The sequence below is a fragment of the Loxodonta africana genome, chromosome X, assembly GCF_030014295.1.
Source record: "Loxodonta africana isolate mLoxAfr1 chromosome X, mLoxAfr1.hap2, whole genome shotgun sequence".
Lineage (NCBI taxonomy): Eukaryota > Metazoa > Chordata > Mammalia > Proboscidea > Elephantidae > Loxodonta > Loxodonta africana.
In genome coordinates, this window is record NC_087369.1 from 128,617,224 (window position 1) to 128,689,312 (window position 72,089).

Sequence of the window (72,089 nt, forward strand, 5' to 3'; positions counted from 1 at the left end):
AACTGGGAGATAATGAGAATCTGTCTCATGACAGCCTCCCAGGGGAGATAAGGAGGCGAATGGGAGATGGCCTCAAAGTATTTCCTCACAGGCTTCCCATCCTCCTGTGATCCGGGAGGATCAAGGCATTCTGCCAAGACTCAGATTAGCTGTTGTTCAAGCCTTTGCCTGCATGGCCTTTGTGGATAGTGCAGTCTCTAGGGTGCCATGGTGGAGCGTTCTCTACAGCAACTAGCTGAGGGTCCAGGTACCTTCCCCTGGAGGAAGGAAAAGGAAGTGAAATCAATTAGGGTCTATTGAGGAATCTTCTCCCGCTCTCCCTTCTGCCCTGTCCTTTCATTCTTCTCAGTCTCTTTGAGGTTAGGGGGAGGGCAGGGATTAATGGAATAATGGAATACACAACCACCAGTTCAGGCCTTGCAAGATTCAGTACCAAGGCCAGAGAATTCCAAGGCCCAAGTCCTTTGCTACCTCAGGCTCTTAGCTTTTCAACTATGAATTTAAGTGTATGCTAATTTCTAAGGTCCCTTCTAGCCCTAACAGTATGTATTTCCATAAATGAAAATTTAGTGAAGGTAGTGGTAGAAGTCTGCATACTTACCTCAAGAATATTGGACATCAGAGTAGACCATCAGGAATCCTATGACTGGAGCAGAGAGGTGAATGGCATTAATGTTACTTTAGGACCACCATCAAATTTCCTTTTTACATGAGTTGGAATCAATTTAATGGCAACAGGTTTGGTTTTTCTGGTATCCTCAACCACACACACTTATTAACTTCACTAAGAACTCCCCTGCCAATCTTCCCCACTTATAGTTGCCACCACTATTTTTGAGCTTTCCACTTCAACCCTCTCCCTCTATCCTGTTGTACTCACTAACTGTGTTGTTGTGTGCCATGGAGTCACTTCCAACACATAGTGACCCTATAGGACAAAGAACTGTCCCATAGGGTTTCCTAGGCTGTAATCTTTACAGGAGCTGGTCTTCAGGTCTTTTCTCCCTTGGAGCAGCTGATGGGTTCGAACTGTCCGCCTTTCAATTAGCATGTGAGCTCTTAACCACTGTGCCACCACGGCTCTCTCACTAACTGTTCGAGATGCAAATACTGCTCTAGTCATCCATGTCTCAGTTTCAAATTTCAGGTCAGCTGTCTAGCAGTATTCCATGTGTTCATGTAGGGATTGCCAAAGACATTCCATTTTTCAAGGGCAGAGCAGGTCACCTGATACAGCAACCGGCAAGGGTCCTGTAGGCCATTTTTTTCCCATTCATGGCCTTTCTAAAACTCCCACAAAGCATCCCTTATATGGCAGAGGAGAGGCTCTTGGTATAGCCACGAATCCAAGTTATCATTCAATCGTTTATTCATTCATTCAACAAATAATTTGATAGCTTCTTTGTATCAGGTGCTAGGGTTGTGTTATGAATTAGATATAGTCTCTACCCTCACGGGACTCATAATTTAGAGGGAAGACAGTCAACAAATGAACATGTCCCTAATAACAGGAGTTATCACTGATTGATTGCTTACAGTGTGCCTGACACTATGCTAAAAAATGCACGTGAAATGCAGTTATTTATTTAATCTTCCCAGCGACCCTATGAGGTAAAGACTATTACAGCCTCCATAGAACAGGAAGGGCTAATCCCTGAAACTGTGCCCAGACCAGCAGAGTCCTTGAAGCTTGGCGAGCTACTAGCAAGGGTCTTAGCTATGTCTACCTTTGGCGCGGGACAAGCTAGCTCAAAGCCCAGAACGGAAGAAGTGACCTAGCCCGACGGCTCCTGGAGTTGGGGCTTGGTCAGGAGGAATTTCTAGGTCTGCGCTAGACACTCTCAAAACCGCCACCACCGCGGTTTTGCCACCCTCATTTTCCCTCCCGCCCCACACTGTTCCCCTTTCCAGCCCGGCCCCTCCCTCTGGGCCGCCTCCTCTCTGAGTCATTTCCCCTTCTCCGCCCCAAAGACCTTGGCTGTCTCTCACAGTCCCTTTCCCACTGGCAGGAAGTACAGGAAGAGCAAACTGGCTTCAAGAACCAGGTGAGTGCTTTCCCCAGCAAGGATGTGACCCCCCCCCCCACTCCGCTCTGATTCGGAGGGACGGGAAAGCGAGGAAGTTCCTTCAGTCTGAGCGGCTAGCTTCCCTCTCATCTGAAGGCCCTGGTGGCCGAGCGCGGTGGCGCCACACCCCGCCCGGTGTCTCCTGGGATGTGAGGAGGGAAGCGGCGGCCCAAGTCGGAAGGGCCCGCGGGGCTGCAGCGAACTCAGACCGGGCGGGCTCAGCGCGCAGGAGAGGTTCCTCACGGCTGAGAAGCTGGGGGGCGGGGGAGGGCCTGGCCCGCCGGCAGAGAAGCCAGCCTTAGAGAGGGAAGAAAGAGAAAAGGCTCCGGAGGGTGTGTGGGGTGTGTGTGTGTGTGTGTGTGTGTGTGTGTGTGTATGCGCGCGCGCGTGCGGGTGTATACGGGTTGGTGCCTGTGGTAAAGGGAGAAGCGTGTGTGTAGAGGGGTGTATGAAGGTGTGTATGTGGGGAGGTGCTTGTGTATGGGAATGCTTGTGTGTGTATGTGTGGAGATGCCTGTGGGACATGCATGTATGTGGTGATCTAAAGAGGTGTGTATGTGTGGAGGTGCGTTGGTGGTGCGTGTGGGGGGGATGCGTGTATGTGGCGACTTATAGAGGTGCATGTGTCGAGGTATGCATGTGGGGTGTGTGAGTGTGGAGGCGCGTGCGAGGGAATTTGTGTGCGTGTGCCTGTGGTGATGCGTGCTTGGGTGCGTGTGCGTGAGGTGATGCGTGCGTGGGGATGCTGCGTGCGCGAGTGGTGCGTGTGCGGCGGAAGGGAATGCTGACTGAGGAGGGTGGGGACTGACACTGCATGCGGGACTGAGGTAAAGATGTGAGAGAATCCCTTGCTGAGGAAGCTTAAAGCCACGATTCTTAACCTTTTTTCCTGGGCCTGGGGTGGGGGCGGTGGTGGACCTGGGCCTGTTTGAAAATCTGAGGAAAACTAGTAACCACCTCCTTTTAAAAAAAGGCACACGATTGCACGTAATCATAGAGGGTTCTTAAGCCCACGGATGGCCATCCATGGACCCCAGATTATGGTTTTAAAAAAAAGAAACCCGTTGCCGTCGACTGGATTCCGACCCATATCGACCCTATAGGACGGAGTAGAACTTTCCAAGGAGTGGTTGGTGGGTCCAAACTGCCGACCTGTTTGTTAACTCCTAACCCAGCGCCACCAGGGGAGGGCCAAATCCGTTACTTTGATATTTGTCATAGTGTCTTTTGATTCTGAGAGAGGAAATGGAACAGGTGACCGAGCTCTTGCCTAATCGTTCTATAGGCTTGTCCTTGGCTTGGTGTAGCTTTGAGGCTAGGTTTGCTGTTCCTCTGGGAGATGGTGCCCTCAGAGTGGTGTGTATAAAACGGGATCACTTCCCTGTGCAAGATCCGGTAAGGGAGCCCATCGCCTTAACAATATACAGCCCCCTCACTGTGCTTTGAGTCCAGGGTCCCTCCCTAACCTCAGATCTTGCTAGTTAGCTCCTTGCTGAGGTTGGAGCACAGAGATTTGTAGTGGTCTCATTCGCATGCTTATGTGATTTTTTTTTCCTCAAGGGTTTCAACAGCCTTGTGTAGTGTGGGGAGTATGAATCTAAGGTTGGGACTAGTTCCGATCAGTGGTTAGAAATTGACTAGCAGACTTGGGCTCTGATTTCATCTTTATCCTTAACTGTGTGACCTTGAGCACTTAATCCTCCTGTGCCTCACTTTTCTCTTTTATAAAATGGAGGTAGTACTTCAGAGGGTTGTTGAAGGTATAACAAGACTATATAAAATTCCAAGCGCATGGGAAATATTTACTACATGGCAACATACATAGAATATATACATATATGTATATATTTCTAGAGAAGGCAAAGTAAAAAGATGTATTTGGAAACAATGTATTAAACTGCTGATTGATTTTTGGTCTCTTCTAGGCAGGGCTTAGCTGTGCGGTCACCAGCCCAAGCCCACGGAATCCATCCTGTGAAGTCACACACCTGAAGTAAGTGGGACTTTTTTCTTTCTTTTTTTAATTTTTATTGTGCTTTAAGTAAAAGTTTACAAATCAAATCAGTCTCTCATAAAAAATTTATATATACCTTGTGATATTATATACTCCTAGTTGCTCTCTCCCTAATGAGACAGCACACTCCTTCTTTCCACCCTCTTTTTCTGTGTCCACTCAGCCAGCTTCTGTCCCCCTCTGCCTTCTCATCTCCCCTCCAGACAGGAGCTGCCCACATAGTCTCATGTGTCTACTTGATCCAAGAAACTCACTCCTCACCTGTATCATTTTCTATTCTATAGTCCAATCCAATCCCTGTCTGAAGAGTTGGCTTTGGGAATGGTTCCTGTCTTGAGCTAACAGAAGGTCTGGGGACCATGACCTCTGGGGTCCTTCTAGTCTCAGTCAGACCAGTAAGTCTGGTCTTTTTATGAGAGTTTGAGGTCTGCATCCCACTGCTCTCCTCCTCCCTCAACGGTTCTCCGTTGTGTTCCCTGTCAGGGAAGTTCATCGGTTGTAGCCGAATGCCATTTAGTTCTTCTGGTCTCAGGCTGATGCAGTCTCTGGTTTATGTGGCCCTTTCTGTCTCTTGGGCTCATAATTACCTACTGTCTTTGGTGTTCTTCATTTTCCTTTGGTCCAGGTGGGTTGAGACCAACTGATGAGTCTTAGATGGCCGCTTGCTAGTGTTTAAGACCACAGATCCCACTCTCCAAAGTGAGATACAGAATGTTTTCTTAATAGATTTTATTATGCCAATTGACCTAGATGTCCCCTGAAACCATGGTCCCCAAACGCCCATCCGTGCTACTCTGGCCTTTGAAGCCTTCAGTTGTATTCAGGAAACTTCTTTGCTATTGGTCTAATCCAGTTGTGTTGACCTCTCCTGTAGTATATGTTGTCTTTCCCTTCACCTAAAATTGTTCTTATCTACTATCTAATTAGTGAAAACCCCTCTCCCTGCCTCCCTCCCGACTCTCGCAACCATAAAAATATTTTCTTCTCTGTTTAAACTATTTCTTGAGATCTTATAATAGTGGTGTCATACAATATTTGTCCTTTTGCAACTAATTTCACTCAGCATAATGCCTTCCATTTTCTTCCATGTTATGAAATGCTTCATGGATTCATCATTGTTCTTTATCGATGCATAACATTCCATTGTGTGAATATACCACAATTTATTTATCCATTCATCCGTTGATGGGCGCCATGGTTGCTTCCATCTTTTTTGCTATTGTAAATAGTGCTGCAGTGAACATGGCTGTGCATATATCTGTTCTGTGCATATATTATTTCTCTAGGATATATTCCAAGGAGTGGGATTGCTGGGTCATATGGTAGTTCTATTTCTAGCTTTTTAAGAAAAAGCCAAATGGATTTCAAGAGTGGGTGTACCATTTTATATTCCCACCAGCAGTGTATAAGTGTTCCAGTCTCTCCACAACTTCTTCAACATTTATTATTTTGTGTTTTTTGGATTAATGCCAGCCTTGTTGGAGTAAGCTAAAATCTCATTGTAGTTTTGGTTTGCATTTCTCTAATGGCTAATGATCGTGAGCATTTCCTCATGTATCTGTTAGCTACCTGAATGTCTTCTTTAGTGAAGTGCTTGTTCATATCCTTTGCCAATTTTTTAATTGGGTTATTTGCCCTTTTGTAGTTGAGTTTTAACAGAAACATATAGATTTTAGAGATCAGGTGCTGATCAGAACTGTCATAGCTAAAAACTTTTTCCTAGTCTGTAGGTAGTCTTTTTACTCTTCTAGTGAAGTCTTTGGATGAGCATAGGTGTTTGATTTTTAGGAGCTCCCAGTTATCTAGTTTTTCTTCTACATTCTTTATAATGTTTTGTATACTGTTTATGCCAGGTATTAGGGCTCGTAACGTTGTCCCTATTTTTTCTTCCATGATCTTTATTGTTTTAGGTTTTATATTTAGATCTTTGATCCATTTTGAGTCAGATTTTGTGCATAGTGTGAGCTATTGGTCTTGTTTCACTTTTTTGCAGCACCATTTGATAAAGAGACTGTCTTTTCCCCCATTTAACTGACTTTGGGCCTTTGTCAAATATCAGCTGCTCATATGTGGATGGATTTATGTCTGGATTCTCAATTCTGTGCCATTGGTCTATGTATCTGTTGTTGTACCAGTACCAGGCTGTTTGACTACTGTGGGGTATAAAAAAAACTAATAGGTTCTAAAATCAGGTAGAGTGAGGCCTCTCACTTTGTTCTTCTTTTTCAGTAATGCTCTACTTATCTGGGGCCTCTTTCTCTTCCATATGAAGTTGGTGATTTGTTTCTCCATCGCGTTAAAAAATGTTGGTGGAATTTGGATTGGAATTGCATTTTATCTCTAGATGGCTTTTGGTAGAATAGACATTTTTACAATGTTGAGTCTTCCCATCCACGAGCAAGGTATATTTTCCCACTTATGTGGTCTCTTTTGGTTTCTTGCAGTAGTGTCTTGTGTATAGATATTTTACATCTCTGGTAAGATTTATTCCTAAGTATTTTACCTTGGGGGCTACTGTAAATGGTATTGATTTGGTGATTTCCTCTTCGATGTTCTTTTTGTTGATGTAGAGGAATCCAACTGATTTTTGTATGTTTATCTTGTATCCTGATATTCTGCTGAACTCTTCTATTAGTTTCGGTGGTTTTCTTGAGGATTCCTTAGGGTTTTCTGTGTATAAGATCATGTCATCTGCAAATAGAGATACTTTTACTTCTTCTTTACCAATCTGGATGCCCTTTATTTCTTTATCTAGCCTAATTGCTCTGGCTAGGACCTCTAGCACAATATTGAATAAGAGTGATGATAAAGGGCGTCCTTGTCCAGCTCCCGATCTCAAGGGGAGTGCTTTCAGACTCTCTCCATTTAGGATGGTGTTGGCTGTTGGCTTTGTATAAATGCCCTTTATTATGTTGAGGAATTTTCCTTCTATTCCTATTTTGCTGAGAGTTTTTATCATGAATGGATGTTGAACTTTGTCAAATGCCTTTTCTGCATCAATTGATAAGATCATGGGGTTCTTGTCTTTTGTTTTATTTATGTAATGGATTACGTTAATTGTTTTTCTAATATTGAACCATCCCTGCATACCTGGTATGAATCCCACTTGGTCTTGGTGAATGATTTTTTCGATATGTTGTTGAATTTTATTGGCTAGAATTTTGTTGAGGATTTTTGCATCTAAGTTCATGACGGATATAGGTCTGTAATTTTTTGTGTGTGTGTATGGTGTCTTTACCTGGTTTTGGTATCAGGGATGTGCTGTCTTCATAGAATGAATTTGGGAGTATTCCGTCCTGTTCTATGCTCTGAAATACCTTTAGTAGTAGTGGTGTTAACTCTTCTCTGAAAGTTTCGTGAAACTCTGCAGTGAAGCCCTCTGGACCAGGGTTTTTTTTGAGGGGGGAGTTTTTTTTTGTTTTTTTTTCTATTAACTTTTATTAAGCTTCAAGTGAACGTTTACAAATCCAATCAGTCTGTCACATATAAGTTTACAAACATCTTACTCCGTACTCCCACTTGCTCTCCCCCTGTTGAGTCAGCCCTTTCAGTCTCTCCTTTTGTGACAATTTTGCCAGCTTCCCTCTCTCTCTATCCTCCCACCCCCCCTCCAGACAAGAGATGCCAACACAATCTCAAGTGTCCACCTGATATAATTAGCTCACTCTTCATCAGCATCTCTCTCCCACCGACTGACCAGTCCCTTTCATGTCTGATGAGTTGTCTTCGGGGACGGTTCCTGTCCTGGGCCAACAGAAGGTCTGGGGACCATGGCCACCGGGATTCCTCTAGTCTCAGTCAGACCATTAAGTTTGGTCTTTTTATGAGAATTTGGGGTCTGCATCCCACTGATCTCCTGCTCCCTCAGGAGTTCTCTGTTGTGCTCCCTGTCAGGGCAGTCATCGATTGTGGCCGGGCACCAACTAGTTCTTCTGGTCTCAGGATGATGTAAGTCTCTGGTTCATGTGGCCCTTTCTGTCTCTTGGGCTCTTAGTTGTCCTGTGACCTTGGTGTTCTTCATTTTCCTTTGCTCCAGGTGGGTTGAGACCAATTGATGCATCTTAGATGGCCCCTTGTTAGCATTTAAGACCCCAGACGCCACATTTCAAAGTGGGATGCAGAATGTTTTCATAATAGAATTATTTTGCCAATTGACTTAGAAGTCCATTGAGGGGGGAGTTTTTTGACTACTTTTTCAATATCTTCTTATGTTATGGGTTTATTTAGTGGTTCTACCTATGTTTGTGTTAGTTTAGGTAGGTAGTGTATTTCTAGGATTTCATCCATTTCTTCTAGGTTTTCAAATTTGTTTGAGTATAGTTTTTCATAGTAATCTGATATGATTCTTTTAATTTCAGTCGTGTCTGTTGTAATATCACCCATCTCATCTCTTATTTGGGTTATTTGCTTCCTCTCCTGTTTTCCTTTTGTCAGTTTGGCCAGTGGTTTATCATTTAAAAAATTTTTTTTAAAGAATCAGCTTTTGGTCTTGTTATCTCTTTCAGTTGTTTTTCTGTTCTGTATTTCATTGAATTCTGAGCTAATTTTTATTATTTGCTTTCTTCTGGTGCCTGAGGGTTTCTTTTGTTGCTCTCTTTCTATTTGTTCAAGTCATAGGGATAATTCTTTGATTTTTGCCCTTTCTTCTTTCTGTATGTGTGCATTTATTGATATAAATTGACCTTTGAGCATTGCTTTCGCTGGGTCCCAAAGGCTGTGTTTTCATTCTCATTGCATTCTATGAATTTCTTTATTCCATCCTTAATGTCTTCTATAATGCAGTCTTTTTTGAGCAGGGTATTGTTCACTTTCCAAGTGTTTGATTTCTTTTCCCTGCTTTTTCTGCTATTTGATTTCTACTTTTATGGCCTTGTGGTCAGAGAAGGTGCTTTGTGATATTTCGATGTTTTGGCTTCTGCTCAGGCTTACTTTATGACCTAATATGTGGTCTATTCTAGAGAATGTCCCATGTACACTAGAGAAGAAAGTATCGTTGGCAGCTGTTGGGTGGGGTGTTCTATATATGTCTTTGAGGTTGAGTTGGTTGACTGTGGCGTTTAGATCTTTTGTGTCTTATTGAGCTTCTTCTTGGATATTCTGTGCTTCACTGAAAGTGGTGTGTCGAAGTCTCCTACTATTATTGTGGAGCTGTCTATCTCACTTTTCAATGCTGTTAGGGCTTGTTTTATGTATCTTGAAGCCCTGTCATTGGGTGCATATATGTTTAATATGGTTATATCCTCTTGGTATATTGTCCCTTTAATCATTATAAATCCAACCCACTGCCATCGATTCCATCCGACTCATAGCGACCCTATATATATTATACGTGTATATATATATATATATATATATATATATATATATATATATATATATATATGGCACTGGATATATATATTATATATAATCATTATTAATCATTATATAGTATCCTTTATTATTCTTTGTGGTGGGTTTATCTTAAAAGTCTATTTTGTCAGAAGTTAATATTGCCACTTCTGCTTTTTTGTTGTTGTTGTTTGCTTGATATGTTTTTTTCCATCCTTTGAGTTTTAGTTCATTTTTGTCTCTAAGTTTAAGGTGTGTCTCTTGTAGGCAGTATATAGACGGATCTTTTTTTTTTTTTTTAATCCATTCCGCCACTCTCTGTCTCTTTATTGGTGCATTTAGTCCATTTACATTCAGCGTAATTATGGATAGGTATGAGTTTAGTGCTGTTATTTTGATGTCTTTTTTTGTGTGTTGTTGACAGTTTCTTTTTCCCACTTAATTTTTTTAATAATATTTTATTGTTTTAGGTGAAAGTTTGCACAGCAAATTAAGTTCCTCTTTAACAACTTTTATACAAATATTTCCATGCCTTTGGTTACAATATTTACAATGTATCAGCATTCTCATTATTTGCATTTTGTTTGTTCTGTTTCCATTGATCTAGCTTCCCTTCCCCTCCTTGCCTTCTCATCTTTGCTTTTTGGGTTAACTCTTGACCATTTGGTCTCATTAGTTAATTGTTTAAGGCAGCACATTACCCATGGATTATATTGTGTATTTTATAAGCCACTCTGTTATTTGGCTGAAGGGTGACCTGCAGAAATAGCTTCATTTCCAAGCCCAAACAGTATCTTAGACGATAGTCTTGGGCGCTTCTCTAGCCTCTGTCAGTCCAGTCAGTGTGGCCTTTTTTATGAATTTGAGTTTATTCTGTATTTTTCTCCCATTCTATCTGGGACCTTTTATTGAGTCCCTGGTCAGAATGGTTGGTAGTGGTAGCCGGGCACCATCTAGTTCTTTTGATCTCATGTTAGAAGAGGCGTGGTTCATATGGGCTGACAGTTTTTTTAAATAATTTTTATTGTGCTTTAAGTGAAAGTTTACAAATCAAGTCAGTCTCACACAAAAACTTATATACACCTTGCTACATACTCCCCATTACTCTCCCCCTAATGATACAGCCCGCTCCCTCCCTCGACTCTCTCTTTTCGTATCCATTTCGCTAGCTTCTAACCCCTGCTACCCTCTCATCTCCTCTCCAGGCAGGAGATACCAACATAGTCTCAAGTGTCCACCTGATCCAAGAAGCTCATTCCTCACCAGCGTCCCTCTCCAACCCATTGTCCAGTCCCATCCGTCCATCCATGTCTGAAGAGTTGGCTTCAGGAATGTTTCCTGTCCTGGGCCAACAGAGGGTCTGGGGGCCATGAGCACCAGGGTCCTTCCAGTCTCAGTCAGACCACTAAGTCTGGTCTTTTTATGAGAATTTGGGGTCTGCATCCCACTGCTCTCCTGCTCCCTCAGGGGTTCTCTGTTGTGTTCGCTGTCAGGGCAGACATCGGTTGTAGCCAGGCACCATCTAGTTCTTCTGGTCTCAGGATGATGTAGTCTCTGGTTCATGTGGTCCTTTCTGTCACTTGGGCTCATAATTACATTGTGTCCTTGGTGTTCATCATTCTCCTTTGATCCAGGTGGGTTGAGACTCATTGATGCATCTTAGATGGCCGTTTGCTAGCGTTTAAGTCCCCAGACACCACTCTTCAAAGTGGGATGCAGAATGTTTTCTTAATAGATTTTATTATGCCAATTGACTTAGATGTCCCCTGAAACCATGGTCCCCAAACCCCTGCCCCTGCTGCCCTGGCCTTCGAAGCATTCAGTTTATTCAGGAAACTTCTTTGCTTTTGGTTTAGTCCCATTGTGCTGACTTGTGTGTTGCCCACTTAATTTTTTTGTGTTGAGTAGTTTATATATTGTCTTTTCCTCTTATTCGTTGTTGTCGATTTTGTTTCTGCTGAGTATTTTTTTCTTGTGTTTTATTTTGATAAGCAGAATTGTTAGTCTCCTTTGTGGTTACCTTAATATTTACCCCTATTTTTCTAAGTTTAAACCTAACTTTTATTTCTTTATATCACTTTGACTTCCTCTCCATTTGGAAGATCTATGACTATATTTCTTAGTCACTCTTTCTTGTTTTCATGTTTTCTTCTTTTACATAATGACATGGCTGTTTCCCTGTTTTGAGCTTTTTTTATCTTGATTTATTTTTGTGATTTTCCTATCTGGGTCGATATCTGTTTGCTCTGTCCTGTGCTCTAGTCTTGGGATGATATCTAATATTATTGGTTTTCTAGCCAGAGAACTCCCTTTTGTATTTCTTGTAGTTTTGGTTTGGTTTTTACAAATTCCCTAAACTTCTGTTTATCTGGAAATGTCCTAATTTCACCTTCATATTTGAGAGACAATTTTGCTGGATACGTGATTTTTAGCTGGCAATTTTTTTCCTCTAGTGCTTTATAGAAGTCATCCCATTGCCTTCTTGCCTCCATGGTTTCTGCCGAGTAGTCCGAGCTTATTGTTATTGACTCTCCTTTGTAGATGAATTTTTGTTTATCCCTAGCCACTCTTAAAATTCTGTCTTTATCTTTGGTTTTGGCAAGTTTGATGATAATATGTCTTAGTGACTTTCTTTTAAGATCTACCTTATGTGGAGTTTGATGAGCATCTTGGATAGATATCTTCTCATCTTTCAGGATATCAGGGAAGTTTTCTGCCAACAAATCTTCAACAATTCTTTCTGTATTTTCTGTTATCCCTACCTGTACTGGTACTCCAATCGCTCGAACGTTATTTCTCTTGATAGAGTCCCACACGATTCTTAGGGTTTCTTCATTTTCTAAAATTCTTTTATCTGATTTTTCTTCAAATATATTGGTGCCAAGTGTTTTATCTTCATCTCACCAATTCTGTCTTCCGCTTGCTCAATTCTTCTCCTCTGATTTTCTGTTGAGTTATCTAATTCTGTAATTTTATTGTTAACCTTCTGAATTTCTGATTGCTGTCTCTCTGTGTATTCTTGCAGCTTATTAAATTTTTCATTATGTTCCTGAATAACCTTTTTAATTTCTTCAACTGCTTCATCTGTGTGTTCCTTGGCTTGTTCTGCATTTTGCCGGGTCTCGTTCCTGATGTCTTGAAGAGCTCTGTATATTATTCTTTTGTATTCTGCATCTGGTAATCCCAGGAAGGCACCTTCATCCAGAAGATCCCCTGATTCTTTGTTTTGAGAGCTTGTCGAAGTGATCATGATCTGTTTCTTTATGTGATTTGATATTGACTGTTGTCTCTGAGCCATCTATGTTATTGTATTAGTTTATTTTGTGTTTCCTTACTGTATGCTAGCTTCTTGCTTTGTTTTGTTTTGATGTGCCCAAATAGGTTGCTTGAATGAGCTAGCTTGATTATTTTCACCTTTGAAGCTCTAACCTCTTGTCATCAGATGGCTAGGGCTCTTATCAGGTATACAAGCCTGGGAGCCCATTCACTTTTCTTGTATGGATTCAGCTTGGGTGTCCAGGTAGTTGGTCATCAAGTGTCTGGTACAGGCTCTGTCCTACAGTCTTAGAGGGGCAGGGGTGATTGGTGTAGTTACTGGTATCTGGTTGCAGAAGGGGGCCAAGCTCTCTGAACAAGGCAGGGGCCTGAAGACCATCCCCCGAGTGTCTGTGAGGAAAGTGCATCCCTGTTTCCTAGAGCACACAGGTGGGTGGGTTCTGCAGATGGACCATGGGCATGCAGTGTTTTTGGTTGTAAGGACTGGGAGGTACCATTTATCCTTGGACCCCTGTCATGGTTGGCTAGGTGACATGGGTGGAGCCACCTGTCTTTAGGCCCCTGCTGTGGGTAGGTGAGGACACTGTTTAATAGGCAAAGCCAATGTCAAACATTAAGCACCCACCTCTACCGCATAGCTGAAACAGTTGCAGTCTGCCATCAAGGGCCTATTCCCCTGAAATAGGCTCACACAGGTCCATGCAGGGGGGAAAGGTATTCAAAGTCCTTGGAGCTGGTAGATCATCTTTTCCCCCAGTTGTGAATTTATTCCTTCTCCAAGGCTGGGAGAATGGCTCAGGGCACGCAGCAGGGCCTGTCTCAGGCCCAGGAAAATCAACAACCAGTGAAGCCAGCTTGGGTGCTGGGGGTGTGGTAAAATAAATGCAAGTACTTAGCTTTTGCAGACAGCACCGTTCTTCTCTGGTTCCAGAGGTGTGAGTAGGCTGTGTGGCTGACTGTCTCTCCCTGAGCAAACCACATCTGGAACACTACTACCAGCCCACTGCAGTTGCTCCAGGGAAAGGTGCCTGAGGGTTCCCAGCGATTCAGGCCCTGTAACTCCTCTCCACTTCTGAACCATCTTTCCCTCTCCCTGCCACTCCGTACATTTTCTAACTCTGCCTTTGATGTTCAGGGCTCCTAGCTTATCACAAATATAATCGTTTCACTTTTGTGGGGGGGAGTCTTTGTTGTAAGAGGGATCACCAGAAGTGTCTGACTACTCCACCATCTTGGCCCTGCCTCTGGGACTTTATTTTTGAATTCTTTGTGATGTTCAGGTAGAGAACAATCCATCATCAACTCTCACCTGGATTACTGTCTTGGTCTCCAAGCCTTCACACTTACCTGCTTCTTTTTCCCTTCATTCTCCAAGTTGTAGTCAGAGCTATCTTTCCCTCTCAGAAACAAAGTAATCTACTGGTTCAGAGCCCCGACCTTAGAGTCAGAAGATCTCATTCAGATATCAACTGCACACTGTTCCACTACTTTCTAGCTATGTGACCTTGGACAAGTTACTTCACTTCTTTTAAGAGTCCTTTTTCTTATCTGTAAAAGGGGATAATGGTGATAACTACCTCATATGGATGTCATTTCGTTCTGTTGTCCACAGGGTCACTATGAGTCAGAACCAACTCGACGGCACCTAACAACAACAACAACATGGATGTTGTAGGGAGTTGCAGAGATAATGCATGTAGAGTAGCACACAGTAGTTGCTCAATAAATGGTAGATTAAAAATACTAAGAGCAGTGAGACTGCTAACAAGAGAGTGGTTGAAGTGATACACCAAGGTATCTAGACTCGATAGGGAGTGAAGCCATGAGTGGGTAATGAGCTGGAGAAAGGGAGAAGTCAAAAAGTGGGAGTTTTTAAAAATAATTTTATTGTGGTAAAAAATATATAACAAAAATTTGCCATTTTGTCCATTTTTAAGTGTACAATTCAGTGACATTCATTATATTCACCCATTGTGTAACCATCAGCATTATTTCCAAAAGTTTTTCAACTTCCGAAACAGAAACTCAGTACCACGATGGGAAATCTTGATGAGGATGTCGTTGCTGGGTGCCGTCAAGTCGATTCTGACTCATAACAACCCCATGTGACAGAGTAGAACTGCCCGATAAAGTTTTCTTGGCTGTAATCTTTACAGGAGCAGATCACCAGGTCTTTCTCCTGCAGAGTCCCAGGTGGGGTCAAACTGCCAACCTTTCAGTTAGCAGCCAAATGCTTAACTGTTATGTCACCAGGATATTCTGAAAGCCAAGAAGTATTGGGGATAGGAGGTTGTAGCCAGAGAGTGGGATAGTGGAGTTGAGAATTTCTGAAGTAGAGCAGCTCCATGTGATGGGTGGCCTAAGACACTAATGACATGTGGCCAGAGGTTGCTGGAGGAGAGGAGATCAAGGTACAGTGAGGCTAGAGTGTTGGGTGAGTCATCCACAGACATTGAGGTTGCTTATAAATGGCAAGGGTTAGAACCGCAGGGGTTAGTTTTGGTTCAAGGTTTAAAGAGTATCTCAGGGCAGTAGTCTTGGGGAGTCCTCCAGTCTCAACCAGTCGAGTAAGTCTTTTTTAATTTTATTTGTTTTAAGGAATTTGAGGTTCTGTTCTGCATTTTTTCCCCATTCTATCAGGATCCATCTACTGTGGCCTTGATTGGGATGGTTGGTAGTGGTAGCCAACACCATGTAGTTCTTCTGGTCTCAGGGTAGATGAGGCTATGATTCGTGTAGACTATTAGTCCTGTAGACTAGTTTCTTCTTTGAGTCTTTGGTTTCCTTCTTTCTCTTTTGCTCTGGATGGGTAGAAACCAATAGTTATATCTTAGATGGCTCCTGGCAAGCTTTTAAGACCATAGACATCACTCACCAAACTAGGATGTAGAATATAACTTTATGAACTATATTATGCCAGTTGACCAAGGTGCTCTACTAATTTGTTCACTTTTTTAAAGATAAAATTTATATACAGTGAAATATAAAAATATTGTTTTATTTGATGAATTTTGACAACTGGTGTAACCTAAACTTTTATTAAGATATAGAATATTACCTCCACATCAGAGAGATCCTCATACCCCTTTCCAGTCAATCCCCACTTCTATTACCCACCAGGGACAGGACTGTTCTGATTTTTTTTTATTCAAGTTCTTTTTTTTTTAATTTTTCTTGTGCTTTAAGTGAAAGTTTACAAATCAAGTCAGTCTTTCATACAAAACCTTATATACACCTTGCTATATATTCCTAGCTGCTCTCTGCCTAATGAGATAGCACACTCCTTCTCTCCACCCTGTATTTCCGTGTCCATTCAGCCAGCTTCTGACTCCCTCGACCTTCACATCTCCCCTCCAGACAGGAGATGCACACATAGTCTGTTCTGATCTTTTTTGTTAGATTAGTTTTGCCTGTTCTGAAACTTCATATAAATGGAATTGCACAATATATACTTTTTCTGTAAAGCTTCTCTCTCTCTGCATAATGATTCATCTACATTATTGCTTGCATCTGTACTTCATTCCTTTTTAATGCTGAGTAACATCCCATTGACATTATTGCTGATGTCGGAAGATCTTGGCTGAAAGCAGAGAATACCAGAAAGATGTTTACCTGTGTTTTATTGACTGCAAAGGCATTCAACTGTGTGGATTGTAACAAATTATGGATAATATTGTGAAGGATGGGAATTCCAGGGCACTTAATTGTGTTCATAAGGAACCTGCACATAGACCAAGAGGCAGTCCTTCGAACAGAGCAAGGGGATACTGCATGGTTTAAAATCAAGAAAGTTGTGCATCCTTTCACCATACTTATTCAGTCTGTATGCTGAGCAAATAACCTGGGATCCTGGACTGTATGAAGAAGAACGGGGCATCAGGATTGGAGGAAGACTCATTAATAACCTGTGATATGCAGATGTCAACAACCTTGCTTGTTGAAAGCAAAGAGGACTTGAAGCACTTACTGATAATGGTAAGTAGAGTATCAGCGAAAGAGAGGAAGACCTTGAGTGAGATAGATTGACACGGTGTCTGCAATGATGGGCTCAAGCATAGCAATGATTGTGAGGATGGTGCAGGACCGGGCAGTGTTTCGTTCTGTTGTACATAGGGCTGCTAGGAGTCAGAACCAACTCAATGGCCTAACAACAATAACAACAAACAACATTCCATTGTATAGGTATATCACAGTTTGTACATTCTGCTGATGGATACCTGTTCTAAATTGGGGTTATTACTAATAAAGCTTCTATAAACATTCTTGTGTAAGTCTTTTTTGTGGCATGTATTTTAAATTTTCTTGGGGTAAATACCTAGGAGTAGAATTGCTGGATCATAGGATAGGTGTATGTTTTGTTTTATGAGAATCTTCCAGAACTTTCTCAAAGCGATTGTACCATTTTACTCTCCCACCAACATCCTCACCAACATTTGGTAGTATAAGTCTTTTTAATATTAAACATTCTGGTGGGTTTGAAGTGGTATCACACTGTGATTTTAATTTGCATTTCCCTAATGACTAATGTTTCTGGGTGGCACAAACCATTAAGCTGTCAGCTGTCAGTTGAAAGGTTGGTGGTTTGAGTCCTCAGAGGCACCTTGAAAGAAAGGCCTGGCGATGTACTTCTTTCTAATAAATCAGCTGTTGAAAATCCTATGGAGCGCAGTTTTACTATGATACACATGGGATCACCATGAATCAGAATCGTCTTGATGGCAACTGCTTTTTTTGTCTTTAATGACTAATGATGTTCAGCGTCTTTTAATGTGCTTGTTGGCTGTATATCTTTTTTGGAGAAATGTCTATTCAAGTCCTTTGCCCATTTTTTAATTGGGTTGTTTGTGTTTTTGTTGTTGAGTTGTAAGAGTTGTTAATATATTCTGGATACTAGACCTTTATAAGATACATGATTTGCAAATATTTTCTACCATGTCGTAAGTTGTCTTTTCATTTTCATGATAATGCCCTTTGATGCACAAGTTTTTAATTTTAAGGAAGTCCAAATTATCTGTTTTTTCTTTTGTTGCTTATGCTTTTGTTGTCATATCTATAAACCACTGACTAATCCAGTGTCATGAAGAGATTTACACCAATGTATTCTTCTGTGAGTTTTATAGTTTTAGCTCTTGGTTTAGATAAGATCCATTTTCATTTAAATTTTTTAATTTAATTTTTGCACATGGTGTGAGGGAAAGGTCCAACATCATTTTTTCGCATGTGGATATCCAGTTGTCCCAGCCCTATTTGTTGAAGAGTCTATTCTCTTCCCATTGAATGATATTGACACCCTTATTTAAAATCAACTGACCAATCTCTCACTGTGTATACTTTCACCAAAACAGCAACAACAAAAAATTGGTAAAAAAGAAAATCACTGACTTATCTCTAGTCTCTCAATTCTATTCCATTGATCTACATTACTATCCTTATGCCAGGACCACACTGTTTTGATTATTGTAGCTTTGTAGTTAGTTTTGAAATCAGGAAGTATAAGTTCACCAACTTTGTTCTTTTTTGTCAATATTGCTTTGTCTATTTTGAATCCCTTGAAATTCCCTATGAATTTGAGGATTGGCTTTTTCATTTCTACAACAAAACTGTTGGGATTTTTATAGGGATTGCATTGAATCTGTAGTTTGCTCTGGGGAGGTATTAGCCTCTTAATATCATTAAGAATTCCAATGCTTCCAACCCATGAACGAGGAATATCTTTGTATTTATTTAGGTCTTCTTTAGTTTCTTCAGCAATGTTTTGTAGTTTTCAGTATACAACTCTTGTACCTCCTTGGATAAATGTATTCCCAAGTATTTAGTTTAAATTTTATTATGCTTTAGGTGAACGTTTATAGCACAAACTAGTTTCCCATTCAAAAATTTATACAGAGATTATTTTGAGACATTGGTTACAATCCCCACAATATGTCAGCACTCTCCCTCTTTTTTACCCTGGGTTCCCTGTGTCCATTCGTCCAGTTTTCCTGTTCTTTCCTGCCTTCTCGTCTTTGCTTTTGGGCAGGTGTTGCCCTTTGGTCTTGTATACTTGATTGAACTAAGAAGCTCGTTCCTCACGCGTGTTATTGTTTGTTTTATAGGTCTGTCTAATCTTTGCCTGAAAGGTGGACTTTGAGAATGGCTTCAGTTCTGAATTAGCAGTGTGCCTAGGGGCCATAGTCTCAGGGGTTCCTCCAGTCACCCTGAGACCAGTAGTTCTGGTCTTTTTTTGTGAATTTGAATTTTGTTCTACATTTTTCTCCAGCTCTGTCTGGGACCCTCTATTGTGATCCCTGTCAGAACGGTTGGTGGTGGTAGCCAGGTATCATCTAGTTGTGCTAGACTCAGTCTGGTGGAGGCTGTAGTTCATGTGGTCCATTAGCCCTTTGGACTAATATTTTCCTTGTGTCTTTGGTTTTCTTCATTCTCCTTTGCTCTGGACAGCATGGGACCAATAGCTGTGTGTTAGATGGCTGCTTGCAAGCTTTTGATACCCCAGATGCTACTCACCGAAGTAGGACGTGTCGAACATTTTCTTTATGAGCTATGTTATGCCACTTGACCTAGATGTCCCCTGAGACCATAGTTCCCAGCCCTCAGCCCCAGTAACTCGGTCCCTCAAAGTGTTTGGATGTGTCTAGGAAGCTTCTATGACTTTGCCTTGGTCAAGTTGTGCTGACTTCCCCTATATTGTGTGTTGTCTTTCCCTTTACCAAAATTAACACTTGTCTACTAGCTGGTTAGTGGTTTCCCCTCCCCACACCTAATCTCCCTAGTAACAATCAAAGATTGTTGTTGTTGTTTTTTTCTGTGTGTAAACCTTTTCTTGAGTTTTTATAATAGTGGTCTCATACAATATTCGTCCTTTTTTGATAGACTTGTTTCACTCAGTGTAATGCCCTCCAGATTCATCCATGTTGTGAGATGTTGTTCAGATTCATCATTGTTCTTTATCGTTGCATAGGATTCCATTGTGTGTATGTACCATAGTTTGTTTATCTATTCATCTGTTGATGGGTCCTTAGGTTGTTTCCATCTTTTTGCTATTGTGAATAATGCTACAATGAACATGAGCGTGCATATGTCTATTAGTGTGACAGCTCGTATTTCTCTAGGGTATATTCTGATGAGTGGGATTGCTGGATCATATGGTATTTCTACTTCTAGCTTTTTAAGGAGGTGCCATATCGTTTTCCATAGTGTAGTACCATTTACATTCCCACCAGCAGTGCACAAGAGTCCCAATTTCCCTGCAACCCCTCCAGCATTTGTTATTTTCTATTTTTTTTGATTGGTCCCTATAATGTTGAGGTAAGATGGTATCTCATTATAGTTTTGATTTGCATTTCCTCATTTGTCTGTTAGCCACTTGAATGTCTTCTTTGGTGAAATGTTTGTTCATATCCTTTGCCCATTTTTTAAATGAATTTTTTTTATCTTTTTGTTGTTGAGGTGTTGAAGTATTTTATAGATTTGAGAGATTAGACCCTTGTTGGATATGTTGTAGCCAAAATTTTTTTCCCAGTCTGTAGGTTCTCTTTTCACTCTTTTGGTGAAGTCTTTTGATGAACATAAGTGCTTAATTTTTAGGAACTCCCAGTTATCTAGTTTATCTTCTGGTGTTTGTGCGTTGTTATTTTTTGCATTCTATTTATGCTGTATATTAGGGCCCCTAGCTTTTTTTAGCATTGTCCCTGTTTTTTTCTTCCACAATCTTTATCGTATTAGGTTTTATATTTAGGTCTTTGATCCATTTTGAGTTAGTTTTTGTGTATGGTGTGAGGTATGGGTCCTGTTTAATTTTTTTACAGTTGGACATTCAATTTTGCCAGCACAATTTGTTAAAAAGACTCTGTTTTCCCCCATTTAATTGACTTTGGTCCTTCGTCAAAGATCAGCTGACCATAGGTGTTGGGTTTACGTCTGGTTTCTCCATTCTGTTCCATTTGTTGATGTGTCTGTCATAGTACCAGTACCAGGCTGTTTTGACTACTGTAGCTGTATAAAAGTTTCTGAGATCAGGTAGTGTGAGGCCTCCTACTTTGTTCTTTTTCTTCAGTAATGCTTTGCTTATCCAGGGCCTCTTTCCTTTCCATGTAAAGTTGGTGATTAGGTTTTCCATCTCATTAAAGAATACTGTTGGTATTTGGATCAGGATTGCATTATATCGGTAGATCACTTTGGGTAGGATTGACATTTTCACAATGTTGAGGCTTCCTGTCCATGAGCATGGTGTGTGTCTTAGTCTCCTAGTACTGCTATTACAGAAATACCACAAGTGTGTGGCTTTAACAAAGAGAAGTTTATCCTCTCACAGACGAGTAGGCTACAAGTCCAAACTCAGGGTATCAGCTCCAGGGGAAGGCTTTCTCTCTCTTTCAGCTCTGGAGGAAGGTCCTTGTGATGCAGCATTCATTCTTCCCTTGGTCTGGGAGCATCTCAGTGCAGGAACCTCAGGTCCAAAGGACGCACTCTGCTCCCAGCACTGCTTTCTTGGTGGTATGAGGTCCCCATGTCTCTCTGCTTGCTTCTCTCTTTTATATCTCAAAAGAGATTGGTTTAAGACACTATCTAATCTTGTAGATCTCATCAATATAACTGCGGCTAATCCATCTTATTACTTCATAGTGATAGGATTTACAACACATTGGGAAATCACATCAGATGACAAAATGGTAGACAGTCATACAATACTGGGAATCATGACCTAGCCAAGTTGACAGATACTTTGGGGGGACACAATTCAATCCATGACAGTATGTTTTTCCATTTATGTAGGTCTCTTTTGATTTCTTGCAGAAGTGTTTTCTAGTTTTCTTTGTATGTCTTTTATGTCCCTGGTTAGAGTTTTCCTAAGTATTTTTTAGCTTTTTAGGGGCTATTATATTGGTATTGTTTTCTTGAATTCCTTTTCAAAGTTTTCTTTTTGATGTATAGGAATCCAACTGTTTTTTTTTTTTATGTTGATCTTGTATCCTGCTACTCTGCTGAATCTATTGGTTCCAGAGTTTTCTTGTTGCATCTTTGGGGTTCTGTATGTATAGTATCATATTATTTGTGAATAGGGTTAGTGTTACTTCTTCCTTTCCAGTTCAGATGCCCTTTATTTCTTTTTCTTGCCGTACTGCTCTACCTAGGACTTACAGCACAATGTTAAATAGCAGTGGTGATAAAGGGCATCCTTGTCTTGTTCCCATTCTCAAGGGAAATGCTTGCACCCTCTCTCCGTTGAGAATGATGTTGACTATTGGTTTTATATAAAAAAAAAAAAAAAAAAAATAGATGCCCTTTATTACGTTGAGTAATTTCCCTTATATTCCTATTTTATTGAGAGAGTTTTTATCAGGAATGGGTGTTGGACTTTATCAAATGCCTTTTCTGTGTCGATTGACATGATCGTGCGATTCTTTTCTTTTGTTCTATTTATGTGGTGGATTGCGTTGATTGATTTTCTAATGTTGAACCATCCTTGCATACCTGGTATGAATCCCATTTGGTCATGGTGTGTTGTTTTTTTGATACGATGCTGAATTCTGTTGGCTAGAATTCTGAGAATTTTTGCATCTATATTCATGAGCGATATTGGTCTGTAATTTTCTTTTTTTATGGTGTCTTTGCCTGGCTTTGGTATCAGGGTTATACTGGCTTCATAGAATGAATTTGGGAGTATTCCTTCCTTTTCTATGCTCTGAAATAGTTTGAGTAGTACTGGTAAATGCTTTCAGCCTCTCTCTGTTGAGAATGATGTTGGATGTTAGTTTTGTATTAAAAAAGTTTTGTATAGATGTCCTTTATTATATTGAGGAATTTCCCCAAGTATTTTTGATGCTAATGTAAGAATTGTTTTCTTGATTTCATTTTCAAATTATTCATTGCTAGTATATAGAGACACAACTAATATTTGTGCTTGATCTTATATCCTGCAACTTTGCTGAATTCCTTTATTAGCTTTAAAATTTTTTTTTTAAATGGCTTCTTTAGAGTTTTCTATATGTAAGATCATGTTATTTGTGAGTAGAAATAGTTTTGCTTCTTCTTTTCCAATTTGGATGGCTTTTATTTCTTTTCTTTGCTTGGCTGCTTTGGCTAGAAATTCCAGTACAAGGTTAAATAGAAATGGCAAAAGCAGGCATCCTAGTCTTGTTCCTGATCTGAGGGGGAAAACTTTCAATCTTTCACCATTGAGCATGATATTAGCTGTCGGTTTTTCATAGATGCCCTTTATCAGGTTGAGGAAGTTCCTGTCTATTATTAGTTTGTTGCGTGCTTTTATCATGAAAGGGTGTTAGGTTTTGTCAGATTCTTTTTTTACACCAAAGGAGATAATTATTTGTTTCGTTTTGTTCTTTATTCTCTTGGCGTGGTATATTACACTGACTGATTTTTGTATGTTGAAATACCTTTGCATTCCTGGGGTAAACTGAACTTGGTCATGGGGTATAATCCTTTCTATTAAAAGGATTCAGTTTGCTCTTATTTTGTTGAGGATTTTTGCATCTATATTTATAAGGGATATTAGTCTGTAGTTTTCTTTTCTTGTGACGTCTTTGTTTTACTTTGGTATCATGGTATTGCAGGCTTCATAGAATGAGTTAGGAAGTATTCTCTCCTCTTCTATTTTTGAAGAGTTTGAGAAGGCTTTGTGTTAATTCTTCTTTAAATTTTGGTAGTATTCACCAAAGAAACCATCTAGCCTTGGACTTTTCTTTGTTGGGAGGTTTTTGATTACTGACTCAATCTCCTTACTTGTTATGAGTGTATTCAGACTTACTTTTCTTGAGTCAGTTTTGGTAGTTTGTCAGTTTTTAGGAATTTGTCCATTTCATCTAGTTTATCTAATTTGTTTGTGTACAGTTATTAATACTCTTCTTTATAATCCTTTTAATTTCTTTAAGGTTGAATTCTGATTTTAGTTAGCTCAGCCTTCTCTCTTAGTCTAGCTAAAGGTTTGTCAATTTTATTGATCTTTTTGAAAACCAACTTTTGGTTTCATTGATTGTCTCTATTATTTTTCTATTCTCTACTTCATTTATTTTCACTCTAATCTTTAGATTAGCTTAGAATTTATTTAGATTGTAATTATTTCCTTCCTTCTGCTAGCTTTGTGTTTAGTTTGCTCTTCTTTTTCTACTTTCTTCAAGTGGAATTGCTTTGAGATCCTTCTTTTTTAATGTAGGCATTTACAGCTATAAATTTTCCTCGAGCACTGCTTTCACTGCATCCCATATGTTTTGGTGTGTTGTATTTTCATTTTCATTCATCTCTAAATATTTTCTAATTTCCTTTGTGATTTCTTCTTTGATCCATTGGTTGCTTATGAGTGTGCTGTTTAATTTGCACATATTTGTGAATTTTTAAATTTTCCTTCTGTTACCGATTTTTAGTTTCATTCCACTGTGGTCAGAGAAGATACTTGATATGATTTCAGTCTTTTTAAATTTATCGAGGCTTGTTTTGTGGCCTAATATATGGTCCATCATCGAAAATGTTCCACGTACATTTGAGAAGAATATATTCTGCTGCTGTCGGGTGGAGTATTCCGTATGCGTCTGTTAGGTTATATTTTCTTCTGATACTTGAATTTTTTTTTTCTGTTTTAACTTTTAGTTTCTTAATTCTTCTGGAATCGAATGATGGTATGTATCTTTATTTAGTTTTTCCAGATGAATGTCTCAGCTCCTTTATTTTTTAGTCTGGTCTTTTAAATATCATTTTTATCATAAATCAAAATCTCATCTGTCTGTGGGTCTTTTTATACACTTTGTTTTTTTAAATCAGTTTATCTACTCCTGTGAAATATACACTGCTTTAAATACTATTGCTATACAGTTAATTGTTTTTATATTTGGCAGCACAAACTCATGGGCAGCCCAAATGAAAACCCTTGTTGATCTGACAGCATATACTGGTTCTCATTGTGGGAACCTACCTATGGTTAGATATGCACTTGGATGAGCTGTATAGGTAGCTTTCCTTTTAAGTGTCTTAGCTTCCTGTCTCTCTTGTTGCATATAAATTACCTGGGGCACTGTTCTGCTTCTCTAATCCCAGTGCTTACTATGGTAGTCCCCATGTCAGAATTCACTTCTCTTATCTTGACCCTGAGAGCAGAGCCAGATTCATCTACCGTAATAGTGAGAGGAATGCCTAAAATGTTCTACTCTTTGATCTTGGGATTATTCCAGGGTTCTGCCAGGAAAATTTATGTGTTTGAATGTCTTCTCAGTTATTTGTATTGAGTTCTGGGTTTCTCAATTTTGTTATGTTAGACCTCAATTTGATTGCCCTGGAAATTCTTTATTATTTATAGGTAGGATATAGTCTAATGCTGCTGTAACAAAAAGACCCCTCAAAATACCGTGGCTTAAACTAGATAGAAATTTATTTCTCTCTCATTGAAAAGTCCAAGTAGATAGTCCAGGGCTGGTATGATGGCTCTACAATCATCAGGTAGACAAGTTCCTTCAGTCTTGTTTTGATGATTCAGTTTATAGCCTTCTTCTTGTGGTCCAAGAGTTGCTTTAGCTTCCTCTGTCATGCATCGCATCTATATTTCAGCTAGCAGGAAGGGGAAAAGGAGAAGTGGTGTGTACTCTGCTTACATCTAAGAACACAAACTACAAATTGAATAAAGAGCTTCTACTCACCTTTACCAGAACATAGTCATATGGCCACACACTAGCTGCAAGGGAGACTGGAAAATGTAGTCTTTAGCTAGGCAGCCATATGCTCGGCTAAAATTTCTATTCTGTGTAGTTCTATAAACTTCTATATCATAGATGAAGCATGGATGTTGAAGGATATGTGGCAGCCTCTGTTACACTCTTCTGGTTTGCCAGTGATATCCAGTGGAAGCAATAAAAGGTGGCTTGGGGTGGTAGCCACCCTCTTAAACTTCCATCCAAGTCTTCCTTCTAAAATGAAAATGTTCATATTCTTTCATATGGACTGTTGTAAAATGGGAATAAAAGAATCTTGAAAGCAGCAAGATTGAAGCAACTCATCATGCGCAAGGGAATCCTCAATAAAATTAACCAATTTCTCATCAGAAATCAAGGAGGCCATAAGGCAGTGGGATGACATATTTCAAGGGCTAAAACAACCAAAGCGAAAGCAAAGAAGTTTCGTAGACACATCTGAACACTTGGAGGGACAGAGTAGCTGGGACTGGGACCTGTGGGCCATAGTTATGGGAGACATCTAGGTCAATTGGCATAACATAGTTTATAAAGAAAATGTTCTGGGGTCTTAGAAGCTTGCAAGTGGCTATCTAAGATACATCTATTGGTCCCATCCTACTTGGAGCAAGGGAGAATGAAGAAAACCAAAGACACAAGGAAAATACTAGGCCAAAGGACTAAAGTGCCAAATGAACCAGAGACTCCACCAGCCTGAGACCAGAAGAACTAGATGGTGCCTGGCTACCACCAATGGCTGCCCTGACAGGGAACACAACAGAGAGTCCCGGACAGAGCAGGAGAAAAATGTAGAACAGAATTCAAATTGACATAAAAAGACCAGACTTAATGGTCTGACAGAGACTAGAGGAATCCATGAAACTATGGCCCCCAGATGCTCTGTTAAAAAAAGAAAAAGAATAAAGGGCTGAAAAAAAAGTCAACCAAGAATTCTGTATTTACCAAATCTGTTCTTCAAAAAAGAGGGAGAAATAAAAACATCCCCAGGTAAACAAAAGCTGTGGGAGTTTGTTACCAGTAGACCTGCCCTACAAGAACAACTAAGGGAGTTCTTAAGGTTAAAATGAAAGGATGCTAGAAAGTAACTTGAGGCCATATGAAGAAATAAAGACTTTGGTAAAGGTAACTGCATGGACAAATATAAAAGCCAATATTATTGTATTTTTGGTTTACAACTCCACTTTATACAGCCTACATGATATAAAAGATAATTGAATAAAAAATATTATAAATTTATGTTATTGGGCACACAGTGTGTAAAGATGTAATTTGTGACAACATAAACAACTGCCTCAATATGACAAAAGGCATTTATGAGAAACTTACAGCTGACATCAAAGTCAATGGTGAAAGAAATGAAAGACTGAAATCTTTCCCCTAGGATGAGGAACTAGACAAGGATACCCATTTTACCACTGTCGATGGCACTAGTTTTTTTTTTTTATTCAACATTGTACTGGGAGTTCTAGCCAGAGCAATTATGGAAGAAAAAGAAAAGACATCCAAATCGGGATGTAAGAATAAAAACTACCTCTACCCACAGATGACATAATCCTATACATAGATTTCCACATTAAAAAAAAAATAAAGTTTGATTCCAAACCCTGTGTGCTTCACCAATACACCATCTTTCCTCTTTAAAAAATAACCAAATCTTAGAATAGTGGCTCTCTTCCCTGGCTGTGTATTAGAATCACCTGGGAGCTTTTAAGAAAAAAAAAAATAATGCCCAAGCTTCATAAATACTTTTTTTTAATTTAATTTATTATCAGCGTGGACTAGACATTGGATTTTTTTCAAAAAGCTTCTATTTATTCATTCAGTAAATACTTAATGAATGTCTACTCCATGCCAAACAGTTTCTAAGCATTTACATTCTAGCAAAGTGTACCGGTCAGCTATTGCCTCAATGATATGTAACAACCACAGAAATCTCAGTGGCATGAAAAAATTAAGCACGTATTAAGCACTTATTCTCCCAGATATAAAGGTCAACTGGGGCTGAACTGACTAGACAGGGCTCTGTTGGGCAGTTCTAATTGAGGCTTGGGTAGCTCTGCTTCATGTATTTCTCATTTTCCTATGACTAGTGGACTAACTGGGCCTTGTTTTGCCAATGGCTCCTATCACGTTGGTGGCAAAATCACGAGAGGGGATGTATCCAACCATGCAAGCACATTTTAAGCCGTTGCTTGAGTCACACGGTGGCATAGTGGTTAAGTGCTATGGCTGTCAACCAAAAGGTTGGCAGTTCGAGTCCACCAGGTGCTCCTTGGAAACTCTATGGGGCAGTTCTACTCTGTCCTCTAGGGTTGCTATGAGTCGGAATCGACTCGATGGCAACGGGTTTGGTTTTTTTGGTTTTTGAGTCACATATGTGTACACTCCATTAGCCAAAGCAAATCTCATGGCTGAGCTCAAAGACAAGGTGTGGGAAAATAAGCTTTACTTTCTTGTAAAACTGCAAAGTACACCCATTCCTCACTTATTGACATGGTTAGGTTTCAAAGACCAGGTCATTATGCGAAAATCAACATTATGCAAAAATGGAGGATGACCACATCATTACATAACTGTCAAAATGCATAATTACATAACTGCCAAATTACATCATTATGTAACTGCCAAACCACTGAGACTCACGGCCCAGCCAAGTTGACACATAATCTTAACCATCACAGCCAGCGTTACCCTTGCCTTACACCTCAGCATTCATTACTGCCACACATATGTTGTTAATGCTCAGAATAGTCGGATAGTAGATTTTTTACTATTGTAAATGTAAAATGTCTGATAATGAGATAGTCAATAAGTGAGGAGTAGGTATACATGGCAAAGGCTGAGAATTGGGGCCAATGATTCTAGTTTACCACATGATGGGAAAGATTGACAATGAACAATAAACATAATACAAAAGTAAATTATCAAGTATGTGAGAAGGTGATAAATAGTATTGCAAAAAAGGAAAAAATTCTGGAGAGTGGTGTGGTGATGATTCTGATGTGCAGCTAGGATTGAGGACAACCGATTTTAGTGTTAAATCTGGAAAGAAACCTGATCTAACATTCCCTCAGCCATTTTAAAAATGATAAAACAAACTCAGAAAGGAGAAAAATATGCTTAAGTTTCATGGGTAGTTAGAGAAATGGAACTAGAGGTAGATCGACTTCTGGAATGACTATGTGACAATGTGAGGAGCTCCACGGACCTGCTCACCAGTGAAACTGTTGAAAATTATATACATATATATATATATACACACACGCACACACACACACACATATATATATATAATATTTTATATATCATTTAAAGCCTCTGGAAATGGTCCTAAGGGCAAACAGCAGATCAAGAAACATCTATTCAAGAAAATTTGTGAAAATTTGGTAAGAAAGGCAAGAGGCTGTGGTATGTGGACTAAGACTGCTTCCTCCCCACCACCCTCAGCTCACTGAGGAGGAGACTCCATTCCAGACTGCTGGAGCCAAGACACAGGGCTTCCTCTCTCCCCTATCTCCCAGCCAGAGAGCTCTCTTCCCAGGAGGAGCAGGATTTCAGCATATCTCATCCTGCTCCCAGCTACCTATTGCTGAAGTTAAGTCCTGGGTGATTGCAATAAAGAGGTGGGTCTTACCTTCTTCTGTCCAGCCCCCACTTGTGGAATACAGGCTCTGACTTGTGTGTGGCTTGCTGAGAATACTGAGGCCCTGATTGTCATCACCCCGGTTCATGAGGTGGTGGTTCCATGCCAGCAGGGGCCAGCTGAGAGGACCTCAGGCTTCTGCCTTCTCTCCACTGAGCACTGAGTTCCTAGAGTGGGAGAGCTACTCAAAGAAAAGCTTGCCATTGTCCCTACTCCCGGCTCTAGAGCCATGGCTCAGAGCTTTTGCATTAGGAAAGCAGGCCACAAAACAGATAGATCCTAATCACTTCCAAAGAAACTGACTTAATTTGAAACATAACGTGGAGACGTTAAAGCTTAAAGACACTCTCACGAACAGTGGGGGTTGTGGTGAAAGGCAGTTGGGAGGAGATTGTGGATTTAATGGATACACTTTAGACTGTACCCTGCTAATTTGCAGGAGCGCACTAGAAAATAAGGCAGCTGGGAAAGGCTCTCCTGCAGTCAGAACAAGTATCAAACACTGACCTCAGAAACTGTTCCTTCAATGGAGCCACAATTTGTTTGGGTTAGTTTGTAGAGCAATTTATGCCCCAAGTCTTTGTTGAAAGCACTAGAGCAATCAGCTGGCAATTGGAGTTTAACAGCAGGCTGTGATCAGAGGAAGACCATGAGAGCTCTAACAATATCAGTGTCATCCCAGGGTGACTGTGGGCATATCCAAAGTTACACCTTTCTGAGGAGCAAATAACAATAACAAGCCCTGGAGTGGGGTGTGGTATAAGGCCTGAAATTAAGATTCAGTATTGTGTGCTTGAGATCTGGTAAAATCATGAGAGCCTCGAATGGTCTAACGGCAGGCCTTCCTACTCACTCTGCTCCCCCAGATAAGGTACCCTATCCAAACAGCCCTCCTTATCACAGGGACTGGGCACCAAACCCACTGCTGTTGAGTCAATTCCTACTCATAGTGACTCTGTAGGACACAGTGGAACTGCCCCATAGGATTTCCAAGGTTGTACATATTTACAGAAGCAGACTGCCACGTCTTTCCCCTGCGAAGAGGCTGGTGGATTTGAACTGCTGACCTTTTGGTTAGCAACCAAATACTTAACCACTGCACCGCCAGAGCTCCTGAGACCAGGCACAATGCTTGCTTGTTTCTGAGCAGTGGGCTTCCATTCTCTGCCAGCCCATGGAATTATTCAAACAATCCAATCACATTCTCCCATGGGAACTAGGGACAGCCTACGCTCTTGTTACTACAAAACCTGATTTCCAGAGCACTTGCTTGTTCACTCTTTTCCTGAATGCAACCCTCATGTGTCCCTGTGTGACACAGTGCCCTCCTTCCCTGGGCTGTGAGTATATGTGACTGACAAATTGCTGTTGATCTCATCTGACCAGTGTCATGTGTTTGGCCATCCCCATAACCTTAGGACAGGAATCCCTCCTCCACCAATGGGGTTAAGAGGAGGTAATTAAAATGGGAGGCAGGGAGGCAGTACTAGTACTCAGAGCTGCTACAATATATTATCTAAACTATTTAGTTTCCAACAAAATAAATAATGAAGCAGGTAAGGAAACAGGAAAGTATGACCTGTACAGCAAGAAAAAAATTAGGCACCAGAAACTGCCCATGAGATTGACCAGATATTGGATTTAACGTTAAAAGACTTCAAAGTAGCCATTAGAAATATGTTCACAAAACTAAAGGAAAGCATTATTAAAGAAGCAGAAGAAAGTTTGATGACAGTGTTCCATTAAATAGGGAATATAAATAAGGATAAATTATAAAAAAGGACCAAATGGAAATTCTGAAATTTAAAAGCACAATGACTGGAATAAAAAATTCACTGGAAGAGCTTGACAGTAGATTAAAAAAAATTTTTTTTATTGTGCTTTAAGTGAAAGTTTACAAATCAAGTCAGTCTCTCATACAAAAACTTACATACACCAATGGTACTGGGTTTTTTTTATATACTCCTAGTTGCTCTCCCTCTAATGAGACAGCACACTCCTTCCCTCCACTCTCTGTTTTTGTGTCCATTTGGCCAGCTTCTGACCCCCTCTGTCCTCTTATCTCTTCTCCAGACAGGAGCTACCCACATAGTCTCATGTGTATACTTGATCCAAGAAGCTCACTCTTCACCAGTATCATTTTCTATCCCATAGTCCGGGCCAATCCCTGTCTGAAGAGTTGGCTTTGGGAATGGTTCTTGTCTTGGGCTAACAGAAGGTCTGGGGACCACGAGCTCTGGGGTCCTTCGAATCTCAGTCAGACCATAAAGTCTGGTCTTTTTATGAGAATTTGAGGTCTGCATCCCACTGCTCTCCTGCTCCCTCAGGGGTTCTCTGTTGTGTTCCCTGACAGGGCAGTCATCGGTTTTAGCCAGGCATCATCTAGTTCTTCTGGTCTCAGGCTGATGTAGTCTCTGGTTTATCTGGCCCTTTCTGTCTCTTGGGCTCATAATTACCTTGTTGACAGTAGATTTTAACTGTCAGAAGAAAGAATTAGCAAATTTTAAGATAGATCTATAGAGATTACATAAGCCAAACAGAGAGAAAAATAAAGAATAAAAATGAACAGTGCCTCAGAAGAATGTGAGACACCATTAAGTACACCAATATACACATAATGAAAAACACATAATGGGAGTACCAGAAATAGAGGAGAAAGAGAAAAGAGAAGAAAAAATATTCACAGAAATAATGGCTGAAAAGTTCCCAAATTTACTGAAAAACAATAACCTACACATCCAGGAAGCACAAACTGTAAGAAAGATAAATGCAAAGAGATCCACAAACATACATTATAGTAAAAATGCTGAAGGTCAATAACAGGAAGAAAATTTTGAAAGCAGAGAAATGACTCATTACTTACATGGGAACCCCAATAAAATGAACAGCTGACTTCTCACCTGAAACAATGGGGGTCAGAAAGCAGTGGGACATTTTTGAACTGCTCAAAAGAAAAAAGGCAATCAAGGATCTTATATCCAGCAAAGCTACCTTTCAAAAATGAAGGTGAAATAATGATTTTTCTAGCTAAATAAACTTGAGAAAATTTGTTGCTAGCAGACCCACTTCACAAGAAATACTAAAGGAAGTTCTTCAGGCTAAAAGCAAATGACCCCCGATGGTAGTTTGAATCTACGTGAAAAAAAAAAGAGTAAAAGTAATTATATAATTATAAAAGAAAGTCTGAATGCATATTTTTATCCTTTCTTAACTGATTTAAAAAGCGACTCTATAAAATAATATGCATGTCGTATAAAATAATATGCATGTCGTATAAAATAATATGCATGTAATGCATTGGTCTGTCTTTATGTGACCGTCCCCTCCCTCCTGTCTCACCCCCATTATCTTCTTGGTTATTAGGCTTTCTCTTTTCCCTAACTCTGTAATGGCTTAAGTGAGTAGTCTTTCTTGAGTTACTTTTTCACTCTGAGTTTCTGCTAGATCTTACAATCATCATTTCTGTTTTGGATTATAGTCTTCTGAATTCACCAGGATGAACAATCAGAAGAAAAGAAAAGACATGGAACCTGCTTGTACCTGGAGTTTATTATCTTCACAGAAAAGTGAGTAACTGAATGAGGTAAAAAAAAAAAAAAAAAAAGAGGGGGGTGTAATCTAGATAATCCTGTTCATTCTCTTTCCTCCCTTCTTTTCCCCATGGCCTTTGGGATTCTTCTGAATCTGTATGATTTTGTTGGATGTGTATGTGTGTGTATATTAATATATTAAAATGGGTACAGTATTTACCCTTTTAGAATACCCTAAAACTATCCATTACCCAAAATGAAGAAAAAGACAGAAAGGAGAAGAGCTGTGGTTTCTGCTGTTTTCCGTACTCTCCAAACATTTATAGCCATAAAAGACCTTACTTCTCTCCCTTCGCTGTGACCACAGCTTTTCACAGAAGACAGAACAGAAGAGCACAGAGTGAAGAGTTGCTGGAGGCCTTGTGGCTATTCCTAAGCTCCAAGGATGTTTAAATGTAGGGTATAGAAACTGGTTATTATCAACAAACCCCTCGCTTTCCTGCCCACTTTTGTGACATTCTAATATCTGCCTTTCCAAACCCTACTTTCCCCACCTACTTGTTGAGTTAGTACCCATCTAGTCACACCTTCTCCCAAGTCTCACTTTTGCTTTAAAAGGTGTGCAAATATTTAAAAGAAAAAGGAATGTGAAGTTATGTGTGTGTGCTTGTATATTTTGTAATCTATAACCCTGGTGGCATAGTGGTTAAGAGCTACAACTACTAACCAAAAGGCCGGCATTTCGAATCCACCAGGCACTTCTTGGAAACCCTGTGGGGCAGTTCTGCTCTGTCCTATAGGGTCACTAGGTGTTGGAATCGACTCAACAGCAACGGGTTATATCTATATTTGTAAATGTGTGAATTGAGGGTGTATGCCTCTATATTTGAATGTAGGTCATTGTATATATCTGTTCAGCAATACCTATTCTATCCCATTAACAAATTAGGTTCAATAGAAGCCAGAATAATGGACTAATATTCAATGGAAAGCAAAATACCAGAAAACAGTCACTTCAAATAATGTACACACCTTTAAATTCATGCCTAGAATTTTCCTTATTGACTATGTAAATTAAAATGTTGACACCCTAAATATATGTATGTGGGAAGTTCTTATGTTTACTTTATATTGGACATAAGATGTAAAATATGTTTGTGGGTAAGAATAGGTGTTAGGGAGGTGTCTTACTTTCTTCCTTGTATGTCTGTTTGGGGACCAGCATGAATGACTCTATCAGTGTGGATGAATTTCTGTATATTTCATGTTTGAGTATGAATGTATATTTGTGCTACTATTAATGCAAGCTCTTTTACTCCCACAGCTGCTCCAAGTTCTCTGGCTTCATTTTCATGGAGGGAGCTTGCAGGTAGATGTCTTTTCTCTTTTATCCCCTTTGCTGTTTGGGGAATAGTGTCTCTCCTAAAACCAGCTACTCATCCCCATTCCTCTCCCACTTCCTCCCCCATATTCATTGGGGCAGTAGTCATTGATTTTCTTGGCATTATCTATGAAGCTCAAAACTGTCATGGCAGATAGGACTTCTATATTACCATTGGGGTATTGGAATGCTGGGAGGACTGCTGATGGTGGTGGTCAAGATGTAGTGACCTTCATGGCTAGAACAGACAAATCTGCTTCTGGAATGATCTAAATCAGAGGTCAACAAACTATAGCTCCATGGGCTAAATCAGGTCAGCAGCCTGTTTTTGTAAGTAAGATTTTACTGGAACACAGCCATACCTGTTTGTTTACATATCGTCTATATCTGCTTTCATGCTACTAAGGCAGAATTAGGAAACCCTGGTGTCGTAGTGGTTAAGAGCTACTACTGCTAATCAAAAGATCGGCGGTTTGAATCCACCAGGCACTTCTTGGAAACCCTATGGGGCAATTCTGCTCTGTTCTATAGGGTTGCTATGAGTCAGAATTGACTTGACAGCACCTAACAACAACAACAACGTGGCAGAATTGAGTAACTGCAACAGAGAGACCCAATGGCTCACCAAGCCTAAACTATTTACAAACTTTCACAGAAAACATTTGCCAACTCTGATCTAGGTCAGCATTCCAAATTGATTTGTACAGAACAGTATTTTCCAGGAGTTAATAATTGCGCTTTTGGAAAAGGATTCTGTTGTAATTTAAGACCAGAAAATACAGGATTAAACAAAAAAAATTATTTTATTGTGTGACATCTCAGAGCCCTTCATATGTTAATATGCATTGAGAAATTCTAAAAGGGGATTTCTCTAACTTATTTAACCACAGAATACCTTTTTCACAGCTGTCCTATTAATATCTTGCAGAGTAGTATTCCAAGATACTCTTATTTGGGAAATGCTGTCTTAGACATTCACTTAATAGAAGTTTGAACTTGATGACTAACTCCTTGGGTTATTTTTTCTAGTTATAGAAGGCGAAAAACTATGTAGTATAATGTGTAAGCACATAGATCGTGGCTTCAGACAGACCTGAATCTAAATTAAGGCTCTGCCACTTTCTAGCTGTCAAACCTTGGACAAGTCATCTAATGCTATAAGCAGGACCTGACAGGTAATTTGTGGGGTGTGGTGCAAAAATCAAAATGTGGAACTCTATGTTCAGATATTATTAAGAATTTCAAGATAGTAACAGAACATTAAACCACGCATGGGGTCCTCCTGAGTACAGGACCTGTGTAAACTGCACAGATGGCACACCCATGAAGTCAGCCCTGGTTATAGGTTTCGGTTTCCTCATCTATGAAGTGTGAATAGTACCTACTTCATGGAATTGTTGTGAGAATTAAGTTAGATAATGTGTGTTAAATACCTTGGCTGCTAACCCAAAGGTCAGCAGGTCAAATCCACCAGGTGCTCCTTGGAAACTCTGTGGGGCAGTTCTACTCTGTCCTATAGGGTCGCTATAGTCGGAATCGACTCGATGGCACTGGGTTTCTGGGTATGTGAAGGACCTAGTACATGGCTAGACAATATGTAAACAAAAGGGCGTGGCTTTACTTACAAAAACAGCTACTGACCTGATTTAAGTCCATGTGGCTGTAGTTTGTTGACCTCTGATTTAAATCATTCCAGAAGCAGATTTGTCTATTCTAGCCATGAAATTCTGTACTAGGCACAGAATAAAAAACCAGAAATCAAACCTGTTGCTGACAAGTCGATTCAGACTCATAGCGACCCTATAGGACAGAATAGAACTGCCCCTATAGGGTTTCCAAAGCTGTCAATCTTTATGAAAGCAGACTGCCACATCCTTCTCCTGTGGAGCAGCTGGTGCGTTCGAACCACCAGCCTTTAGGTTAATCAGCCAAACACTTAACCACTGCACCATCAGGGCTCCTAGGCACAGAATAGGCAGTAATAAATGACTTGTTTTTAATTCAAAGACATCTCTCGTCATACCCAATAAATATTTATTGTGTCTACTATATACCAGGCACCATGCTAGATTCTCAGGGTACTTGGTGAAGAAGACAGATGTAGATGATAGTTTAATGGGAAAGGCAGACAATGAACACGTAAACAAGCAAACAAGACAGTTATAAATTGTGATAAGTATTGTGAAGGGAAAAATAGGGTGCAGGGATGGGGAATTGCTTTAAATTGGATGGTTAGGCAAGGCCCCTTCCAGAAAGTAATGTTTATGTTGAAATCTGAAGGATGAGGAGCTATTCATGAGAAGAGCAGGAGGAAGAATGTTCAAGGCAGAGAGAATAACTAGTGCAAAGACCCTGAAGTAGGAAAGAACATGGCATTTTTGAGAAACTAAAAGTAGGTCAGTGTATGTTTTGTTGTGCGTATTTCCATAACAAAAAATAAAAATAGCCTAGTGTAGCTTTAGTGTAGGGAGTGAGAAGGAGAGTGATATAAAATGAGCCTGGGGAGGTAGGTAGGGCTCAAATGATATAATGCTTTGTAGGATAAGGTATAAGGTAAGGATTTTGGATTTTACACCAAGTGCAATGGAAAGCCCTTGAAGGGTTTTGGTCACGACGGTGATACTTTTAGAAGATCAATTTGGCTGCTACGTGGAGAAGAGCCAGTACATGGGCAAGAGTAGAAGAGTAGAAGGCTATTTCAACAGTCCAAGAGAGTTGATAGTGCTTTGGAGTTGGGTGGTATTTAGAACATAGTGATAAATAAATAGATATGAGGGGTTTTTGGAGGTATAAATGATCCACATTGCCATCCCATAGGGTTTCCAAGGAGCGGCTGGTGGATTCGGACTGCTGACCTTTTGGTTAGCTGCCAGATGCTTAACCACTGCACCACCAGGGCTCCAGGTATAAATGATAAACCCATCGCTGTCAAGTCAAGTCAATTCTGACTCATAGCGACCCTACAAGACAGAGTAGAATTGCCCACGGGGTTTCCAAGGGGTGCCTGGTGGACTTGAACTGCCAACCTCTTGGTTAGCAGCCGTAGCTCTTAACAACTACACCACCAGGGTTTCTGCACAAATGATAGGCGTTGCAAATTGATTGGATGTGGAGGATTGACGGAAAAAAGAGAATGGGTCCTTACAGTTCCATAAGTAACTACGTAGCACCATTTAACTGGGATGAGGTACTTGGGGAGAGAGTTTTTTTTTTTTTTTAGTTATCATTGTTGTCAGGTGCCATCAAGTCCACTTCAACTCATAGCAACCCAGAAGGATTGTAAAAATCAAGGGTTCAGGTTTAGACTTGTAAAGTTCGAGGAGCCTGTGAGATATCCAAGTGGAGATCGTGGTGATGGTAGTGTTATAGTTGTTTGTATTGCTGTCTAGGATTCTGTGATTACTAATTCTTGGTGTCACCTCATTAGATTACCAGGAAATATTTAGAAAACATCTAAAAGAAAAATACCTAAAAATAGGAATTGATAAATGTTATCACCATGGCAAGCATATAGAATTACGACTGCTTCTTGTAAAGGAACACGGAGTATCAGAAGAGACACCGTGTGGAAGTCCTCAACAAGAACGTTTTATTGAGATGGAACATGTTTTTGATCCTGATGAAGAGGGCTCCAGCTCATCCCGAACCGTGGTGCTTCAAGGGTGTGCTGGGATTGGGAAAACAGCTGTGGTGCACAAGTTCATGTTTGACTGGGCAGCAGGAGTTGTTACTCCAGGCAGGTTTGATTATCTCATCTACATCAACTGCAGAGAAATAAGCCATATTGCTAACATTAGTGCTGCTGACCTGATTGCTGACACTTTTGAAGATATAAATGGACCAGTCTTGGACATTATTCTGACATATCCAGAGAAGCTTCTGTTCATTCTTGATGGATTCCCTGAGCTGCAGTACTCTGTAGGTGAGCAGGAGGAGGATCTTAATGCTAACCCCCAGGAGAAGAAACCAGTAGAAACCCTCTTGTGCAGTTTTGTGAGGAAAAAACTGTTTCCCGAGTCCTCCCTCCTGATAACTGCCCGGCCTACGGCCATGAAGAAGCTACACTCTCTGTTAAAACAACCTATCCAGGTAGAGATTCTATGGTTTACAGAAGCTGAAAAGAGAGCGTATTTCTTGAGTCAGTTTTCAGGTGCTAATGCGGCAATGAGAGTCTTTTATGGTCTGCGAGAAAACGAAGGCCTTGACATCATGTCTTCTCTCCCCATAGTCTCCTGGATGATCTGCAGTGTCCTGCAGTCACAGGGAGATGGTGACAGGGCTCTTATGAGGTCACTTCAGACCATGACCGATGTGTACCTGTTCTACTTTTCCAAGTGCCTCAAAACCCTTACAGGCATCTCAATATGGAAAGGACAGAGTTGCCTGTGGGGCCTTTGCTCTTTGGCTGCAGAGGGACTGCGGAACAAGCGGGTTCAATTTGAAGTTAATGACCTCAGAAGACATGGGGTAGGAGTGTTTGATACCAACTGCATTTTTCTAAATCACTTTTTGGAAAAAGTTGAACGAGGTGTCAATGTCTACACTTTCCTTCACTTCAGTTTCCAAGAGTTCTTGACGGCCGTGTTTTATGCCCTGAAGAATGACAACAGCTGGATGTTTTTGGATCAAGTAGGGAAAACGTGGCAAGAAATATTCCAACAATATGGAAAAGGTTTTTCATCACTAATGATACAGTTCTTATTTGGCCTCTTACATAAAGGAAGTGGAAAGACTGTGGAAGCTACTTTTGGAAGAAAAATCTCTCCAAGACTTCGAGAGGAATTATTGAAGTGGACTGAGACAGAGATAAAGGATAAAACTTCTAGGTTACAGCTTGAGCAGATAGACTTGTTTCACTGTTTGTATGAGATTCAGGAAGAAGGATATGCAAAAAGGATAATGGATGATTTACAGTCAATTATACTGCTTCAACCTACCTATACAAAAATGGACCTTCTGGCTATGTCATACTGTGTAAAAAGCAGTCACAATAACCTGTCAGTGTCTCTGAAGTGTCAGCACCTACTTGGATTTGAGGACGAAGAACGAACCTCAGCATTCAGGCCCCCAGCCTTGATACCTAAGCAGTGAGTATATTCATGTCTTTCCTCTAGTTTTTTGGCCTTCAGAACCAATGGGCCTATTTGTTCATTTCAGGTATTTGGACACATAATCATTTATAGCATTGCCAATAAATAAAATTAATCATGTCAGCTTTCCCTATTTTATGTCAATAAACACAATAAGGATTTATTGAATACACTAAGTCCCTGGGTTGTGAATGTCCAACTTCTGAACAACTCATACTTGCCTCACTTCTTCCCTCACTGAAACGATTGAACCAACCCCTGCTCACGACAAATTCATCACAATCACCTTCACTTGCTGCATGTGCAGTTTTTAAATCATTGAAAAGGCTTTGAGCCTTTTCTTGCACTAATTAAAAACCAAACCTACTGCTGTCAAGTCGATTCTGACTCATAGCAACCATACAGGACAGAGCAGAATTGCCCCATAGGGTTTCCAAGGAGCGCCTGGTGGATTCCAACTGCCAGCCTTTTCGTTAGCAGCTGAACGAACGCTTAACCAATGTGCCACTAGGGCTCCTTTCTTGCGCTTAAAAAAAAAAACACCTTGCCATCAAGTCAATTCCAACTCATAGTGACCTTATAGAACAGAGTAGAACTGCCCCCTAGGGTTTCCAAGGAGTGGCTGGTGGATTCAATCTGCCAACCTTTTGGTTAGTACCCAGGCTCTTACCCACTGGGCCACCAAGGCTCCTCTTGCACTAAAAAACGAAACAAATCCATTGCTGTCCACTCGATTCCAACTCATAGCCATCCTATAGGACAGAGTAGAACTGCCCCATAGGGTTTCCAAGGAGTGGCTGGTAGATTCAATCTGCCAACCTTTTGGTTAGCAGCCGAGCTCTTACCCACTGGGTCACCAGGGCTCCTCTTGCACTAAAAAACAAAACAAAACAAATCCATTGCTGTCGAGTAGATTCCAACTCGTAGCCACCCTATAGGACAGAGTAGAACTGCCAGATAACGGTTTCCAAGGAGCGCCTGGTGGATTCGAACTGCTGACCTTTTGTTTAGCAGCTGCAGTTCTTAACCACTACACCGCCAGGGGAAAAGAAAGTAAGGCTAAATAAGAACCGTATGCTTGGCCAATTTAATTGACCTCTCTGAGCACCTGCAAAATGGTCATTACTATCATTAGATTAAGGACTGAATAAAATAATGTGTATATGTAAAATGCTTACCTCATGCCTGGCACATAGTAACATGGCTTTACAGTCAGACAGACCTGGGTATTGACCTTGTTCTTGTACCTACCTATGTGACTCTGGGCAAGTTAACTTTTTTTGTGCATTAGTTTCCTTTATCTGTAAAACGAGGTAATACTTCCTAAGGCGTTTGGAAGAGGTACATAAGTGCTAGCATGAAAATAAAAGCCAAAATAAGCCTTTTGGAAAAAAAAGTTTTAAATTGTTTTTGATTCTTATCTCTTTTAGGCCCTTCAAGATGCATAATTTGCCAGTGTCTCGGCTACACTTCCTCTGCCAAGCACTGCGTAATCCGTACTGTAAAATCAAAGAGCTGAAGTAAGTTGAACTGTTTAAAACTCTTTGGCATTTGCAGGTAAAGACTGGATTGCACTCCTAGATGATCAGACCTGAAAACAAAGTATAACTAGTGCTAAGCTTCCCCATAGCAGAGCAGCAAATTAAAAGATATGCTTCAAGTCTAGAAGGGGAGGAAGGTACAAATCTCTGCCCTTCCCTTCTTATTATGTGCTGTTTTTGCTATGATGAGTGGGTATCAGGTCATAGCACCTGAGAGATGTGTGTGGTGCCCCTTCTGGAAGTACACCCCATTCCTTTTCTTCCCAGGCTCCCACTGCCCTCCTTCTGCATTTTCTTTCAGTTGGGTCCTATCCCACTCCATGCAGCTTGATGATCCTTTTCTCTCCCTCCTCTATTCCCCATCCCCACCCTCATAGTTATTCCAAAAAGTGCCATTGCCCAATAGCCTCCACCCCACCCTGACCTCCCGTCCTCACTCTCTCAGGTGCCTCATCTGTCTACATCACGGACACGCAGGCAGGAGTCCCCTCGGTTCCCCGCCCCTGCCACACAGATCAGTGTCTGTTCTCCTCCCAGAGGTAGCCTTTCCAAAACCACCCAAGGCAACAAATTCACTTTTTTTATTTCTGTGAACATTTAATTATTTCACTTTGCATAACACAGAATTATATAAAGATGTAAAAGCCCTCCACCCTTCTGCCCCCCTACCCTACCCAGCCTCCCCCATCACTCCACACCCTACCACTTCCCATCCCTGACCCTGATCCCACCCTCCCTTGGTAATATCTTGTGTAGTAAATGTCTTTCCAGATCTTTTCCTATGCTTAAAAAAATTTTTTTTTTTTACTCAAACATAAATCTATAATTATACATAATATATCACTTAAAGAACTTTTGGGCATTTTGTTTGATAAAAAAAGAGAGAGATCCTATTATGTGATTTTTTTCTTCTTATTTAACAACTAGTGGACATATCTCCAATACAGTATGCAGGATTTACCTCATTCTTTAACATATTCTTGTATTTTTGAGCTTTCTTCCGCTATCTCCTTCTCCATGGTTCATGTTTCTCCCGTATTAAAAATAATGCTCTTCTCAACTGTTTCCCACCTTAGTCCTTCCCTTCACAGCCAAAGGTCCTTGAAGAACAGCCTCCCCCCACAGACTCCACTTCCTCACTTCCCACTCACTCCTCAGTCCCCTTCTGCCTGGTATCTGCTCTAAGATCAACAATAAACACCAGGCCCAGTGGACACTTTCCAGCTCAAGTCTTATGGGTCCTCTCTGCAGCCCTGGGGCACTGTGGAACATGCTTTTCTTAAAAGTCTTCTCCTCAGCCTCTGTGACGCTCCCTCTTCTGATTCTTCGGTCCTGACTGCTCCTTCAGTCCCTCATTGCCTCTGTGGTTCCTGACCAAAGGTGATTTTACACACACACACACACACACACACCCGCTTGTTTTGATTGTTGCTGGTGATAACAATTCCCTCAGAATGTGAATGAGCTTTCCATTCAATTAATTCCTAAGGATTTTTGGGATGCAGAAATCCCCACTACCTGCCACCCCTGATGCACATCTCCAGCCAGTTGCAACATTTTCTTTGATAGTCTGCTGTTTGCAGCTGCTCTCCTGGTACCAATTTCTGACTTGGAAATAATCTGGCTGCCCCGAACAAGAACCCACTCGATCCAGCTTAATGAAAAGGCGATCTATGTAAAGGGCATTTTCATGAAGCATAACTGTAGGAAGTGGAAAAGTGGTCAGGCAGCCACCTTCTCTGGGGTCATGGGATCAAGTTCTGCTTTTTTACACCTCTCTGTTCCCTGGGACCTCATCCTGGCATCCTCTAAGACACTTGCCTCTGTAAAGTACATGGTTCTCCTCCCCTAGTTAGGGCCAGGCCTCAGCATCCATGGCCTGGACCCTGGCCCCAACACCAGGTGCCCAACACCATCGTGACTATGGAATCTGCCTCTAGTGTGAGAATCTGCTAGGCTCAGGGTGGGTCAAATATCCACTCCTGGTCTAATCCTCTAAGGCCTACATGCGGGTGGGTGTTAATAAACAGGCCTGCCTAGGTCCACCAAAGGCTGGAGTGGCAAGGAGACACTTACACAAATAGAAGCTGTAGTAGTTCTGGACTGGCCAATGCTAATGTCCTGGAACACAAAAGGGTGGTCAAAATACAACTGTCTCTGCTCTCTCCCCCTAACCTCTGGATCTACACCCTCCCAGGCCCCCCCACCGTCTGCCCCACCTGCTACAGGTCACCCCACCCCCACCCCCACCATCCACCCCACTTCACCTCCCTCCTGCCTTCTTTACCCCCACTCCCCCTCCCTCGGAAAACTGATTTCCCATTAGGATATGTTTCTGTTCCAGCTCACATTTCCGCATTCACTCAGACTTTTGCAGCCAGATTCCCCTCCCACAGCGGAAGCAAATTTTCTGCTGTGAAAAATTCACAGCTTTACACCAAGAGCAGACCCAATCTCCCAACCTGCGCACTAATGGAGCCCTTCTCTGCTTATGGAATTTGAGGTCTCTCCTGCTTCTTTGGGGTTCTTGAGGATCTATTCCCTGGGCCCCCCCCCCAGACCAAAAGCTAACATCAGAGGCCCCCCGATGGGGAGCCATCTGAGGTGGAACTGATGCTGTGAACGTGGCTGTTCGTGGGGATGGTGTGGGTGCGGGTGGGACTGGGAATGAGGATGAGGGGCAGGGGTATGAGTATGTGAATGAGGCAGGGAGTTGGACAGGAAAGCGTGCCGGCGAGGCTGTGGGCCCAGGTTTCACAGCCCCAGAGAAATAAACCTTGGCTGTTCCCAATGAACTGGGCTCGCCCTCCCGCTGCCCTTCGGAGGTGAAATTTTTCGGGTTCACAGCTCCAAGAAGCTGCAGGAAGCTTCCGCTCAGCTCCTGTGTCACCTCAGTAGCAGGGATGGTGGTAGCGCCTGCTGCATCCGTCTCCTCTCCTCCTGTGGCGGCAGCAGCAGCAGCAGTGGTAGCAGCAGCAGTGGTAGCAGCAGCAGCCGTAGCAGCAGCAGCCACCACCTCCTCTTCCTCCTGGCCCTCTCCTTCTGTCCCAGCCCCATTGGCAGTGACCACGGTTGGCCACCATGTGGCCAACTCCTTTTCCTCCTTGCCTTCTCCTGTCCCAGCCAAACCGGCAGTGGCCACGCTTGGCCACCCCGTGGCTATGGTCTCCTCTTCCTCTCCGCCTTCTCCTGTCCCAGCCCCACTGGCAGTGGCCAGGCTTGGCCACCCTGTGGCCCGCTTCTGGGGCTGCTGCAGTTCCTGGGAAGGAAGGGGACAGAGTTGAGACCCGTTCTGGGGGTGAATGGAGGGGGCCGAGGGGTGGTGGTAGTGGGTGGGGCTAGAGGGCGGAAAAGGAGGGACTTGCGGGGCCAGGGGAGTGGAGGACCCGAACTGGAGCAGCTCTTACAGCCTGGAAGAGCTTCCACCTCAGCCAGTCCTGCTCCTTCTGCACTTCCGCCAGAGAGGCCCGGAGCAGCTGCAGCTGAGAAGCCGCGTCCTTGCGCTCCAGTTCCTGCTGCGCAGTGAGCACCTTCAGGTCTGCAGCCAGGGACTGCGCGGCCGACCTATGCAGCTTGGCGAAGTCGTGCAGCCACTGCACCCTGATCCCCTCTAAATGGCTCTGCCTGCGGGCGAAGCGCACGCTCAGGGCCAGGCCGCCCCAGGCGCAGGCTTCCTTGGCCTCGCTGGACACAGTGCTGTTTTCCAGGATGGCCCTGAGCTTGCCCTCCACCTCCTCCCAGGACGAGGACATATTCTCGATGTAGAACTCGGGGCCTTTCACGTGCCCAGCCATCTTCTCGTTGATGAAGTCCGCCACCTTGGCATGGTGGAACCCACCACAGGGGTCCTCAGGGTTCAAGGCCATGAGAGTTGAGGCCCTTAGCGGCTTTGCCGACCCTTCGGGGAAGGATCAACCTGTTACTTTCTCTCCTCCCCTCCCCCTCCGCCACCCACCCGCCACCCACCCTTGGAGTGACGCTCTGACCAGATTGCCTCACCCGAAGACACCTCCCCCCAGCCCTCGCCTCTCCGGGCCAGAGGAGGTGCAGGCCAACCACGCCCCACCTACCACGCCTACAGAGAGAAGACACCTGTCTCTTTCCAAAGCCTCCGGGGGAAAGGAAGCCTCAGGGCCAAACCCCTGAGGCGGCTACGCTGGGACTGTTCCAACTTCCAGAGACTGCGGGGGTGGGTGGGAGTGCATGAGAAAAGCCCCCTCCCCCATCCCAGGACTTAAGAGAAGCGGCTGCCGGCCCAAAAGCTCTAGAAGTCAGAAAGAAACAAAAGTGATAGAAAAGACTTAGAACCAAGAAAATAAAGTTCTTGTAATCAAATAAATAATACGCCCCCCCCACGTAATGGTTTGTTCCACACAAAGGGGGGGGTCCTCCTGTTTTTGGAATGTTCCAGAACAGGAAATAGTCCCAGCCCCTCAGGGACCTCTGACAGCCCCTTGGAGAAAATAGGTGGAGCCAGGGGATAGCCCCATCCCTTCATTGGCTCAGGATTGAACACTACAGTCATCCTAAATGGTCATAAATCCTGGCCATTTTGTCTTGAATCTATTCATTTCTGCCCTTCTACACCCGCACCAGTCCAGCCGTCCTCATCTTTTCCCTGGAACACTGCCGCACCCTAACATCAGATCTGTATCCTGCCCCGCCCCATCAAAAAAGGAATCTGACCATGTCTCGTACAACCTTCAATGGCTTTTTTGAGGCATATAGAATAAACCAGACAGACCTCGGGTTGAATCCTGTATTTTCCACTTTCTATGACCTTGTGTATAACTGAATCTATCGACCTATGATCAGGACTGAATGAGAAAGTGCGAGCAAAATTAAAGAAGTCATAATTTTTATGATCCTATTTGTGTAAAATGTAAAAACAAATCATATACATGTATGTGTATATATATATGCATATATTTATAATCTTGGAGAAAGGCGTGGGAGGATATATATCGGACTATTAACACTGCTTATATCTGGGAGGTGGGGTTGGAGGGGAGGTCGGGAGAAAGTTTGTGACTTTTAAAAATACATGTTTCTATGATTTTATTTCTTATGATGGACATATAACTATATGTACGCATACATTAAAAATCTGGAAAGATACACCAAATTTTTAACAGTGATTGTCTCAGAGTGACGAGAATGTAGGGCTTTTTTTCCACCCCCCCCTCTATTTTTTACGTTTTTTCTCTTGTGAAAATGATGTATTATGGTTTTCAAAATAAAAAGGAACTTTTTTCTGATAACATCTAACCTTTAATTTAATTAATTATATGTTTTATGTCCCCCTATAATCCCACCCTTCTGCCATCCTGGGAGATAACCTTGTTAATAGTTTGATATTATCCTTCTAGCCTCTTTCAGTAGGCACTTGGCTCCTGGCCATTGCACAGGCTTCTTGGTGTAGGATTTGCCCCTCAGCCCCTCCACCTTTTTTTGCTCCCATTTTCATCATCAGCCTAATTCAATTTCTAGTTCCCTTTCATGACAGCACTCAAGCATTTCTTCCTTTTGTGATTATTCTTGATCCTCCAAACCTCACCCCAAGGTAGGCTGAATTATGTGCCACTTTTCTGTGGCCTTGTAATACCTGTGCATACCCGTTGCAGCACCTTTCACACTGTGTTATTATCCATGATTTTCTCATTTTTTTTCCCACTGATGGCATTCCTTGAGATTAGATTCTGTGTCTTAACTACCTCTGTTTTCCCAACGTCTAGCGCAGTGGGAAGCACTCGATTAATAATTGTCAAATAAACTGAAAGGATTCATGACATCAGTAAGATGCAAACAAGTACATTCAAAGAGAGCCTCATTTTCTTTCTTTTCTGAAATGTCTTTTTCTCCTCACAGACTGATTTTCTGCCACCTTACAGCTTCTTGTGGTAGGGACCTCTCCCTAGTATTTGAAACTAACCAGCATCTGACAGATTTGGAGTTTGTAAAAAATACCCTGGAAGATTCGGGAATGAAGCTTCTGTGTGAAGGATTGAAACAGCCAAACTCTGTATTACATAAACTGAGGTAACTGATAGCTGGAGAGTTTGATGCCTGTGTTCATATCGTTTTTTGTCAATTTTTATTTGTCGGGGGGAAAGCATAAATAAAGTGATGAAGTCATTTTTCTGTTCTCTGAAGCTTCTACAGATGCCTTATTTCTCCTGCTTCTTGTGGGGCACTAGCAGCTGTTCTTAGCACCAATCAGTGGCTCACTGAGTTGGAATTTTCTGAAACAGAACTGGAAGCTTCAGCTGTGAAATTTCTCTGTGAAGGCTTAAAAGATCCAAATTGCAAATTACAGAAGCTCAAGTAAGTTTTAACTGTTAGATTCCATTCTGCAAGAATATTTTTTAAATTATGTAGCTCAAAATGGATGTTGTATGACGACACATTGCAAGGAGTCACGGAGAGGGAGAATGCAAGTGACAGTACCCAAAAAGATCCCTATGCAACAGGCTTAGTAAGAGAATTTTCATTTTAACTGTCAGTAACATCGGTGAAAGTAATAACCCAGACTTCCTGCACACTTACTTTGTACCAAACATTGTGTTGAGTGCTTTGTATACATGATCTCCTTTCCTCTGAACAACACCTCTGAGCGGTTCAGATTATTACCCACATTTTCGCAGATGAGGAAATTGAGGCCCAACATCATCAGGCTAAAAAATGACAAAGGCACAGTTTGAAACCTAGAAGTGTCTAACTTCAAAAAAAAAGCCTATGGTAATTACCGTAACCAAAACTTCGTTATCATATGTGTGTGTGTGTTCAAACAAAAGCTCTTTAGGATTAACGTTTCTAAAATCACCCCGCAGTGATTTTAGAAATTGTTTTGTGATAGGGATCACAATAGAGGGTTCTTCTGGACAGAGCAGGAGAAAAATGTAGAACAAAATTCAAATTCACGAGAAAAGACCAGAGTTATTGGTTTGACAGAGACTGGAGGAGCCCCTGGACACCGTGCTAACTCAGAACTGAAGCCACTCATGAAGTCCACCTTTCAGCCAAAGATTAGACAAGCCTATAAAAGAAACGATAACACACGTGAGGAACGTATTTCTTAGTTCAGTCAAGTATACAAGACCAAATATGGCAACACCTGCCCAAAAGCAAAGATGAGAAGGCAAGAAGGGACAGGAAAACTGGACAAATGGACACGGGGAACCCGGGGTGGAAAGGGGGAGAGTGCTGACATGTTGCTGGGATTGCAACCCATGTTACAAAACAATTTGTGTATAGATTTTTTAATGAGAAACTAATTTACATTGTAAACTTTTGCCTAAAACACGATAAAATGGGAAAAAAAGTCTTCTAAAATCCACTTTGAAAACTTATTTTATGCAAAGTGCCTCTATTTAAAACTTAAAGTGGGAGCTATAAATACATCTCCTCATGAGCCCCTTTCAAGACTAAATTTGGAGCCTGGTAACTCAAGAGAAAATTGAGAAATCAAAGCTTGTAGTATCACAATGATTATTGAAAATGATTGCAGAAAAAATGGATGGGAAATGGTTCAATGAATTGAACTACTTAATATGGAGAAACAAAGGTTGAGAAGACAGTAAAAACCTCTCTTCATGCCAATATTATGTAGATGATGGTGATGGGCTGGATCTCTCTAGGGATGGCAAATTAATAATGGACATTTAGCTAAGAGAAAAGGAAAGATGTTTTGACTATAAATTTTTTTAAGGATGATTATAGAATTTTCTCCCTGGGATTTAAGAGGCTAAATTCATGCAGGGAATTGAAATGAGATTAGGTCAGCTCTATGTTTCTTCTCAAACCTTTCTTCTCTCAGGCAGTCAGTTCACATTTATTGAGTTCCCGCTGTGGGACACATTGTTTTGGAAGCAATACACAAGTCCCTCCCGTGGGGGTGAGGAATCTGTGACATACACAAAGTTGGGGACCTTGTATCAGTGGGTCTTTATTTTCTCTGCTTGTGTGGTATTATTAGTAGGGAGTTAGTGAGGCACTAAAGTGGCCAATTCTATCTCTGTATATCTTTCCTTCCAGGTTGTGTGCTAGCTTTCTCCCAGAAAGCTCAGAGGCTGTTTGCAAGTATCTTGCCTCTGTTCTCATGTGCAACTCAAACCTCACTGAGCTGGACCTGAGTGAAAATCCCCTGGGAGACACAGGGGTGAAGTATCTTTGTGAAGGTCTCAGGCATTCCAACTGTAAAGTGGAGAAGTTAGAGTAAGTCTCTTAGAACTATCTGGCATCATCTTATGACTGTTGAACTGGTTGAGTGCCTACTATGTGCCAGGCTCCATGTTTGGTGCTTGTCAGAAGTCATATCACTTCATTTACTCCTTACATTAACCATATAAAGTGGATTTTTTAATCCCCATATTACAGATGAGGACACTGAGGCTCAGGAGAAGAACGTGACTTGTCCAAGGTCACACAGCTAAGTGGTACAGTCAGGATGTAACTCCAAAACCTGTCTCCAAACCTCATGCTCTTTCCAGTATACCACAGCCCTATGTGTTTATACAAATGATACTAATTAAATATTAAATATGTGTAGAATACCTACTATACACACAAGACTGGGTGGTGAAGTACCACAAGTGACAAGGCTGCCCTTAAGGACACACAGATATGAAACAATCAAGTGCCAAACCACTGTGGAATCATTTAGAAATGCCAGATGAGCCAAGGGCAGAGGAAGAAGTCACTGTGGGCTGGAGACCTCAGGAGGAGGCTCTGTGAAGGAGGTGGGGCAGGAGCTGGCACTTTAAGGATGGCTAGGACTTAGCTAAGTGGGGAGGCTGGGAGAACATTCTCAAGAAGCCAAAATGACAGCAGTGGCTGATTTTTCTTCTCTTTTTCTCTGTGTAGCTTGAGCACATGTTCCCTCACAGATGCTAGCTGTGTGGAGCTCTCTTCTTTCTTGCAAATGAATCAGACTTTAAAAGAGCTATTTGTGTTTGCCAATGCCCTGGGGGACACAGGAGTACAGCATCTCTGTGAAGGTCTGCGACATGCGAAGGGTATAGTTGAGAATCTTGTGTAAGTGTTTTCTTGTTCTTGTCCTTCTCATGGGCCTTGGCATTAGGGTCCAGTGGGACTCCCTGCTGCCATTGTTAACAGCTACCTTTTTTTCCCCATCCCTGCAGGCTTTCTGAGTGTTCTCTCTCTGCCACTTGCTGCGAGCCACTTGCCCAAGTCCTAAGTTCCACCCGTAGTCTGACAAGGCTGCTTCTAATTAATAACAAAATTGAAGATTTGGGACTGAAACTGCTGTGCGAAGGATTGAAACAGCCTCACTGTCAGTTAAAGGATCTGGCGTAAGTATCGTGGACTAGAGTCGCAGGCAGTTTTCTGAAGTTTCAGCAAAATCCTAAAATTAAGTGAGTATTTTGGTCTGATGATTTGCATCTCCCGAGGAAGCAATAAATAAAGAGCTGAATAATTTAGGGGGAATAAAGCTTACCCTCTATACTCTGACCCAAGGGTTTGGTTGTTGTTTTAACGTGACACTGCTTTACAAAGTGCTTTTCTAATGGGCAAACACAATTGCTAAAGGGACCCTGTACAGATGAAATAATGCCAGCCTTCTCTACCTTACTTTCTGGCAGATTGTGGACTTGCCACTTGACTGGAGCGTGTTGTCAGGATTTGTGCAATGCACTCTACACCAATGAACATCTGAGAGACCTTGACCTGAGTGACAATGCCTTAGGGGATGAGGGTATGCAGGTGCTGTGTGAAGGGCTGAAACACCCCTGCTGCAAACTACAGACCTTGTGGTAAGTTCACAGGACCTCTGTGGCCATTGGGTTCTTGCTCCAGGTTATATGTGAAATGGAGGGCCACTGTGGAACTTGGGGTCAAACGGATGTTTTTCTTGAATCCCCAATCCCTCATAGGTTAGCAGAATGTCATCTCACAGATGTGTGCTGTGGAGCCCTCGCCTCTGTCCTCAACAGAAATGAGAACCTGACGTTGCTAGACTTAAGTGGAAATGACTTCAGGGATTTGGGAGTGCAAATGTTGTGTGATGCACTGATTCATCCGATATGTAAACTACAGACCTTCTAGTAAGTCACTGTGATGGGAGGAGGGGCAGGGAGATGGTCAGGGCAGGCATATTGGGTTTGGTCATAGCCCACTGCAGTGGGGAAGGAGAGGAAAAGCTGAGGGCAGGCCAAGCTTAGGCAAAATAGCAAAGTAAGTGAAATTACCAATAGGCCTTTCCTCCTTGGACACGGGAGCAGAGAGAGGAGAGAGGCAGAGAACAGGCAGTGCTCTATCTCATTGCTAAGGGAAGCAGCTTGGTGTAGGAACAAAAGAGATCTAGATTCCACTAGGCCTGGTTCAAATCCTAGGTCAAGCATTTACTAGCTACATGACCATGGGCAAGTTACTTAACCTCTCTGAACTTCAGTATCCTTGTCTGTGAAATGGGGCTAATACTAGTAACGGATCACCGGGGTTAATATGGAGACTGAATTAAGTGACACAGCAATTGTGAATGTACCTACTACAATCCTTGGCACATAGTGGACGCTCAACAAATGTTAGGCCGGTTTCCCTTTTCCTCTTCTAACATCTGCTAAAGGACTTAATATGTGCATTCTGAGAGTTTTCGAGACTCAAAGGGATGAAGCTGTAATGGCACAATTACAGAAGGTGGCAGTTTTGACCCTCTCTGGTCAATATCCACCTGCCAGCTCAGCAGGCTGGCATGACACACAAAGTAATTCTTAATTAGGATACAACTGTGCTCTGTAGGCAGCTAACCAGTGGCCAAATGACCATTTGTTTCTGGCATCCAGAATTGGAACACATAATGGAAAGTAAAAGCTGAGTGCAAAAATTCCACATTCCAAAGCCAATTCAATAGATTGAAGCTTAAATGAAAACAGCATCAAGGCCTGATTATGAGTCTGGCTGAAACAGAAGCTGGGTCTCTACTAGCTAAGTGAACTCTGTTTGTTTCAAATGCTCAAGAGTGCAGTGATTACTGCTCAGCAGAGGGAATTATTCACAACTTGATAAGCCTCAGAAGTCAGGGGCCTCCATGGTGTCTTTCTCAGAAAGAGGCAGCTGGAGTTTGTGTCGTCAAAAGGTTGAAACCAACTCAGCAGTCAACCCTAACGTTTCTTTAAAGGGAGAGTAATTTATTGTTCTAGCACTCCCCGGTATGTGTGCTGCAGCAAAGTTCATAAATGACAGCAAGGAGAAATTATTTTGTTCATCATGGCATGCCATTATTTGTTGTTCTATTGTAAATTGTCACACCATTTCCTATTTTTCTTGATCTCTCTTTGCCTTTTAACCAGTATGCTTCCGTTGTATTTTCAGGCCAACCCTCAAACCCTGTCAATAGCAGTGGGCAGTAATAGCTTACAAACACACACATGCACACACACAGACACACACAGAGAGAATGAGTGAGAATAGACACAATTCACTGACCACAAATAAATTTTGAATGTTAGAATGTATATGTACGATAATGTAATCAATAAAAATATATATTTACACAAGTAAAGGTAAGAGAAAGATATGGGTCGATTAATGTGACGGTGGGCTGAAGAGTGGGTAAATCAGGAGAGCCTCCTGGAAAGGGTAGTCTTCTCTGGAAATTGAAAAGGCTTGAGGAAGGTTATTTCTTAAGAGCTGCTTGAGTATGGGCTCTGAATCTTATTCTTCATGGCATCTTGCACTGTAAACTTCCTGGCACAGTGCTTTGCATATTATAAGCACATATAGGAGAGCAGTAAGTAATGTAGAGCATCTGGGGGCAAGGCAAGGGGACAGCTAATAGTATGTTCAATAACGACTAGATGTCCAGACATTCAAAATGTCAAGGGAAAAGAAGAGTTGTGTTCTCAGAGTGACAAAGCTTACCTTCATTCATTCAGCAGTACTTGTTGAATACATAATATGTGCCAGGCAATTGTGCCAGGTGGTGGGGAGACAAGGACGAATAAGATATGAGATGTGATCTGTGCTCTTGAGCTAGTGGGTCTAGCGGTAGCGACAGGCACAAATACAGATTATTCTAATACAATGAGGTAATCACAGGTTCTTAAGAGAATCATGGCAGGGGATGCTTAACCTAGCCTGAGATGGTCAGGAAAAGCTTCTTGGAGGAAGGGCCACCTGAGTTGAGTCTTAGGACTATTGCCAGGGAAAATGGAGGTAGGGATGGAAAAAGGTAGTTCAGACTTAGGAGATAGCATGAGCAAAGATACCCAGACAATGAACAGCATGGTTTATGGTATGCGACGGGGATAAGGGTGGGAGATCGCCAAGCAGTTTGGTGTTGTTGGAGCATAAAGTGCAAAGCAGGGTGTGTCGGGGAGGGAGAGGGAAAGGGAGCGTCATTATTTGGGAAGCATTGAGCTCCTGTTTATGGTGATAGAAAATTTTGCAATGCTTGTTGGTAATGGTTGCACAGCATGGTTAATGTAATTGGTGTCACTAAATTGTACACATGAAAAACATTGAAGTGCAAATGTTGTGTTAGGTATCTTTCTACAACAATTTACAAAATAAGACTGGGGAGGTAGGCAGTGCTATGTATACCATGTGTAATAAGAAAGACTTGCTAGCAGAATTCTGGGTGTAAGTTCAGTCATCTCTCTTTCTCTCACATACTCTATTATAGTACAATTTTGGGCCTCTCCCCACTCTACCTTTTCAAAACTGGCCCCAAGATAGGGCCAGTTTTGATTCCAAAGTTGGGTGCAGAATCAGTCCACTGCTGTCGTTTCTCACTGTCACATGGGATTGATCTTGAGAACTGATCCTAGTCCAGATCCCTGCCAGCCCTGCAGTGCCGTTATACTTGGGCTCCAAGGTCCTCTTAGCCCACACCCAAATGTGCAGCCATTGTTCTCTAAAGTACCATATATGTCATGATGACTGGGTGTAAAGGAGTTCCCAGAATCAGCCACAGGCACATGTGTGCTAAAACCTGCCTTTATCTATCTACAAAGATGTAAGCCCTTGTGTTGATCCAGGGGCACCACTTAAGATTTCCCATTTCTTCAAGGTAATTTAATTTTAGGGGCTTTGGTACCTTTCCCAGGCACTGGGCCTTGGATAAAGCCAGCCTAGCTCACCCTGATACATATTCCTAATTCTACACTTGGAAAGAAAGGTAACTGGCCTCTTAACTCCCAGGGGACCTCTGGGCTCCTTAAGCATATTGGCTCACTACCTCCCTAACAATGAGTTCTGCATATCAGAAGGTAACACAGCTTTTGCCAAGTCACTCAAGAAAATCTAAAAACTCCTGTTATACACCACTTCCAAGGCATTAAAAGCCTACTTGCCCTATAATTGAATAAATAATAGGATCACTCATTTTACTTTAATAAAGATTAACTTTTCTCCATTAAAACTAAAAACTGTACCTTACTTCACACTTGAAAGACCTTCAGCCTTCTTTTGTTATCATTGGGTTTTAATCAGGGATTAAACCGAAACACATATTGAGTTTGAAGTGCCTGTGGGATGCTTTTGAAGTTTTCTAGTATGCAGGTAGTTGGCTATAGGAAGAGATCATCTATGTAGAGGTGATAGCTAAAGCCATGACAATGGCTGAGATCCCCTAGGGAGAGTGAGAAGGGAAGAATCTCTGAGGAATATCTCTGGGGAGTAAGTCCTGGGCAATACCAACTTTTAAGAGGTGGGTGTGGGAAGGAAAACCCATGAAGTATACCAATAAGAAGGAAAGGTCAGGATGCTGTGGTGAGAACCAGGAGAGAGTGGTGTCCTGCAAGCCAAGAGAAAAGAGAATATGGAGGAAGAAGTGTTCACATGTAGCAGAGAGGTTCAATCGAATAAGTACTGAAAAATATCCATTGGATTTAGCAATTAGGATACCATCGGTGACCTCTTCTAGTGCTGTTTTAGTGGTGTGGTGGGGCCAGAAACCAGACTGCAGTGACTTGAAGAGCTAGGAGATAAGGAAGTGGAGAAAGTGAGCCGAGACTATTTTTTCAAGAATTTTGTGAAAAGGAAGAGAGATGTGGGATTGTAGCTAGAGTAAGTTGTGGGACTAGGGGAAAGAGGGAGTTGTTCTTTTTTTTTTTTTTTGCCTTTGTTTTGAGATAGACACATTTGTAGGCTGAGAGAAAAGAGACCGTAGAGAGGGAGAGGTTGCAGATACAGGACTGGGAATGAATGAACTAATGGAGCAGGGCCTTGGTCAAGGCAGGAGAGGATAGGAGTGAGAATCCAAGAGGAGACTATATATTTTAACTTCTGAGACTCAAGGAAAGGGACTAAGGATGAAAGAGGAGGCCAATAACCGAGTGGATGAAATAACTGAGTGGTGCTATGGATCTTATCCTGAAGAGCAGGAGAGCTAGTGCAGGCATCTGTTGGCTTGGCTTGACACAGACTTTTTTTCCTTTTTTATAGCATTGACACGGATCATTTACATGAAGAAACATTCAGAAAGATGGAAGCTTTAAAAATGAGCAAGCCTGGAATCAACTGGTAATTTCTAAGGAAAGCTCCAAAAGAATTGACTGCATATACACCCCCTCTGTCTGGCACCATCTTTAACAGTTGTACAGTATTCCTGTTTCAAACCTGTTAACCTTTGCTGAGAACACTAGTGTGAAAAAAGCAGTAGTGATTTCTATTTCTTACATAGAACCATCCACTAAGTAGGATGGCAGAAGCACCTTAGCTCAATTGTCCTCGGCAATAATAACACCTTATGTTTCTATATTGTGTTAAGTGTTTATTATGCTTTTTGCAAGAACCTCTAAGGTGGTCAGATGAGGCTCAGAGAGGTTGTGACTAGCTGCAGGTCACACAGCTAGTTAGTGGGAGAGTTGGGACTGGAATCCAGCCAGATCTCCCAAGTCCCAGATCATGCAGGGGGAAAAAAAAATAGAAAAAAAGACACGTGAATGAGTCCACCTAAGAAACAAGCTACTTGAAATGATTAAAGAACAAGAGAGTATACAAACACACACTACATCTTATGGTGCTGATTTTAAGTTAAACTAAAATTTGAGAAAGAAAGAAAGGAATGAGCTGGATTAATAGGGAAAGGCTTCATGGAAGAGGTGAAACTTGAGTCAAATTGAGATAGGTGGAGATATACTGGCCAGGGGCTTTAAGACTGCGGGGCAGCAGGGCTGTGCTTGTGCGCAGCCCACCACAAAGAGCCTAGGGAGAGAGAAATGTTTGCATCAGAATTTCTGGAGAATGTGTTTTTCAGTTTCCAGTCTCAACTCCCTTTCTGAACTTTTGGTACCACCCCAATGTGTTTGTATTTGTTCATGGTCACTCATGATTGACTGACTCCTCATGCCTGACAGCACCTCGCATAGCTTAGCAGGGATCCTACACGACCCTTTGTTTATATCTTTGCCTAGCTTCCATGAAACACCAAATGAGACAAGTGGAGAAAGGGAATGCCAGGCAAGGAAATTAGCACAGTTGGTGCAATAGGGGAGCTCTGGTGGCACAGTGGTTAAGAGTTCAGCTGCTAACCAAAAGGCCGGCAATTTGAATCCATCAGCTGCTCCTTGGAAACCATAGTGGGCAGTTCTCTGTCCATTAGGGTCACTGTGAGTTGGAATTGACTCGATGGCAAAGGGTTTGGTTTGGTTTTGGTTAGTACAATAGTAGTGCATGTAGTGTGGAATCAACAGAAAGTAGGTTGACCTGATTCAAGTGTAGAGTTGCCTCTGGAAACTACTTAACTATCCATGTAACCCTGAACAAGTTACCTGGATCCTTGGAACCTCAGTTTTCTCCTCTATAAAATGGAGATAAATGACATTAAGTTTGCAGGGGCTGTTGTTGCCAACATGGTGCCTACCACACAGTACCCAAAAACACCCACTGCCGTCGAGTCGATTCCGACTCATAGCCACCCTATAGGACAGAGTAGAACCACCCCATAGGGCTTGGAAGACTGTAAATCTTTGTGGAAGCGGACTGCCACATCTTTCTCCCACAAAATGGCTGGCGGGTTCAAACTGCCAACCTTTCATTTAGCAGCTGAGCACTTTAACCACTGAGCCACCAGGGCTCCTTTACCACACAGTAGGTACCGATTAATGATAGCTGTTTTTATCAGTGTGCACCTGTACTATAACTCAACTGTGTAGCCTTTCAGCTCCCAGATTTTCTTCCTGTGTAGTCAGTGTGAATTGTCCATTTGAACTAAATATGTGTGCTGGAGGCAGTGAATCTAGTTGGGGAAGAGACACATGGTGAGAAGTTATTGCAGGTGAGAGGTTGTAGAAGAGCCCAGCTGCTACATTTCCTCACCCATGTTGTATATCATCGTGTATTGTTCCTCATTACCCTGGGAGATGGTAATTCTCACTAAGGAGACCAGGTCTGGCCAGAGAAGAATGGTTAAGATAGATGTTTGTCTCCAGTTTTCTCAAGTTCTTCTTTCCCTTCAGTTACTTAACATATATTTATTGAGCATTTATTATGTGCCAGGTTTTCTGCTAAGTGTTGACTTTACAGAGATGAATATGCCTTTTCCTGTGTACTTTCCCTAGTGTGTTCTCTGACTGCCCTGGTCCCTCTATCAGACTGGAAAGCATCTGATAACACTCCTTCACATTAAAAACTCAAAGATATGATGTTAAGTGAAAAATTGTAGAACTCTATGTGTGTGTGTGTGTATCCTGTTTGTGTACAAAAGGACGTATATGCATGTGTATGTATGTGCCCAGAAAATGTATGAAAGGCTATAAACAAGAAATTGCTAAATGTGTTGCTTCTGGCAAGAGGAATTTGGCAAGTAGGGGTGGTGGGGAGAAGAGGAAATGAGTTTTTCATTTTCATCCTGTAAACCTCCGTTCTATTTGATGTTTTTACCTTGTGCATGTATTACTTTTATAATTAATTAACTTGATGTTAAAAATAAAAACTCACTCAAATTAAAGTTATTTTTCTTCTTTTAAAAATGATGATTTAGAAGAAAATATAGGGTAGTCATTTATAAACATGGTATAAACCCCAAAGGAAAAGAATGAAAGATTTGATAATATCAAAATTTAAAACTTTTATGAAAAAGTGTACCACAAATAAAATTAAAAGATTAGTGCTAAAGTAGTACATATATGGCACACATATGAGAGACAAAGTTAATGTCTATAATATAAAGAAGAACAAATTAGTATGACAAACACAAAACATGGAGGACCTAGCAATGATGGAGTTATAGTGAGTGGATTGACCCTTCCAGCTTAACAACTCAAAAAATAGGAAATATATATGAAACAATGGTTTTCAGACATTGGATAACAGGCAGCAAATGATAATGATTGCTAAAAGAAGGAAGACAAAATAAGGTGAGCCCTATGATGGCCCCAGCTTACTATCTGGATAGAATTTCAAGGTTATAGTGCAGGGAGAGAAACCCAAGTCCCTGAGTTTAGGAGACACAGAGTAGAATATTCAGGGATGCCAAGGCAGCTAGAATTCACAGGGAAGAGAACCACAGAGGAGAGGGCTAAACAAAGAGCTCTGGAGATCTGCAAAGGGTTCCTTTGAGTCTTTAGCTGATTACTGGTCTGTGCATGAATGTGAGGAAATGACCCATGACTGGAAAGGGGTAAGTGGAACAACCTCTGTGGCTCACACAACATTAAGGACAGTTCATGTTGCCACCAACCAGAGTGGAAAAACCTGGTTGAGAGGGGACAATAGAAAAATACTTGAAGAAAATACAGACAAAACTTTTCCAAATTTGATGAAAGCTATAATCCCATCAGTTTTAAGAGATAGTTGACTATTTAAAGCAAAAATAATAATGTATTACAGGGTTTAAGACATATAGAAGTAAAATGTATGACAATAGAGCAAAGATAAGGACAGCGGAAACAGAAGTGTAATGTAGGATTCTTAAACTATACATGAAATGGTATGATATTATTGGAAGGTAGATTGTGATAAATTAAAGATGTTTACAATAAACCTTAAATCACACACACACATACACACAAGACATATAGCTAAAAGCAAGGAGAAAAAAGTAGAATAACGAAAATACTCTTTATCCAAAACAAGGAAGAAAAAGAGGGGAAAAGGAGCGAAAAATAGATGGACAAATAAAAACGAATAGCAAAATGGTAGATTTAAGCCAAATTATATCAATATAAAAAAAATTAGACATATTAAAATTAGTGTTCTTACAGCAACCCAATTAAAAAACTGAGATTGGAAGATTGGGAAAAAAGGCTTAAAGACCCAACTATATGCTTCCTGTAGGAAACTCACTTTAAATGTAAAAATACAAACATAGATTAAACATAAAAGGTAGAAAAAAGATAAACTATGCTAACAGTGGAAACCCTGGTGGCATAGTGGTTAAGTGCTATGGCTGGTAACCAAAAGGTCAACAGTTCAAATCCACCAGGCACACCTTGGAAACTCTGTGGGGCAGTTCTACTCTGTCCTATAGGGTCGCTATGAGTTGGAATAGACTCGATGGCAACAGGGGTTTTTTTTTTATGCTAACAGTAATTTTTAAAAAGCTAGAGTGAATATATTATCAGAAAAAGTAGATTGCAAAGCAATGAATATTACCAGAGATAGAGGGATTTTCATAATGATAAAATGCTTAATTCATCATGAGAATATAATGATCCTAAATACATATTTGCCTAATAACCAAAAACCAAAACCAAACCCAGTGCTGTCGCCTAATAACAGAGCTTCAAAATACAGTAAAACCTGTGTAAGGTGGAAACCTGTCAGAGAAGGAAAACTTAAATATTTTCCACTAAAATGATCTATAGAAAAGTGGTACAACGGCACCCTGTCAAAGGCGTAAAACTTTCCAGACCCAGAAAAACAAGGCAGCCCTGTCAAGTTCCAGATCTCACAGGTTTCACTGTACATGAAGCAAAAAGTGAACTTCAAGGAGAAACAGACAAATATCTAATTTTAGTCAGAGATTTCAAAACCCCTCTGTCAATAATTGATAGATGTAGGAGACAGGAAATCATTAAGAATATAGAAGAATTGAACAACAATGACAAGAAGCGACCTAATTGACATTTATATAACACTCAACCCAACAGCAACAGAAAACATAGTCTTTTCATGTGCACACTGGACACTGTGGGTCATATAACAAATCTCAGTGAAGTCATGCATAGTATGTTCTCTGACTACAATGGAGTTAAATTAAAAATTCATGACAGATATATGGAAAATGCTCAGATATTGGAGCTAACTGTTAAGTGCTTGACCACTAGTGGTTTGAATCCACCCTGAGGCACCTTGAAAGAGGGGCCTAGCAATCTGCTTCTGAAACGTCACGGCCTTGAAAACCCTAGGGACAAGTTCTACTCTGCTCACTTTAGGTCCCCATGAGTTGGAATCAACTCAACGGCAACTAATAACGAAGACAAAATAATCTATGAGTCAAATAGGAAGTCTCAAGGGAAATCAGAAATGATTAAAAACTGAACGAAAATGAAAACATGAAACAAAAATTTGTGAACTATCGCTAAACCAGTGTCAGAGGGAAATGTATAGCACTAAACAGCTATATTAGAAAGTAAAAGTCTTAATGACTTCAGCTTCCACAATAAGAAATTAGAAAAAGAACAAGTTTAGCCTAAAGTAAGCAGAAGAAAGGAAATAATAAAGCTAATGGCAGAATCAATGAAATAGAAAATAGAGAAAATCATTGAAACCAAAGGCTAGTTCTTTGAGAAGATTAATAAAATTGATAAACATCTAGCCAGACTGATCAGGAAAAAAGGAGAGAAGACACAAAATGCCAGTATCAGGAATGAGAGGGGGCACCACTACAGATTCTGGAGACATTAAAAGAATATAACGAACAACTTTATGCCAATAAATTCTATTGCCAAATTCCTTGAAAGACACAAATTCCAAAGGTCAGTAAAGAAAAAATTGAGAGCCTGAATATCTCAATATTTAGTAAAGAAATTGAATTTTTAGTTAAAAACCCTCCAGCCAAGGAAACTCAAGGCATAAATGACTTCTCTGGTAGGTTCTACTAAACATTTAGGGAAAAAATACCAATTCTACAGAAAGTCTTGCAGAAAAATGAAGGAAAGGTAACATTTCCAAGCTTATTTTATGAGGCCAGCATTGCCCTGCTACCAAAACCAGAAAAAGGCATTAGAGTAAAAGAAAACTGTAACCTAATATCTCTTATGGATGTAGAAACAAAAATATTTAACAGAATTTTAGCAATTCAAATTCAGCAACGTATAAAAAGAATAACACATTATGTCCAAGTTGGGGGATTTATCCTGGAAATGCAAGAATGGTTCAACATTTAAAAATTAGTCAATATAATTCACCATTTTAACAGACAGAAGAAAGATATATGACTATCTCAGCAGGGACAGAAAAAATATTTGACAGACTCCAACATCCATTACTGACAAAAAATTAAAAACTAGAAATAGAGGAGAACTTTATCAACCTGAGGGAGCCCTGCTGGTGCAGTGGTTAAGCACTTGACTGCCAGCCCAAAGGTCCTCAGTTCAAACCCACCAGCCACTCTGTGAAAGAAAGATGTGGTAGTCTGTTTCCGTAAAGATTACAGCCTTGGAAACCGTATGGGGGAAATTCTACTTGTCCTACAGGATCGCTGTCTTAGTTACCTAGTGCTGCTATAACAGAAATACCTCAAGTGGATGGCTTTAACAAAGAGAAGTTTATTCTCTCACAGCCCAGTAGGCTAGGAGTCCAATTCAGGGCACTGGCTCCAGGGGAAGGCTTTCTCTCTCTGTTGGCTCTGGAGGAAGCTCCTTGTCATGAGTCTTCCCTTGGTCTGGGAGCATCTCAGCTCAGAAACTTCAGGTCCAAAGGATGCGCTCTGCTCCCGGCACTGCTTTCTTGGTGGTATGAGGTCCCCCCTCTCTGCTCACTTCCCTTTCTCTTTTAACTCTTGGGAGATAAAAGGTGCTGCAGGCCAGCTAACAGATACATGAGAAAATGCTCTCGATCATTAGCCATTAGAGAAATGCAAATTAAAACTACTGTGAGATTCCATCTCACTCCAACAAGGCTGGCATTAATCCAAAAAACACAAAATAATAAATGTTGGAGAGGCTGCGGAGAGATTGGAACTCTTATACACTGCTGGTGGGAATATAAAATGGTACAACCACTTTGGAAATCTATCTGGCGTTTTCTTAAAAAGTTAGAAATAGAACTACCATACAACCCAGAAATCCCACTCCTCGGAATATACCCTAGAGAAACAAGAGCCTTCACATGAACAGATACATGCACACCCATGTTTATTGCAGCTCTGTTTACAATAGCAAAAAGCTGGAAGCAACCATGGTGTCCATCAACGGATGAATGGGTAAATAAATTGTGGTATATTCACACAATGGAATAGTACGCATCGATAAAGAACAGTGACGAATCTGTGAAACATTTCATAACATGGAGGAACCTGGAAGGCATTATGCTGAGTGAAATGAGTCAGAGGCAAAAGGACAAATATTGTATAAGACCACTATTATAAGATCTTGAGAAATAGTATAAACTGAAAAGAACACATACTTTTGTGGTTATGGGGGGGGAGGGAGGGAGGGTGGGAGAGGGTTATTTACTGATTAGTTAGCAGATGAGAACTACTTTAGGTGAAGGGAAGGACAACACTCAATACACGGAAGGTCAGCTCAACTGGACTGGACCAAAAGCAAAGAAGTTTCCGGGATAAACTGAATGCTTCAAAGGTCGGTGGAGCAAGGGTGGGGGTTTGGGGACTATGGCTTAAGGGGAATTCTAAGTCAATAGGCAAAATAATTCTATTATGAAAACATTCTGCATCCCACTTTGAAATGTGGCATCTGGGGTCTTAAATGCAAACAAGTGGCCATCTAAGATGCATCAATTGGTCTCAACCCACCTGGATCAAAGGAGAATGAAGAACACCAAGGCCGCATGATAACTATGAGCCCAAGAGACAGAAAGGGCCACATGAACCAGAGACTTACCTCATCCTGAGACCAGAAGAACTAGATGGTGCCCGGCCACAACCGATGACTGCCCTGGCAGGGAGCACAACAGAGAACCCCTGAGGGAGCAGGAGATCAGTGGGATGCAGACCCCAAATTCTCATAAAAAGACCAAACTTAATGGTCTGACTGAGACTAGAGGAATCCCGGTGGTCATGGTCCCCAAACCTTCTGTTGGCCCAGGACAGGAACCATTCCCCAAGACAACTCGTCAGACATGGAAGGGACTGGACAATGGATTGGAGAGAGATGCTGATGAGGAGTGAGCTACTTGTATCAGGTGGACACTTGAGACTGTGTTGGCATCTCCTGTCTGGAGGGGAGATGGGAGGGTAGAGAGGGTTAGAAACTAGCAAAATTGTCACCAAAGGAGAGACTGGAAGAAGGGAGCGGGCTGACTCATTAGGGGGAGAGTAAGTGGGAGTATGGAGTAAGGTGTATATAAGCTTATATGTGACAGACTGACTTGATTTGTAAAAGTTCACTTAAAGCTCAATAAAAATTAAAAAAAAAAAAGGTGCTGCAGGCCACACCCCAGGGAAACTCCCTTTACATTGGATCAGGGATGTGACCTGGTAAGGGTGTTACAATCCCACCCTAATCCTCTTTAATATAAAATTACAATCACAAAATGGAGGACAACCACAGAATGCTGGGAATCATGGCCTAACCAAGTTGAGACACACATTTTTCGGGGGACATAATTCAATCCGTGACAATCGCTATGAGTTGGAATCAACTCAATAGCAATAGGCTTGGCTTTGGTTTCTTATCAACCTGAAAATGGGCATCTGCCAAAAACTTACAGCTAACATCCTACTTAATGCTGAAATACTAAGATTGGGAACAGGGCAAGGATGTCTGCTTTCATCACATGTAACCAACATTCTACTGGAGGTTCTAGCCAATGCCAGAAGGGGAAAAAAATTAAAGATATACAGATTAGAAAGGAAGAAGTAAAACTGTCTTTATTTAAAGATGAAGTATTGTATGTAGAAAGTCCTAAGGAGTCTATAAAAAAGCTACTAGAACTAATAAGTGAGTTTAACAAGCAGGATACGAGATCAATATACAAAATTAATTGAATTTCTATATATTAGCAGCAGCCAACCAAAAATTAAAAGTAGTATCAAAAAAATTACAGTAGTATCAAGAAATATGAAATACTTAATGATTAACCAGACAAAAGGTGTACAAGACCTGTACACTAAACACTACCAAAACCTTGCTGAGAGAAATTAAAGACCTAAATAAATGGAACCATATGTTGTGTTCATGGATAGGAAGACACAATATTAAGGTATGAGTTCCTTATTCATCTCTAGATTCATAGCAATCCCAAATAAAATTTCAACAGGCTTTTTTTTTCCTGTGGAAGTTAACAACCAGAATCTCAAATGCATATGGAAATGCAAAGAACCTAGAATTGCCAAAATAACTTTGAAATATAAGAACACGGGATTTACACTACCTGATTGCAAAACTTATTACAAGCTACAGTCATCAACACAGTGTGATGATGGTGTAAAGATAGACATAGATCAATAGAACAGAAAAGAGAGTCCAGAAATACATTCACACCTACATGATCAATTGATTTTCGACAAAGATGCTCCAGCAAATTCTGTTGGGAAGGGATGATATTTTCAACAAATGCTGCTGGAACAATTGGATAGCCTTTTGCAAAAGAATGACTTGCAACAAAAATTAACTGGAAATGGATCATAGACCAAAATGTAAGAGCCAGAATTATGAAATGTCTAAAAAAGAACACAGGAGAAAGTTCAGTTACCTTGTATTTGGCGAAGACTTCATAGAACATTAAAAATAAAAAAGCATGAACAATAAATCGATAAATTGGGTTTCATTAAAACAAAAAAATAAAAATAAAAAAAATTTGCTCTTCAAAAGGCCATGTTGCAAAAATGAAAAGGCAAGCCAAAGACTGGGAGAAAATATTTGCAAAACATATATGTAGCAAAGGACTTGTATTTAGAATATATAAACAGCTTTTGCAACTCTATAACTGATAGACAAACAATCCAATTTTTTAAATGGGCAAAAATTTGAACAGGGACTCCACCAAGGAAGATATATACTCAAAAATAAGCATATGTTATGTGGGGATTTATTTCTGGACTCCATTCTGTCCCATTAATCTTTTTATCTTTATGTTAAGACCACACTGTCATGATTGACTATAACTTTATGTTAAATCTTGAAATCAGCTTTTGGCTATTCTAGACCCTTTGTATTTCCATTTGAATTTTAGAACCAGCATGCCAATTTCTATAAAAAGTCTGCTTGAATTTTTATTGGGATTGCATTGAATGTATAAATTTGGAGAAAATTGACATATTAACATTATTGAGTCTTCTGACCTATGAACATGCTATATTTCTCCAATTATTTATGTCTTTAAGCTTTATCAGCAATCTATATAGTTTTCAGTGTACAGACTTTTCATATCCTGAATCATATTTATCACTAAATATTTTAGTTTTTTATGCTATTGTAAATGGTATTGTTATTTCAATTTCAGATTGTTCATTGTTGGCATATAGAAATACAATTATTTTTCTTATGTTGACCTTGAGTCCTGCGACCTTGCTGAACTAAGCTGTTAGTTCTGGTAGCTTGTTTATAAATTCCAGTGGGTTTCTACATAGACCTTTAGGTCACGTGCAAAAAAAAAAATTATATGGGAAGATGCTCAACAACGTTAGTCCTTACCAAAAACCAAAACCAAACCCAGTGCCGTTGAGTCGATTCCGACTCATAGTGATCCTGTAGGACAGAGTAGAACTGCCCCATAGAGTTTCCAAGGAGTGCCTGGTGGATTCAAACTGCCAACTCTTTGGTTAGCAGCCATAGCACTTAGCCACTAGGCCACCAGGGTTTCCCATTAGTCCTTAAAAAATTAGGGAAATGCAAATTAAAAGCACAGAGAGATACCAATAGACACCCACCAGAACGGCTAACATTAAAAAGATTGACCACTTTAAATGTTTAGAAGAATGAAACTCTCATATGCAGTTGGTTGGGAATGTAAAGTTGTACAACCACTTTGGAATAAAGCTGGTCATTTTTTCACAATGTTATAGACCCACCATATGACTGAGCTATTTCATTCATTCCTGGGTATTTACCGAAGAGATCTGAAACACGTGTTCATAGCAGCTTTATTTGTAATACCCAATAATCGGAAACAACTCAAATGTCCATCAACAGGTGAATGGATAAGCAATTTGTGCTACATTCATACAATGAAATACAGCAAATAAAAAGAAGCACACACAGTAACATGGATGAATCATAGAATAAATATGCTGAGTGAAAGAAGCTAGACAAAAAAGAGTAAATACTGTATGATTCAATTTTTATCTTTTTTATTGTGCTTTAGGTGAAAGTTTACAGCTTAAGTTAATTTCTCATTCAAAAATTTATACACATATTGTTTTGTGACATTGGCTGAAATCCCTACAATGTAACAGCACATTCTCCCTTTCCACCCTGGGTTCCTATGTCCATTCGACGAGTTCCTGCCCCTTCCTGCATTCTCATCCTGCTTTTGGACAGGAGCTGCCCATTGGGTTTCGTATATCTGATTGAACTAAGAAGCTCATTCCTCAGATGTATTATTTTTTGTTCTATAGTTCTGTCTAATCTTTACCTGAAGAATGGGCTTTGGGAATGTTTTCAGTTCTGGGTTAACAGTTCTTCCAGGGGCCATAGTTTCGGGAGTACCTCCAGTCTCTGTCAAACCATCAAGTCTAGTCTTTTTACATGAATTTGAGTTCTGTTCTACAGTAAAATTCCAGAAAATTCCAAGTATTCTGTAGTGACAGAAAGGAATGGTTACTTAGGGTCAAAGCTGGGGAGAGGAAAGGATGCATTACAAGGGGCACAGTAAAACTTTCGTAGGTGATGGATATGCTCATTATCTTGTTTGTGGTGATGAGTCCAGTCAAAACTCATCAAATGGTAGTCTTTCAACACATCGCATTTGTTGTATATCTATTATAACTCAGTAGAGCTGTAAACACACGTATGTACACACACCTATACCTACACACACACACACACACACAGATTCACTCACAAATTTGTCTTAAAGGGTCATTTAACAATGCCAGTCATCTAACCCCCTTATTCTACAGGCGAGGAACCTGGAATTCAAAGAGGCCAGGGTCACATAGCCAATTCATGATGAGATTGGTATTAGAACTTAAATGTCCTTACTCATGGTTTTGCTCTTCTGAGTATACCAAAAGCAGAGCTTGGAGCAAAGGAATAAATTGTAAACGGTGAAATTTCAGGTTTTGTGGCATGCCAGCGAGAAAGAGAGAGGTGCATGACAAAAAGGGGAGACTTTCCCAGGACCCTTTCAGTAGCGTGCTGGAGCAAGCTTGTATTGGCTCTTGATGGTTAAATTTCTAGGAATTTTGAAAGGCAGTTGTTAAACAGAGCCATTATTAAAAATTAAATCATTTAAATTTATGGGCATCCAATTTGGTAATGAAGAAGTAAAATTGTTCCTATTTGCAGATAATATGGTACTACGGGAAACCCTGGTGGTGTAGTGGTTAAATGCTACAGCTGCTAACCAAAGGGTCAGCAGTTCAAATCCGCCAGATGCTCCTAGGAAACTCTATGGGGCAGTTCTACTCTGTCCTATAGGGTCGCTATGAGTTGGAATCGACTAGACGGCACTGGGTTTGAGTTTTGGTTTTTTATGGTACTAAAAAAAAAAATTTTTTTTATGCATAGAAAACCTAAAAGACTCCAGGAGAAAACAACTGGAACTAGTAGAAAGATTGAGCAGAGTATCAGAATACAAGAAAAACATACAAAAATCAGTTGGATTCCTATATACCAATAAAGAGAGCTAAGAAAAGCAAATCAGGAAAACAAAACCATTTATAGCCCCTAAAAAAATAAAATACTTAGGAATAAATCTAACCAGGGATGTAAAGACCTATACAAAGAAAACAACAAAACACTACTGCAAGAAACCAGAAGAGATCTACATAAAATGGAAAAACATACCATGCTTATGGATAAGCAGACTCAACATTGAGAGAATGTCAATTCTACCCAAAGCAATCTACAAATACAATGCAATCCCAATCCAAATACCAACAGCATTCTTTAAAGAGATGGAAAAACTAATCATTAACTTTATATGAAAAGGGAAGAGGCCCCAGATAAGTAAAGCACTACCGAAGGAAAAGAATATAGTAGGAGGACTTGCACTACCTGACCTCAGAACCTACTATACAGCTACGATAGTCAAAACAGCCTGGTACTGGCACAACAGATACATTGATCAATGGAACAGAATTGAGAATCCAGATGTAAATCCATCCACCTATAGTCACCTAATCTTCATCAAGGGCCCAAAGTCTATCAAATAGGGAAAAGACAGTTTTTTAAACAAATGTTGTTGGCAAAACTGGATGTCCATTTGCAAAAAAAAATGAAACAGTACTTATACCTCACACCATACACAAAAACTAATTCAAAATGGATCAAAGACCTAAGTATAAAACCAAAACTATAAAGATTATAGAAGAAAAAATAGGGTCAATGCTAGAGACCCTAATACATGGCATTAACAGGATACAAACCATAACCAACAACACACAAACTCCAGAAGACAAACCAGACAACTGGGATCTTCTAAAAATTAAATCAAAAGACTTCACCAAAATAGTAAAAAGAGGACCTATAGACTGGGGAAAAAAAATTGGCTATGACAAATCCGACTAAGTTCTAATATCTAAAATCTACAGGAAAATCCAACACCTCTACAACAAAAAGACAAATAATTCAATTAAAAAGTAGGCAAAGGATATGAACAGACACTTCACCAAAGAAGACATTCAAGTGGCTAAAAGACACAAGAGGAAATGCTCACAATCACTAGTCATTAAAGAAATGCAAATCAAAACCACAATCAGATACTATATTACCCCGGCATTACCAGCAGAAATAAAAAAAAAAAAAACAGAAAATAACAACTGTTGGAGAGGCTGTGGGGAGATTAGAACTCTTAGGCACTGCTGATGAGAATGTAAAATGGTACAACCATTTTGGAAAACCATATGGCACTTCCTTAGAAAGCTAGAAACAGAAATACGTATGATCCAATCCCACTTCTAAGAATAGATCCTAGAGAAATAAGAGCTGTCACACAAACAGGCATATGCACACCCATGTTCACTGCAGCGTTGTTCACAATAGCAAAAAGATAGAAACAACCCTAGATGCTCATCAACAGATGAATAGATAAGCAAACCATGGTATATACACACAGTGGAGTACTACACAATGATAAACAACAATGATGAATCTGAGCAACACACAAAAAAGAAACACACAAAAAGAAACAATCTTTGATGGTTATGAGGGAGGGGAGGGGTGGGGATGAAAAAACACTGAATAGAAAATAGATAAGTGGTAACTTTGGTGAAGGGTAAGACAGTACACAATACTGGGGAAGCCAGCACAATTTGTCCAAGGCAAGGTCATGGAAGCTTCATAGACACATCCAAACTCCCAGAGGGACCAAATTACTGGGCTGAGGGCTGGGGCCCACGGTCTCAGGGGACGTCTAGCTCAATTGCCATAACATAGTTTATAAAGAAAGTGTTCTACGTTCTACTGTCGTGCGTAATACCTGGGGTCTTAAAAAGCTTCTGAGTGGTCATCTAAGATACTTCCTTCACTGGTCTCACCCTGTCCGGAGCAAGGAAGAATGCAGAAAACCAAAGACACAAGAGAAAGATGAGTCCAAAAGACTAAAGGGTCACAACTACCACAGCCTCCACCAGACTGAGTCCAGCACAACTAGATGGTGCCCGGCTACCACCACTGACTGCACTGACACAAATCACAATAGAGGGTCCCGGACAGGGCTGGAGAAAAATGTAGAACAAAATTCTAACTCACAAAAAAAGGCCAGACTTAACTGGTCTGACAGAGACTGGAGAGACCCCGAGGGTATGGCCCCTGGACTCTCTTTTAACTCAGTACTGAAGTTACTCCTGAGGTTCACCCTTCAGCCAAAGATTAGACAGGCCCATAAAACAAAAGGAGACTAAAGGGGCACACCTGCCCGGGGGCAAGGATGAGAAGACAGGAGGGGACAGGAAAGCTGGTAATGGGGAACCCAAGGTCGAGAAGGGGAGAGTGTTGACACGGGGAGAGTGGGGTTGGCAACCAGTGTTACAAAAGAATATGTGTATTAATTGTTTAATGAGAAACTAATTTGCTCTGTAAACCCTAATCTAAAATGCAATTAAAAAAAACATTATTCACCGTTAAAAAAAATTTCAGATTGTATCAAATGAGAGGTAAATTCCCCTTCAATGCCCCTCAACTTCCCTTTTAGGGGGTGGTCATTGTCCATAGTGTGTTTCCTGCACTTGTTTTTTTTTTTTTTGTATCCTTACATTCGCTTATATAGTCTTGGGGATTTTAAAGAATAAATTGTATCATGATATAGACATAAAAGAAAAAGACAGAAAACCGATCGCCCTCGAGTTGATTCTGACTCATGGTGACCACCCACATGTTGCAGAGTAGAACTGTTCTCCATAAGGTTTTCAATGGCTGATTTTTCTAAAGTAGATTGCCAGGTCTTTCTTCTGAGGTACCATTGGGTGTGTCTGAACCTCCAATCTCAGTTAGTAGTCAAGTGTTTAACTGTTTGCACTATGTAGGGACTCAGATAAAGATAATAGATATAAACCTCTTCCTTTTTTCATTCACTAATATTTTCTGGAAATCTTTTCACTTCAGTACATAGAGATTTACCTATTCTTTTAATATCAGTTAATATCAGTATGGCCACTGGACATCCTTTTAGCTCAGTACTGAAGTCACTCCCGAGGTTCACCGTTCAGCCAAAGATTAGACAGATTCATAAAATAAAACGAGATTAAAGGGACACATCAACCCAGAGACAAGGTTAAAAGGCAGGAGGCAGGAAGGCTGGTAATAGGGAACCCAAGTTCAAGAAGGGGAGTGTTGACATATCGTGGGGTTAGTAACCAGTATCACAAAACAATATGTGTACTAATTGTTTAATGAGAAGCTAGTTTGTTCTGTAAACCTTCATCTAAAGTACAATAATAAAATAATAATAATCATATAAACTTGCAATTAAATAAATTATATTAAAATTATTAAAATCAAAGGTAATAAATACTCAAAACTCATCAGTTCTTAATTATTTTACATTTTACTATTGTCCATGATTTTTTTTATGCTTGAGGCTATTTACATCTATTGTATACATTTGATGGAAATATTATATAATGGTGTTTTATTCTGCGTTTCTTTTTTTTTCCACATTAAGTGACATCACTTTGATACCTTGAAATTGGTCATGGCAAGGGTACTTAACACCACAGAAATGGGCAAATGCTACTAATGGGGGCTTTTTTTGCCCTGGAGAGCTGGTCGTTAAATGCTTACCAGCACATCCCTGCCTTAAAGTATCACGTGGTCTCGCATTCATTTTAAGCTAGCCTGGAAGGCAACTCATCAGTGTCTAAGTGTGCAGTTAGTAAGTGTTCTAGAGTAACCAGCTATCCAACTTTGCCCAAGAGTCTCCTGGTTTTAGCCCTGAAAGTTCCAGGAAACCTCTCAATCTCGGGCAAGCCAGGATAATTGATCACCCTAGTGTTTGCACACTTTCTGGAAAAAAAAGAGATGGGCCAGGTGGCTGTATCCAGGTGGGTAAAACAATTGATACCCACCAGCTTTCTTGGAAAAATAGCCCAAATATGTCTCCTTCTGTGAGACAACCAGTGGCACCCTTTTGTGTAAAGCCCCATATATTATACAGTCTCAGTAGAAGCCAGAAGAGGAAGACAGGGCCTTACACATGGTAGGTGCTTAAAAAGCCTCCATTGATGGCAGATGGTTGGAGAGAGGCAGGCTTGCAGTAGAAGTCAAGGTCTAAAGATGATGGAAAGCTACAGAGAGTCCGGTCTATGAGCTGATGAGAGGGAGGGCGGTAAAGACCTAGAGATGGAACAGGGCACCCCAAATAAATGCCATCCACTTCCAAGTTTTATTTATGGGTGATTCAATTTCTCTTGCTAGCTTGTTTATTTCTTGCTTTTCCAGCTCTCTCCTCCAGGAAGTCTCCTCCAGGAAATCTTTCTTGAAATAGTTCCATTCCCTATAGTGTGGTAGACACAGATCAATAAAACAGGATTAGGAACCTAGAAATAAAAAAAAAAAACTTTTTTTTACCCACACAAATACGCTAAACTTACTTTTGACAAAGGTGGAAAAACAATTCAATGGAGGAAGCATAGCCTTTTCAACAAATGGTGCTGGAACTATTGCACATCCATAGGCAAAAAATGAACCTTGACCTAAGCCTCACACCTTGAACAAAAAGTAACTCAGAATGAATCATGCACTTAAATGAAAATCTTCAGGATATATGGCTAGGCAAAGAATTCTTAGACTTGGCACCAAAAGCATGATCCGTAAAAAGAAAAATTGGGCCC

At 40.9% G+C, this 72,089-nt stretch overlaps 2 protein-coding genes across 3 annotated transcripts; one reads left to right on the top strand and one right to left on the bottom strand.

Annotated features, from left to right (window-relative positions):
• The first annotated feature begins 1,929 nt into the window (after window positions 1-1,929).
• Window positions 1,930-55,708, top strand: LOC100668744 (NACHT, LRR and PYD domains-containing protein 12). 2 transcript variants are annotated; one of them, XM_064278664.1, is made up of 15 exons: window positions 1,930-2,045; window positions 3,992-4,059; window positions 24,289-24,317; window positions 32,501-32,588; window positions 33,877-33,921; window positions 37,361-39,020; window positions 40,454-40,543; window positions 46,433-46,603; window positions 46,718-46,888; window positions 48,599-48,778; window positions 49,427-49,597; window positions 49,705-49,875; window positions 50,167-50,337; window positions 50,458-50,628; window positions 54,971-55,708. In XM_064278664.1, exons 3-15 carry the CDS (start codon window positions 24,312-24,314, stop codon window positions 55,050-55,052), a joined length of 3,177 nt encoding a protein of 1,058 aa, XP_064134734.1. In that variant the 5' UTR covers window positions 1,930-2,045; window positions 3,992-4,059; window positions 24,289-24,311; the 3' UTR covers window positions 55,053-55,708. The 2 variants fall into 2 exon arrangements, with proteins under 2 accessions (XP_064134734.1, XP_010592997.2); XM_010594695.2 differs by lacking the exon at window positions 24,289-24,317.
• On the bottom strand, window positions 42,822-44,499 carry TEX13B (testis expressed 13B). The gene is made up of 2 exons (XM_064277966.1): window positions 43,904-44,499; window positions 42,822-43,767 (listed from the first exon to the last, which is right to left on the bottom strand). Exons 1-2 carry the CDS (start codon window positions 44,428-44,430, stop codon window positions 42,924-42,926), a joined length of 1,371 nt encoding a protein of 456 aa, XP_064134036.1. The 5' UTR covers window positions 44,431-44,499; the 3' UTR covers window positions 42,822-42,923.
• Window positions 55,709-72,089: the final 16,381 nt, after the last annotated feature.

Coding starts and splice junctions, on each gene's coding strand:
- LOC100668744 (XM_064278664.1), top strand. Junction 33,922..37,360: donor TTCATGGAGGGAGCTTGCAG/GTAGATGTCTTT, acceptor TCACCTCATTAG/ATTACCAGGAAATATTTAGA. Junction 49,876..50,166: donor TGTCAGTTAAAGGATCTGGC/GTAAGTATCGTG, acceptor ACTTTCTGGCAG/ATTGTGGACTTGCCACTTGA.
- TEX13B (XM_064277966.1), bottom strand. CDS start 44,430: ATGGCCTTGAACCCTGAGGACCCCTGTGGTGGGTTCCACCATGCCAAG. Junction 43,768..43,903: donor CCCTCCTTTTCCGCCCTCTA/GCCCCACCCACT, acceptor GGCCACTGCCAG/TGGGGCTGGGACAGGAGAAG.